This window comes from Cyanistes caeruleus, chromosome 11 (assembly GCF_971803275.1).
Source record: "Cyanistes caeruleus chromosome 11, bCyaCae1.hap1.1, whole genome shotgun sequence".
Lineage (NCBI taxonomy): Eukaryota > Metazoa > Chordata > Aves > Passeriformes > Paridae > Cyanistes > Cyanistes caeruleus.
Window position 1 is genome coordinate 19,975,281 of NC_141711.1, and position 60,948 is coordinate 20,036,228.

General features: G+C 42.9%; 3 long non-coding RNA genes across 3 annotated transcripts; 1 reads left to right on the top strand and 2 right to left on the bottom strand.

Annotated features, from left to right (window-relative positions):
* Nucleotides 1-2,407: 2,407 nt before the first annotated feature.
* Nucleotides 2,408-11,552, bottom strand: LOC147651084 (uncharacterized). The gene is made up of 2 exons (XR_015274969.1): nucleotides 11,363-11,552; nucleotides 2,408-9,631 (listed from the first exon to the last, which is right to left on the bottom strand). It is a non-coding gene; the product is annotated as an uncharacterized LOC147651084 (long non-coding RNA).
* A 4,482-nt stretch (nucleotides 11,553-16,034) lies between these two features.
* LOC147651085 (uncharacterized) lies at nucleotides 16,035-19,578 on the bottom strand. Its single transcript, XR_015274968.1, has 2 exons — nucleotides 18,761-19,578; nucleotides 16,035-18,302 (listed from the first exon to the last, which is right to left on the bottom strand). It is a non-coding gene; the product is annotated as an uncharacterized LOC147651085 (long non-coding RNA).
* A 4,857-nt stretch (nucleotides 19,579-24,435) lies between these two features.
* Nucleotides 24,436-39,439, top strand: LOC147651086 (uncharacterized). Its single transcript, XR_015274967.1, has 6 exons — nucleotides 24,436-24,582; nucleotides 31,091-31,208; nucleotides 31,501-31,627; nucleotides 31,970-32,073; nucleotides 33,061-33,525; nucleotides 37,893-39,439. It is a non-coding gene; the product is annotated as an uncharacterized LOC147651086 (long non-coding RNA).
* The last annotated feature ends 21,509 nt before the right edge of the window (nucleotides 39,440-60,948 follow it).

Genomic DNA, 60,948 nt, shown 5'->3' on the forward strand with positions numbered 1-60,948 from the left:
ACAAAAATATTTTCCCAAAACATTATAGCATGTAGAGCTAGACAGCAACCAAGACTCTCACTGGGAAATGACAGAGATTTTCTTATTGCTTTATATATTCCTGAACATTTTTAAGTCTCATTAGATTTTGCAGGCAATCTTAACACACGTTTCAGTTAATATCTGAGATAAACTTGTTTGCCAAGTCCTAAAAACAGAAGTGAGCAGCAATGATTTGGTATTTTTATCTATTTCTTTTCCACCTCCCTCAGCTCAAACATCCCTTCAGAGAGAGTCACCATAGAACCATCATGGAATTAATTTAGCTCATGCAAGCACTAGAATTGGGATAAAATGTAGTATTTTATGGCTTAGTTCTGCTTTCCAGGTTCTTGCCTTTTCTTTATGCTCTTCGCAGTGAACTCGTTATTTGCACACTCTGGTGTATTTCAACACAAGCTAAATGCTCCAAATCACCAAGATGCAACCTTAGTTGCCATAGAAAATTCCTTAATTGGCTTTGGGCTAAGGAAAGATCCCAAAAAGCATTCTTGTTCCCTTAGGTCTGCAGAGGGTTTTAAAGGATGCTGCTCTTTCCTCTTCCCCTGGAGCCAGAGCCATTCCCTGGGCAGGGTGGGCACAGTTTTTGGGTGGTGGAGCAGCCAAAGGCAGCTCCTTCAGTGTGCTCCAGACAAGGGGAGAGTTGGGTCTGCACTGATCAAACCCTCCTGGTGTTCCCCTCACTGTAAATAAACAGCAGCTCATGGTGCAGCTCCTCAAACACATTCCAGCTGAAAGCCTCACGTTCCTGCAAGCTTCTGGGGAGTTAATGCCCAAGTGTTTGGAGAAGCAAATATTTCAGAGGGAAAAAGGCAGGTGGGAGTTGCCAACCATCTCACAAAGAAGTGGAAAGCACCCAGCTGAATCGGCACTCACTGTGTCAGTGCTGCTGGTCACCCACAATAATCACCCCAGAACCTCTCCCTGCATGACTATTTTGCCAGTTTTGAACCATGATGATCTGAGGAAGAAAGAATGGAGGAAGTGTGAGGGGTGGAGAAAGCCTTAGGAATTTCGTCTCTTTGGTCACTTGCTTATGTACATTGCAAATGTACCACAGGAGGCAGCAGGAGAATTTATCTTTACTTGTTGATCAGGACACAGAAATGACCCTTGGTCCCTCCATGCTCTGTTCTGAGAGCAGAATTTTCAAGTGTGAAATATTTTGAAAGAATTCAGTGCTGTCTTTTGTTTTACTTTTATGTCATTTACTTTAAAAAATTTAATATATTTCTAAATTTCAGGAAAAAGAATTGCTTTCTGTAATTAATCTGATATCATTTGATGTTTCAGCCATAACTAGTGTACAACCAAAAATGAAAGCTTTTTCATCCTGTCAAGTTACCGAATATTTAACTTGTAGGTTGGGATTTTTAAAGAAATCTATTTTAAATAGATACACTAATTAATATTTTGGCAATTATTCTTATTTTTAATATATACAACAATTTATTGAGACAATTTTTAGTGAAGAATTACTACTTTCTTCTTTTCTTGTTATGCACAGTTTGGAGCAGCAACGACTCTGCACGGAAAATGTGGGAAAATAAAACTGAAAACAAATTAAAAATTAAACCCTGAGCACATTAAAATTAATGAAAAAGCTCAAGTGAAAACACCACAGTCAGAATTTCACCTTTGGATTATTTGTCTTCAACATTTTTAAAATACCTGTTCTAAGATATTCTGAAAAACCCAAACATTTCAGCCAGGAAACCTTTCCAAACACTTTGGGAGGAAGCAGAACCTTCCAAGGAGCCCAAGCTGCTCTGTGTTTCACCTGTGGAAGGGGATTTATTTCCCTGCTGATGGACCTTCCAAGGAGCCCAAGCTGCTCTGTGTTTCCCCTGTGGAAGGGGATTTATTTCCTGATGGATGAGGCAGTGATTCCTGGCGGGATGGGTGACCCTGGTCCCCCGTGGCCGCTCGTGTCCAGTCCCAAGGCGCCTCTGGAGCCGGCACTGACCATGGAGTGGCCAAACCTCACCATGGGTTTGGGTTTGGACCAATGTGTTCTGCCTGGAGAGCACCACAGCATCTCCCTTGTGGCTTGGACTGTGTTTGAAGCCGAAGGAAGCAGGAACACGTTAACCCCCTCAGCCCCGCTGGGTTCAGTGTCAGCGTTCCAGAGCCACAAACATCACGTCTGCCCCAGCAGCCTGGAGTTGTGGGTCACATCTGTGCTGAGCACCTCATCAAATCTTCATCAATACCCAAATAATGGCATGTTATCATCAAAACCTAATAATGGCACATCACCATCAATACCCAAATATCAACACGTTACCATCAATACCCAAATAATGGCATGTCAGTTAAAATTTGTTTGGCTTCTCAAACTGTCAGTGTTCAGGAACACAGAATCATGGAATGATTATATGAAGGTGCTTTATTAAAAGCTCTGGGTGTCAGGGGTACTCATACCCAAATCTGACCCACCTTGGTTTTGAACTGAACATGTTTTATACACTATCATCATACAACTTACATATTAATTATTAAACTTACATTGTTCTATTGTAAGCATTGTTTTTACCCAAGCATGGATTTCTTGTGGTCCCCCTCAATCCCCTCACATTGTTCCTCATGTTCTCTAAACAATAATTATATCTAATCACATCTAACAATTGTATCATTTATCATATACTGATTACACAGGTGCAGTTTGACATGATCTTTAGCAAGTACAACAAGTTTCCTAGGGCCTACTTTTCCTGGGCTTGGCAAACCTAACTTTCTTTCTAAGTTCCCAAATTTTCTATGATTTTAAAACCTTTTACTATCAAAACAGCTTCACTTCTCATTTGAAACCCACAGTTAGGCAAAGCCTCTTCTCAAGTAATATTAAGTTCTTGCTCTTGGCTTCACTAACAAGGCTTCTTCTGATGTGGTGACGCCTTCTGAATTGTGTTCAGTAAACAAATATTTGGCTCAGCAGGCCAAATTCCATTTTCCACCATTCCCTGTGTTTTCATTTATCCTACAGCAAAATGAAGGTAAAAAAGTAACTAGCCTGAAATAGTAATTACTGGAACTGAGTCCATCTGGTACAGGAAAGTGGTGTGGAATTCTTTCATCTGTGCAGTGCATGATAAATCATGCACATAAATGCAGAAATCATAGATAAAAACATGACTTATTTTAAGAAAGAGCCATTGCATTTCATAGTGAAATATTGGATATTATGCTTAAAAGCATTTCAGAAAAATAAGTATGAATCAAAAATATGACAGTTGGAGAAATTTTTAAAGGTGCCATAACCTATTTCTAGTCCTTCCTAACTTTATGCAGTCATGTCAGAAAGTACAAATTTAATTTAATTTCTGTTGGATATCCAGCTGTGGCTTCCAAACACTCTTAAGAAGATTTTTGCAAAGTAAATTGCTAAATGCTTTCTGCATCGTTGGTTTTCAGTCTTCCAGGACTGTTAAATGCAATCCTGAGTAAATAAGATTGAGTAAAGAGGAGGTTTCTTAAAGATCAAATTTTACACTTCCACTCTTATGATCCTAGAAGCTGGTCTGAAAAGTTGGCACCTGTGCTTTAATTTTAATTTCTTTGCTCGCACGATGTTATCTCAGCAGCTGTTACCGGCTGTTATCAGACAGAGCTGCCTGAGGTGATGTAACTGTAGTGACATTATAGGGGTAGAATTGCTGAAATGCTTTCTATTGCAAGAATTTATGTTTAACATGAGGATTGTGGAATTCAGTATTTATTACCAGCAGGAATTACCTTTACATCCACCAGGACCTGCCCATGGTTTGAAGGAGTGCGTGAGGAAGTGATGGCTGCTGCTTTACAAGGGGAGTTTATGGCTCTGTGCTCAAATGAGATCCACATCTTCCCTGATGCAGCAATAAAATTATCCTGGAAGAAGCTGTTCCTCAATGTTTGCAATGTGACAGTGTTATTGGTTTGGGGTTTTTTTGTGTTTTAGGGTGCAGTCACACATCTGTGCATCGAGAGCAGGGCAGGCTGCAAGTGGAGATGGTAAATGGAAAGTGGAGATGTTTCTGGAAGCAGAGAGCCCTCCGTGGCTGTCAACCCAAACCTGGCAGAAAACAGCAGCTCCTGGCAGTAAAGCAGCCTCTCCAGCCCTCACTAATAATGCCCCTGAGCTTTCCTACCCCTGGGTCCAGCCTGTGCTTGCTCTCTGCCCTTCCACCAGGTCCTTCCAGCATTCTCTTGTCCTGCATCCAGCCAGGTGTCCCTGCTGACTCAGTTGTCCACACAGAAACGCCTTCATAGTCTGCAAAATTTCTCCTCTGTGTTCTCTGGGAAATCTTGGATACTGTGGGGGATTGGAGGAGTCCCTTTGTTGGTGTGAAATCAAACCATGTCCATCAACATGGGGCTGTCAAGCTAATTTGAAGCAAACTCTGCAAACCCTGCAGAGCTGCAAACAATAAAATTGTTTTTAAAAGCATCCTATGAGAATGATTTTTTAGTAGTACTGGCTACTGATGGATTTGACCTTGTCACTTACAGATGAAAAACTCTGCATCTTCTTAGGAACTGTTGGACTCAGGCTTTATTTGTTTGTTTGCTTTAATTGGGACAGTTAAAAAAAAATTTATTTCTAGTAGCATTTGAAGAGTCATAGAATCTTTCAGGTTGGAAAAGAGTTCTGAGATCATTTAATCCAATCATGAACCCAACACTGCCAAAGAAAGCTTATTAGCACATTTAATACAGAATAATTTCTCAGTTTAACAGTAGAGATTCCGTTTATCCCTAAGATTAAGATCCTTATAAGGATACTAATAAAATCCCATACAACAACATTGGCTGCTCTATATGCATCACAGTGTTCAATAAACATTATGCAACTTTTGCTTCCAAGAAAAATGTTTTTTAAAGTAAAACACCAACATGAAATTCTTCACTGAAGTTACAAATTGCCTCTTTGATGGCCTCTCCCACTTGGGCAGGCTGTGGTGCCCCCTGAGCTGCAGGGAACCTGGAGGCTGATGTGGAGCATCCTCTTCCTCCCCTGCCCATCCCACTGATCCCACAAAACCCAGGAGTTTGAATGGAGCTGCTGTGTGTGTGTGGGTGACAGGAGCGTGGGATGTGCTGCTCCCACGTCCCCAGATCAGCTCTACACCAATGCCTCGGGTCTTGTTTGTTAACTTGGAACGATGTTGGGAGGATTAGAAGGGATTTTGCAAACTTCTCCAAATTAAATTGTTTGCTTCAGTTGCCTTTGTTAGAAGTGTGTTTTAATTCAGGCATATAATATATCCCAAGTTACCACAAGGTTTGTATTTGGAGTTAATATTATCTATGTCTATATTACCATCAAGACTGCTTTAGTTAAGCTTGGGAGAATACTCACATTTAATTTTTAAAAAGTTACATGAGCTTACTTTTTTGGTTGTTTCTTCTTAAAATAAATAAAAAACATCATCCTTGAAGCCCTGAAAACAAATCAAGGGCTACTTTATTGGCTTTTAGTCACTGCCATATGCTTTTTTCCCTAGCAAAGGGCAGTAGGAAATTATTGCATTACACAAGTGGAATTTAAAATGTTGCTGCTGTAGCGAAGGATGCTCTTTCCTGAGAAGAATCATAATGTATGACCACGCTCTTTAAAAATGTGATTACAACAGTTGAGCAGATGGTAGACACTTGGGGTCAGCTCTAAGGAGATCTGTATTTACAGTGTATTAATAATGGTTTAAACTTTCTCATAAATAGATGTTGATTAATTTTAAATCCATTTGTAGAAACCTAGCATTGCCAGACTATTTCCTGAAACCACAATACAAAGTATGATAAACACCATTCGTTAATCCAGACTAATGTACTCCACACGTTAAAAAAATTCACTAAAAGGATTAATGTAATTTTTCAGCCATGAAAAAAACCAGATTGTATATTTCATATATGCTTTGTGTGTTGAATTTTTGACAGTCAACTCTTTTTGTGGATAGAATTATGTATTTTTACCCTTTGCTGTAACATGCCTTCAAGCAATTTATATTTAATTTTATATTCTGTTTGGGATTTCTTTGCCACTTTGTCACACAGCTAGTTCATTCCACTGAATGGAAAACAGATTAATCCAATCAGGTGAAGCAGAGGGAGGAAAATTTAGGAAAAGCCTATTTTAAAGGCAAGTGGACACAATTTTGCTGGAAATAAATATCAATAAATGGCAAGTCTCAACCTTAGGCACTTTTTAACCCTGTATTTTGGATTTTGGGTCATAAAAGAGCACAGGGCATTTTTGCAATCCTGACACCTGCTTGGAAGTCCCAAGCTAAAAGCTGTTGGGCAGAAATATCGATCAGCTGATGTCAGGAGAGTTCTGTGTTTCCAAGGGAGGGAAGAGGCTCCGTGTGCAGGTACCTAAAATATCCACGTTATGCCCACACAGAGCCTTGTGTGCACTTACAGATGCTCAGACAGGGTGGATAGAGCACATCAGTGCACACAGAAACGTGGGGGTGTTTCTGTGCTTGCTCATGCAAACACTGGTGCTCAGCTTTAAATAACTGTGGGGAACTTGAGGGCAATCAGATAAAAAACTCTACCCACAGCTGATGCCGCCTCAAAATCCACACAAACACAAAAACCAAATTTAGGATTACAGCAGGATCACTTTATTTCCTTCGTAAGAGATTATGTAAGAGATGTTCCTCATCCTAGAAATTGTTAAGCACTGGAAAATTCATAGGCCAGAAAGAAAAAATAAAATTTATCTTCAGTGGATCTGTGAGCTATCACAGTCTTGATACAGTATGAAGTGACAGATTTAATTTGGGAGCTAGGGGGTGAAGAGATGGTGTTGAACTTTCAGCTTGAATTCCACCAACAAACTTTTATGCAAAATTTTTTGCATGAAGGTGTAGAATTGAATTTTTCTTTGTAGAATTCTCTTCCTTTTCATTGTTCTTTTATTTCTGGAAGATAAAGCCTAGACATTGCTCTCTGAGAAGTAAATGTAGCACATTTTGGCACTGTTTTACAAGGGCTGTGGAACTGAAGGGTCCTTAGCAAGGGCTTCTAAGGAGTGAGAAAATTATTTGTTTTCCTGTTTGGTTGAAATCTTGTGATTTGTGGACTGGACTTAAGTTTCCAAGCTCATATGTAAATTTATTACTTAGATCTGTGCTTCTACTGAAATAGATAAACCCCAAGAATGAGGGAAATGTATGTAAATGTCATGACAGTTCAAGGAACAGTGTCCCAGGTGCCTTAAAAGGTCTCAGAGAGACAGAAGGACTGAACCTCTGTCATTGTGAAGCTGTTAATATGTTTGTTTTTAATATGTTTACTTTTTTAAAACATATTAATCCAAATCAGCAAATCAACTAATACAGATTTTAAAATCCCACTGACTTCAACATGGTCAAAAACAGGGTGGGCTATGTCCAGTCTGATTTTCAGCTCAGTTTTCTCTGGTCCTTCTCTGCAGTTTCTCCATGCTTACACATATTCTGTTTTGGAAGGCTAAACACAGCCTACCAGAATCTGAGTGTAGAAATTGCCATTCTCATGCCCATAATTCCTCCTGCTTTTGAATTCTTTATGAGTTGAACAAAATGCTGGTAATCTTTGCCTCCTGTGCTGCACAAATCAAAGGGTCTGTCCACCATAGCTGTCCTTTCTGAAGCACAGTTGTACAAACTCTTCAGGAGATGTGCAATACCCCAGCGCTGCCCCTCTCCCTCAGCAGGATTTCTTTCCCAATGTTTTCCAGTGTCACCAAGGACACTCCCGTGCCACAACAGCTCTTTCCCTGTCATCTGTTCACTATCCAGTTGTCCTTTCTCAAAATGTTTTCCTACAATGTTGCCAAAAATCTCCTCCTGGTTTCTGGCCATTGCAGCTTGTCTGCTTCATCTTCTGTGTCCATGACAGAGAATCTTCCAGCTGAGCAGCGTCAGAGTCCTGAGCCACCAGGGCCAAGGGACGGCTCCCTCAGCAGTGAGCTCTGCCACAGGCACCTCCAGCTCCTTCAAGGTGCACCTCAGGTCTCCAGAATCATTTTTAAATTGGGAAATTGGAACCCCTCATGTCTCACTATCACAAAACTCGTTCTTTGTGCTCAGTCTTTTAAGTTTCTCCAGCTTGGGAGACAAAGCTGTAAATTGCCTTGTACATTCAATAAATGCCCTTTGCACTACTGGCTTTATCTATCACAGATACGAGTTCTGTGTGAGACATGCAAGAGAGGGACTCCTTTGCTTTAATTCCCATGTGGAAATATGGAGAGTTCCTATTTTCTCAAATACACTATTTCCTAATACTCCCAGCTTCGATTTTTCCCCCAATCCTGTGCTTACTTGGCAGTCCAATTTTTTTCTTTTTAAAAACTATACTTGATTTCTACATGAAACTTACTGGGTAATCCTTTTAGGTTAAATTTGACTAGATAAGTCAGGAGTCAATTTTTCAGTCCTTAACAAAACTAAATTACTTTTATGTTTTGTAAGAATATTCATATCCTCTTAAACATTTTCTGAAATACTTAGATGCTGTTCTTGAATTGCCTTATTTTGAACACTTACTGAATGCTAGGTGTTAAACAATTATATTCTTTTCTTTAACCAGTAACTAATAACAATGCTGGCCTTTCTGTTTGAGTTATCAGCTGACACACTGAAGCAATTCCAATTCTTTAATTTCCCCAGCATGTTTTGCTGTTCTGTACAGCATCTTCATTACTGCTTGATATTTCTAAGTTCATTACTGCATAAACCAGCTATGTTAAAACAGTTTGATTGTATTTTTGGAAGCACAGAAAAAAAACAGCATCAAGTACATCAGTGAAATACTTCATAGTGACCTCTGCTGTTACACTTCTTTTGGACCCATTAAAACTGTTTTAAATAGCAAGAGCCATAATAATAGAATAATAGGCAGCTCGTGGTAGCTCGGAGTATGCCTGATGCTAAAGAAATTAATTTGCAGGTGTCCTTGATTCCTGAGTGCTTATGCTGATGGCACTAAGTAGTGCTTGACTGGAGCATCCATCTGCTGTCCCTGTCTGCAGTGCAGATATTTTTGCAGTACTTAGGAGCACTTACTCTTGCTCTCTTCATGTGAGATGGTAGCAAGAGCGTGAGAAGTTTCAGCAGTTCTCATCTGCTGAAGTAAAAGGGAAATGTTTGACTTTCTGCCCAGCATTGCTAAATACAGACATTTGGAAAGTAGGGATGTAAAAATACTCTTTCCCTTGAAAAAGTTCGGTGATGCCATTTCCCAGGATATATGGGTTGATTTTTGTTTTTAACAACATGGAGACGGGGGAGGTTGATGTGCTAGAACCAATTGTTTAATGAGGTCGATGTAAATTGTGGAAGTGCAAAGGTTTGGGGAGCTTCTCAGAGATCCAGCAATTAGAGAGTGGCACAACAGCACTTTGATCATAGCTTTGTTCTCCATATTCTTACCTCACAAAAATTTGGTGAACACATCCTTTTAGAACTTTGAAAAGCTGAATAGTATTGGTGTGCTAAATAATACCTTATGCTGTTTAATACAGTGAGCAAAAATTATGTTTCCATGGGCCTGGGCCTCAGTTCAGCAAAACACTTCAGTTTCCATTTAATTTGATTTGCATGATAAAATCTTCCCCCTATCAAGAAAAGAGTCAGGGTAGCACTTATCAGTGACTCAATTACACTTGGCTCAGCTCTGCAGCTCAGCTAAAGTTATTAAACTTTGCTAAAATATTTCAGTCAGGTTATTGAAACAGTTTAATTAATTTTAAACATTTATGAGTCACACTGTAACCCTGTGCCATGACTCTGGGTAAGTGTGGTGGTCTGGTGTTACCCACCAGAAGGACCAGTAAATTTCCCATAAACAAGGTGGAAATGCCACAGTTTGGATAAAGGGCAATTAAGAAAACCTTGAGCAGTCTGCACGTGCTCAGCTTCTGCTGCCTTTCTCCTGTGCATTTCTTCTGTGTTTTCTGGGCTTTTAACCTTGTTTTCAAATCCCATGTAGGGATCTACAGTTTTTTAGAGTGACAGTGACAGTCTGCCCATGGCATTTAACATGGCAGAGGTGAACAGGGTGTGCCTGTGCACCACATTTTGGTGCAGACTATGGGCCAAAGCTGCTGCTGCTGGGGTACACAGAATTATTTTTCTTGAATTTGAATTCTTTCTTGAACTGAGTTTGCAAGAAGGCTGGAGAGGGATTTTTCAGAAGAACACATAGTGATAGGATAAGGGTGAATGGCTTTGCACTGAAGGAAGAAAGGTTTGGGTTGGGTACTGGGTGTAAATTCTTAACTGGGAGGTGGGCAGGCCTTGGCACAGGTGCCCAGAGGAGCTGTAGCTGCCCCTGAATCCCTGAAAGTACCCAAGGCAGGTTGAACACTGGGGCTTGGATCACCCTGGGATGGTGGAAGGTGTCCCTGCCCATGGTGGGGGGTGGAACAATATGAGCTTGGTCCCTCCCAACCCATTCCGTGATTCCACTGTAATTTCTCTGAGCCCCAAAATTAAGTCAGGAAATTCAACATCCTTTAAGCTTTTCTCCTTTCTGAAGGCCTGACTTCATATTTGTCACAAATATTTTTTTGGCTTGGTTTCTGTTCGCTGTGGGTTCATTAGGAAACCCCTGATTTGGAAGAAATTGGAGTTTTTTCAGGAGGGTGTGTGGCCATGGGCAGTAACCCTGCAGCTCTGCACAGCCTGCACCAGGAGCAGCTCCCCGTGCCCAGTGCCTGGCTGCTTGGCTCTGCCTTTGTTTTTCATAGCAAATAACCCTTGGCAGAACACTGCTGGTGGCTCTGTGGTGGTGCACACACCTGCTATATATAGCACAGGCCTTTTAGCTGCTCATTAGTAATTTCCTGCACGGTGGACGCAGCACTCGGATGAAACTGAGGCACACACATCTGACCAGCTTTATTAGGATAGGAAAAATCCCGAGTATGCTGCAGCAGAAATTAAGTCTAATGCAAGTAACAGCTGAAAGTGTTCTTTAAATTCCACGGAGATTTGACTTTTAGAACAATTTTGGGGGTTCAGAGCACTATGCAGTCTGAAAGCGAAGGCAAACTATATGAGTGCCTTCATTGTCGGCCCAGATGGCATGACTTAATTAAATAAAATATCTGTACTGCCTATGTGTTGATGTCTGGCACTAGCCCTGGGCCAAGGCTTGCAAATAACTGTGGTTTGCCAACGTGTGGCTTTTCAAACAAAATCTGTATTAGCGCTCATGAGCCGTGAGTAGCGATGCGGCCTGGGCTGAGGCACAGGCTGGGTACTGAGAGATGAACAGAGCAAGGCTTGAAGGGGGAATTCAGCAGCCTCTCGGAGACGCTACATTTGGGATGGAATGTACTCACCCTGACATCCTAGAAACCAGCCAGAGGAAAAATAATTGAGCACCATTAGTAACAGCTTTAGACTTCTCTCTCAGGTACAGCGAGAGCTTGGCTGGCAGCTGCTGTGTCTCAGTGGGGAGCCAGCTCACCGAGGAGAAGGGCAGCAATGTGGTGACCTTGTCTCCAGCAGCCTCAGAAGCAAGGTGGGTGTGTGGGCAGGGCGTGGGGGTGGCACCAAGGCACCGGGTTTGCTTCAGCCTCCTGATTTCAGCTCCCAGCAGGACGCACACTGCTCCTCCTGGGGCACTGAGGGATGGCAGGGGCAGCCCTGGGGCTCCTGCTCCCGCACTGGCATTCCTCAGTGGCACCATCCACTACCAGCATTTGGGCAAGGCATGGACACCGAGGGAAGCAGGGGCTTGGGACCGCCACAGTGGGGGTGTTTTTCCCCAATGGTAAATATCAAGGTTCTACTTTGAGCCATAAAGAGAGGAGTTACTGTGAAAAGATGCTGTCTGAGGAGCAAAAACAGACAGTGTATTCATGTCTAGACTAAAGCATGTGAAAGTTTCCAGGTTGGAAAAAAGGTCCAAAGAGAAGTGCTGAAAGAGGACTAAGTGAAAGTTACCCCTGGCACCTGCAGCACAAGGAGAACGTGGGTGACGTATCTCGAGCAGGGGAGGTGGGCACAAACCCATGGGGGCAGGTAGAAAAATGGGTAGGAAAAGAAAGTTGTCACAGACAGCAACAGAGATCCAGAGGTGGTTGCTGCAGATGTTTGTTTTAATATGGAATTGCCATACCTGTGTTTTTCTTAAGTTATTTGAGTTGATAAATGGTGGTGTAATCGCGAATTAGTAGAAATACAGTGGCTTTTACATGGCAAGCTTTTGGCTTTGCAAATGAGCCTTACACCAGGCACTCGCCTTTGCACTCAAAAGTGGTGGAATCCAGTCCTTTATATTCAGTTTGGCTTTTCCCCGTGCTTTGTCTTCCATAATATGAACTTCAGGGAGGGTTTACCTTCCAATTTTTAAATTTGGCCTCTCAGTGCTTACATGTCTGTCCTTGCAAACAGAAGCACAAGTGTTGTTGTGGTTCAGAATGGATCTTCTGTTAATGGACCTGGCCAAACACTTCCAAAATTTCATAGAATCAGAGAATCACAGGGTGGCTTGGCTTGGAAGGGGTCAGAAAGATCATCCTGTTTAAACCCCCTGCTGTGGGTTCCTTCCACTAAACCAAAACAATCTTTTGGGGAATATGTGTAGGCAGACCCCAGATCTATCCAAACAGAGTCATCAGCCTAGAAACACCCTTTTAATAACAATAATCTGATAGAAGGCGCTGAGGCAGGTTGTTTCAATGGTATCCTAAAGGGATGCCTCTGAATTCTATTTCCTACTAAAAAGCTGTAGATCTCTTGCAGAGCCAGTTGCCATCCCCATCTGGAAACTGAGCCATTATTTTCTGGTGTTCTAGCACTAATACCACGTGTAAGGAATATTGAAAAATCAAAGATGTTTTATCTAGCAGCACATTTACTTTTTAACTATTAATGCTCTTTTACTCAGACAAATAAATTAATATCTTGTCACACTTTGTAACTGATAAAGAAATTTAAGAATTAAGAAATTTAGGAAGCAAGTCTTTCTTGGGAGAGAAAACAGCATTTGTGGTGGGTTTTCCATCTTTGTCCATTTTCACTGGGGTGATTTGGTTTGCAGTTTCCCATTCATTAAAACCTGGAACACGTGCTTTGCTTAACACACCTGCCTAAATTGCATTGGCTTAAGCATCATTTAACCCTAGATGTAAAGAACCCTTACAGGTATTGGGGTTTTCTTTAACAATATACCTTAGAATCAATTAAGGAAGAAACAGGTTATGCTTCAATGCTCCAGCTAGGTGGATTAAAAAGAAATTCTGACTTGGAGGGAAGAATGCAAGAAAAGGCTGCCCTGAGGCAGCCCTACTGTAAGAGCTGACAGGTCTGTGCATACCTCAGTGCTTGCTAATTGACTTTTTCAACAGAGAGCTGAACCCATCATGGCAACTCCCTCATCACACAGCACACATGGATAACTGAATAAAACATGCCCTACCCTCCTGCACTTTTCCTCAACTCTGGTTCCTGGAAAATTGGGTAATGAAGTATTTTACAGCAGGACAGACTTGCTCATTGCTTAATGGCAGTAAAATGAGATACAGTTTAACAATATTGAAGAGGGGTAGTGCAAGCATCCTGGTGTGATGTGTCATATATAAGAATGTCCTATATAAAAGATAAAATATTATATATAATTATTAACATATTAAATGATTCTATCAGGTTTCTGTAGCCTGCTGTCCATGCCACTGAGCTACAGAGTAGTGAAACAATTCTGCAAGGTTTGGGGTGTGATAGCAGCTTGGCTTTGGGTTTTTCTCCTGGTCAGTTTTGATACTTGGTAAGAAATACTGCAGTGAGGCCCAGCACTACTGAGATTATTGTAGAAGAGTAGTGATGAGGAAGCAGAAGCCTGCAGCATGAAAGGAGTATGGCAGAGGAAATGCAAAGGCATTGAATTAGAATTAGTTTTCTAATTTATTTTAGACTAGAACACTAACGAATGAAAATATTCTCAATTTGCTCAACAGGACAGTAGCTCAGATTTGGATCTGCTCCACAGGTGCAGCCAGAGAATGTGGAGTTGAATTATTATACGTATATATATATATATAAATATAGATATAAAGTAATTACAGTCATCTGCCCCACCCAGGGTATTTGGGCTCCAGGAGTGGTGTCACTGCAGGAACACAAGGTTGGGAGGGGAGGGTCCCACCCAGGAGGGTCTCTGGGTGACCCCTGTGAGTTCTGCTGCACTGACACCACAAGGGACACCAGACCCAGGGAAATGAAAGCTGGGCTGAACTGGATTAAAGCCAACACAAATTATTTTGCGTGGGCCTGAAGATCTCTGCTGCTGAGGCTGGGTTGTTCAGGCAGTTTTGAGATGGCTCATGGATTTGGGAGCAGCCTGTGATAGTCTCACATCTCATTAAAACTTCTCAGAGTCCCAGAATACCCTGAGCTGGAAGGGACCCACAAGGATCACTGAGCCCAAGCCTCGTGAATGGCCCATACAGGGACTGAGCTTCAGAGAAGCATTATTGATTTTGATAGATCTTTCTGCCCTTTTAAGGGGAAATAAGTATCTCTCAGTCAGACCCATATGGACAGAGGTTGTTAAAGCCCTTCCAAAGCTTTCCTAGGCCTGCTGGGGACTCTTCCTGTTCCCTTTTTAGCTGCCAGCTTGGCCCTGGCAATGACATTTTAATCACATGTACCCACCAAGGCCACCACCTTGCTTAGCCAGACCAAGAGGCTACAGCCCTGGTCATTATATTCACTGCTCTTCACAATAAAACATTTGTACTCCAGCTGTCAGTAGATGTTTCTGTTTCACTGGTGATTTAGTGTCCTGGATTATGCTGAAAATACTTTGAACTGATGGTTTTCTTAAAAGGCCAAACTGCTTCTTCCATTGCATCCAGTACAGTTTGAATACACTGGGAAGGCTTACCCAGCTCTGAATGTTTCTGCAGACTTCTAATAATATGTTGGGAACAAATTCAGAAAATGAAAAATTGCTGTGAAAGTTCTCAAAGTTCTCACACTTGATGGAAGACGAAGCAGATTTTATTATCCTTCCTCAGGATTAACAGTGCCCTTAATACCAGTGGATTTCCCACATGGAGGCAAAGAAAGCCTGTCCCTCAGCAGGTATTCACTTGCTTCTTAGGATACATTTTCCAGGTGATTTGTGGAGTTTTCACCATGTGCTTTCCATTAATCTTGGGATGAATGTTGTGCAAATCCCAAGTCAGCACTTCAAATATCTACCAATTAATTTTTAAAAGCAAAATTTCTTAGTAACTAGAGCTGGGACTAACTGGTACAAAAATCACTTCTTTGGGCTAATTATGAAGAAAAGTGTTAATTCTTGGAAAACAGATCCCAAAGTAGTTACCTAAAGTAGTATTTTATTACCATTTATGACCAACCCTCTGGGAAAAAAAAAGGAAAAAAAGAAAGGAACAAAAATATTTCCATATATTTTAGGAGAATGGGTAAGGAGGGCATCTATCCCTGGGAGTCCCTTTTGCTCCAAAAATTGTACTGGATTTTAAGTCCTGAGAGGTTTATCCTGCCCACCTTTTGCAGCTCACTCATGGCCATTTGCTCTTCATAACAATAAATAGATTTGTCTCAGTTTTACAGGAGCAGCTTCTGCTGCAGATCAACACAGGAATGGGAAATATATCTTATAAGGATTGATACCTGAAGAATATAGATTGTTGTTGCCCATATTTTTAAAAGTACAGAAACATTCTGCAACTTTTTAGATGCACTGAAGAACTCCCTCAGGAAGAGATTCCTGCCACTACCTGAACAAAAAAATGATAAAGAAGAAAAGTTATTTCAAATACAGTGATTCTAAAAACATCCCCTGTAGGGAAATGTGAATGTGACATACTGCTTTATTCCCCTGAATGGATTTGAATTGTGGGTGTAGTTTAAAATGTTATTTTTGATATATCTGCATGTGTAGCTGTAATGCCAAGGAAATTTTCAGCAGTAATAAAAACAAAATTAGATAAAACCTGACTGCAACTGTAAAATAGAAAACTTCCAAGGGCTAATTGTGTAACACAGTGTGAGCATTTTATTAGTCTTTCTTCTCAAAAATGTATTTAAATTATTTGGTTGTTCAGTACAGACTGAAATGATAAAACAAAATTTTAAAATTAGGAATTTTGATAAATGTGGAACATGTGCTTCACTGCTAAAGCCCTGTTCTTGTGGTTTGCAGATGATAACAGGACATCCAATAATAATAACTGAACTGTACAGAAATCAAAAAATCATTTATTCTAAACTGTTTCATGAAGACAAAAGTTGCCAAATCACTAGCAGATTCTGCTGTGAGTGTTTTACTGCTCCTTCTCCCTGGATACTTGCACTTAAGTAATTTATTCAGTTCCCAAATGACAATAAATCCTTCCCATGTCGTGGAGCAGTGTTTGTAATTCCTCCTCTGGAGGTGCCTGCAGCACTGCAGACGGAAAACTCTCGTGCTGTTACCGCTTGGTGAGTAAAATCCGAATTTCCATTCCCACTGTGCATTGCCATCTAGCGGCCTGTGGTGCCCAGCAGCAGGGAATGACCATGGACATCGGCTGGGAATGACCACTGGAATCAGCTGGGAATGACCATGGACATCAGCTGGGAATGACCACTGGAATCAGCTGGGAATGACCATGGACATCAGCTGGGAATGACCACTGGAATCAGCAGGGAATGACCATGGACATCGGCTGGGAATGACCACTGGAATCAGCTGGGAATGACCATGGACATCAGCTGGGAATGACCATGGACATTGGCAATTTTCTTACCTTTCAACTGGTACCAGAGCTGTCCTAAAACACCCAAGCAAATATTTTAATATTGTTTAAATATTGTTCAAATGTTGTTTTTCTCATAACAAAATCACAGTGTCTCACTTGTCCTTGTGCTGCACTTTCCACCAGGATCTCCTGTGTCTCACTTGCCCGTGGGCTCCTGAGAAAACCCAGCCTCACCAGCACAACAAGCAGAAAATAGTTTTAGAGTAGGACTTTGCAGTGGTTTTTCATAGTGATGCATGTGTACGTAGAGGAATCTCAAGGAAAATAATCGTGAGAATTTTTTTTAAAATATATTAAAGTATAGCAATAACATTAATGGGATATAAATTTATAAGGGGAAAATAAAAATTAAGTTCTCATTTTTGTTATTCAATACTAATTTTTAAGTGACTTTTTCTTCTTGAATTATGTTTTATTTCATCACTAACTAGGAGAAAATCAAAGGAAAAATATATAGAGAAGGATTTGAAGGACTCCTTAATAAACTGTCTACAGAATCACATTGACAGTGAAAATACAGAAGATGTTTCAAAGACAAATCATTAGAAGCCACAGAAATTGTCATCAAAACAAACTTTGATCTGTTTCTTAACTGTAAATCAGCATCTATTTATATTAGATGAGTTTTTACTGAGACTTTATTCTTAAGTGAACAAAACCTTTGTAATTACTGAATAAAGCCTTTATAATTAATGTCCTGTGGGTTTAGTATTGATAGAGTGAGTAAACATTGAGCATTTGATACTAAGAGAAGAAAAATCCGATAGTTGGACATCAGCCATGGAGAATTCATTATAAAGCAAGGAATTTTCTAAATTCAGTAAATGCAGGTATTTTATATTTACAGCTGAAATGCTGGTGCTGAGGGTTTAGTATTTTAAATTTTTATTTTTGGGAGTGTGATATAGAACTAAGGAAGTTTTCTGCTCACTCCAAGTTCTACAGTGTGTTAGCAGCAAAGGCAGAGTTCTGAGCAGTTGAGGGTTGAGCTTCAGATATGTAAGAACCTGTCATTTAAAAAAGGCTTCATTTTTTTTTTTTCCTGCAGCTTTCCTCTATATTTGCATCAGAATTTTATGGAAAGCATCAGTGTGGTCACAGTTAAATTACTGCCTGAGAGTAATGGCATGTAGCAAACTCTCAGCTTTGAGGGGATCCTGCTGGTGGATGGGGTCTGATTTCTTTCAGAATAGTTATTCAGAATATAATGACTCACTCAAGTGGTCGGTAGTGCGGAGAAAAGCACTTTGAACTTCTCTGTTCCATCTTTGAACACCTCTGCTTCATCCTCCTGGGTGCTGTACTTGTGGATTTGTGCTGATGGTCTCGTGGATCAGTGGGCATTGCTCAGAGGATGCTGTTGTTTGTACAACGAGTTGTAACCTGGGTTAATCCTGTTTGAGGTTCCTGAATTGTCCCTCCTCTTCTCTCGGGCTCTTTCAGCTCCACTGGCACGCTGCAGCTCTCAGAGAACAACCTCAATTGTGCCTTACACCTGCTTGCACTTAGGAAAAGAAACATTTGTCACTCTTATTTATGTAATTGCTTAAATTGCATTTTAATTCTAACAGCTTAAGTATGTTGGTGGAGAAAAATGTTTTCTGAATGGAAGTTTGATCAAATTCCCAGGGAGCCAGTGCAAGTCTTTCCATCAACTCAAGAGATTTTGTTTCAGGCATTTTATTTAAACAGTACTCCTCTCAGCCATAACTGAGCAAAGTCTCATGCTTTTCATAAAAGAAATGGAACAAAAATACTCCAACCAGGAATATCTACTATAACCATTTAAGGGAAATTACTGAAAATTAAATATTTCCATGTTATAATTTTGATACAGTTTAAAATATAAAGAAACCTTGATACAGTTCTTTTAAAAAGCAATATATCTGCTTCAGTGTTACAAAACTGAATTTCCCCTTGCTAAAATGGAAATTGGATTAGATTCTGCTGGAGTAAACTCACAATTGCTTAAGTTCTTTGGTGTTATTCTTCATCCCCATTAATAGGAGTAACACGATACCTGTATCCAGCAATTCCCATCACTGTGGGCTCTTAAATAAACATTAGGAAATATTAGTCTCAAAGTTAAAGGCTTCATTTAGCCCTGCTCAGCTCTGCATTTTGGATTTGCCAGCCCGGGTTCCTCTGACCACTCATTACATTAACGCTTGCAGGCTTTCCTGGCAGGGCTCCTCACGGAGCTCAGCAGGTTCAGGGTGGATCAGGAGGCTTTATCACCCAGAGTAAACACTTGGAGCATATTTCCCCTTGCTGAAAGATTTACATTAGTTCCCTGGTAGGCAGGGTATTAATTACAGAGCTGCGTTTCCTACATGGCCTGGGTGGGAGCTCCCCCTCTCCCCTCACCCCAGCCCCGGTTGGGAGACGATTCAAAAGGAAGATCTGGCTCCATTTATTTAACTGAGCTCTTTTAAACTGTTCAGGGGAAATCTCAAAGGTGTTAAATCACAGCATCCTGAGGTGCAGACTTTGATGCCCTGGGTTGTGGCAAATAGCACAAAACTCTGCAAACTTTGCAGGGGCTTCCTCGGGCCTACTGTGTAAACAGCACTCAGCTGATCTGATAAAGCCTGCTCTGAGATACTGATCCAGAGCTTATCTCAGCAATAATCCAGGCAATTTGTTTCCTGATAAGCAAGTGCAGGGAGAAATTAGGTTTTAAAGAGTTTGGGTGGGATTCCCTGGCTGCAGGAAAACAGGACAGAGCTCTGGGGATGTGACCTGGAGCTCCATCCTCACCCTCAGGCACAGGGACCTGCAGGGCCTTCACAGCTGGCAAGGACATAACATCACGTTACATCACAATTTTTGATTCATGGGACATTTTTTGGTTAGTTTTGTAGGTGAAGGGTGGAAAAAAAAATACCAAAAACAAACAGAAAGAAAAATACAGCAATTAAAATTTTAACTAAGGCAAAAAATGTTGCCATGAGCACCAAGTTGCCATTATTCTGTTATCAGTACTCCACGCTTCCCAGGAAAGTTTTCCCTTTTGCCACAACCACTGCATGATATTTTTTGTTCAGATAAGTTGCAAGAGACAGCTATCTGAGCCTCCTGAGCCTTTTATAAAATTGAGGATCACAGGGAAAACAGAGTAAAACAAGAGCAGTTCCTTGCTGTGGCAGAATAACATTTGCCACAAATAAATGAGTGAAGATGAGGCTCACAGACCCTGGACCCAGCACAAGGCTGGGCAGGAGAAAAACCCCAGTCTCTCCTGGGGGACAAAAAGTAGCTCCTGCCAGGCCATGACTGTCTTGCCCCAAGTTCAGTTCCACAAGAAATGGCATTTTTAGAATTTAAATGTTTTCCAGTTTTGAACAGAGCCCTTTAATTGTACATTAAGTTGAGAGTTTCTTTACTGTGTGTTTTTGGAGGTTCCTGCTTTCACGGCTTTTTAAATTCTCATTCTCTGTAGTAAGCATAACTCTGACATATTTTACACAGCTGCTGTTTCAAATTCCAGACATTTGATGCAATATTTTCACTATGAAATTCCAGAATATCACCACTAACTGTACTTCATCAAGGAAAGGCTCAATGAGCACTTCAAACTTAATAATTTTGATCTACCTTAATAAAAATTTCTGTCTAATCTGTCCAGCTCTTTGGCAAATGCTGCAGTCAGCTATACTGAGATTTATATTTATATTTATATTATTTATATTTAAATTTAAATTTAAATTTAAATTATTTATATTATTTATTATATTTATATTTATATTTATATTTATATTTATATTTATATTTATATTTATATTTATATTTATATTTATATTTATATTTATATTTATATTTATATTTATATTTATATTTATATTTACTTGTGTACAAAAATATATTAATTTTATATATACGTACACATACACTGAGCTTAGAATCTTCCATTTTCTGCTTTTTAAATGAGAGCACGTTATTCTCTTTGAAATTCTGGATGCAATGTGAATCTTAGTCCACTATATTCCAGTTTGCCAAATAATGATGTGACAGAGAAGAGCCTTCATGTTTCATGTCCAATGTCAACTGAATATTCATGGAATCAAGCCAAGTTTGAACTGAATCAATTTTCCATGTCAATAGCTATCCAATAGCTATCTGCTACTTGATATTTTTATTTTGTAATAATTTAAAACCTTGTTTTTAGCAAAATGTCAGTTAAGAAAACCACATCACGATGGTTTTAATGCCAATAATGGTTGTGAAAATATTTATTTTCTATTTATTTTTTACTTAGCTCTTTGGACCTCAGAACCCTGGGCTTAGCAATTAATTATCTAATTGCTTCGGAAAGGAGCAAGATTTTACCCTTGCAAATACATTTAACCTTTCAACAAACACATTTTGAAGATAACCCCTTCATGTTGCCTTGATTTATAATATTCCTGAAGTTTCTATGATTGGTGAGAACAACATGTGGCTGGGACACACAGAAATTGGAAATACTTTCTTCCAGTGGAGGTAGTTTCTACCAAAATTTTGTCTAATTCATGACAAGCTGATTTATGGAAGGATATATTTTTATTTTTCATTCTGGATTTTGGTAAAATTGTGCTGAACCATTGTTTCTCATACCTGTGCTATTTTTACGGGGACTAATACTTGTCAATTTTTCCTGTAACTCTCTGTATTTGCCATTTGCTTTGCTGTTTCTTTTCTACCACAGCAACAGTGACCTTTAAGTGGCAGCTGACAGGGCAGATTTTTTTACTAGAATAACATAATTAGTGTTTGAACCTTAGAAGAGTACTTCTGTCAGGTGTCCCATGGTCAAAATTCCATTTGCAAAAGCCACATTATACGGTATCAATGATTCCTGTATTGTAAACAGGGTTCCTGGAGGCAACTGGAGAGCTCTGAGCTCTGCCAGCAATGCTTAGAAAGATAATTCAGCACATAAAGGGAATATCTGAATTTTCATCTTCATGGGTGTACAGCAAAAATGTCCATTCTGAAAGTGCAATTCATTCCACATAAAACAATCAAAACTTTTATAACTTGCTTATGTCTTCTATCGTAGCACAAAGGTCAAGTATATCTGTGCTTTAATGGCTTTGGATGTGGCTCCTTAGAACCAGTGATATATCTGGGTCAGTGACCACATAAATGAAAAATCATGGCTATGCAAGTTTTTCCTTTGATTCCTCATGCAAAGTTTTCCTCAATTCCTTTATAGTAGATGTCAGCCAATAAAACAGTAATGTAATACATTAAAGTAAAAGAATCTAGTCAGTTCTTTGGGCTGGAACTGGCCTGTCTTAGATCTCACAGAATTTGGGGAAGCTCGTGCTGCTATTACTGATTTTGCATGTGATAAGCCAAACTTTGTTTGTCTAAATCAGGTAATCATCCTGCAGATTTCAGCTAGGCAGCTCCCCTGATGGAGTGCAGCCAGGTTTTGGCACATGAAGGACTTTTCTAGTTATCAAAAGCAGCAGCCTAAATGTGGCACAGCATTGGACCCCAGCTCAGAGAGGAGAGGAAGAGTTGGACTCAATAATACTTGGGTGTCTCAGCAGTGCTATTAATAAGTGTTTGAAGATGTGAAAGTAGGAACTTGGAAAGCAGGCCACCACATACTCAAATATAGATGTGGGTTTAATACAGTTCATTTATTACTGGTGATTGCTTGAGGCATCATGGACAAAGTCCTTAATGTAAGAGGAAAAAGTGTCGGCTGTCACGTTCCGTTCCAGCTTTAATTTCAATTGCCTGAGTAGGAGCAGCTGCGAGCCGCTATCAGGCACATGAAGTTTTTAGTGCTAAAAAGGCAGCTGGGCTGGAAATAGCCCAGAAGTACATATCCATTTGTCTGGCTAACTTCAGCACTTAGACTATCAATCAGGTCAGCCTAAAGAGAAATGAATGACATCAGTCAAAACAATCGGATATCTCTGTGCAGTGATTAGCTCCGTGTAGTACAAAAACTTAAATAATTTGTTCTTTGAAAATGTGATGATTGATTGGCTTCCATTAGGCTTGGATTTTAAAACATTCCATGAACTCTCAGATAAAATGGCACTAAAATGCTATTGCAATAACCAAATAAATCATATTAGACTATAGTGTATATAAGTACTTTAAAACATTATAGATACTAGAATTCTGTGTATAATAAAAAGGTGAAGAATGTAATCCATGAACTTTTTTTTTCTCATCTCACACCAGCATTATCCATGGCTGCTTTCAAGGATAATGTTTCTAAGGAGATGCATTTTAAGTTTTGTTTTAATACATTATATATACATATGTAAAAGTTGTGCAGTTTGGATGTGTTTGTTCAAAGGGAGATATTTTAACCTTAACTCAGTGACGAATTTATCTGAGCTTTTGATGCTGGTGCTGGCTGTTCAGTTGGAGTTCAGCCTGGCAGTCATCTTGGGAAATGGACTGTCACCACTTAAAAGTGGTGCCTTTTCCAGTACCAGTGTTGGGGTCCAGTTTGTGGTTCTGTTGTTCTGAACAGAGAATCAAACAAACAAACAAAACAATGTTTAACCTTGAATCTCATGGAGAGGCATAAAACAAAGCCTTTCTCTGATATGTAGGGTGGCAGAGCAGTTAACACTTGAAATTTATGATCATTTTCCTAATATTTCACTTTTGCCTAACGATCCAGACTCTGCAGGAAAATAATTCTGTGAATCATCTCTTACTTCAAAACAAACTCTGGGCCCAATGCATGCGAGATTGCCTAAATATTGGAAGCCTTGTGGATCATAAATCAGAAGGCAAGGAAAATAATCCCATCAAAAATGTTTTGCTTCAGTATTTTAGGATTTAGTCACGGATTTGAAGCACTGGTGTTGAGCTGAAGTAATTGGTGCCATTGTAAATCAAAGGCAGCAGCACACACGGGGCAGCCTTTGAAGTCACTTGGCAGCACGTGGCTCTTCGACTGGTGACTGATGCTGCTCTGTAATTTGTTTTCTACTGAGAGCAAATGGAGTTTATTGACAAGATCCAGACACCTCCCAAAAAGTTTTTGGAAGTTTTACACATGTGATTCCATCAACTGTTGTGTAAATACGATTACCTGTGTTCTAGGGTACATTCATGGTGGAAGCACTGATGTCAAATTTTCACCTTTATGCAGTTAAGACTTCAGAGCAAGTGTCACCCTTGGGACTTGGCCTCTCACCCCAGAGCCAAGGAAAGCTTTAGAGAGCTCTGAGGTAGTCATGGGACCTCCCCCCAGTCTGTATTCATTAATAAATCCCTTATAATCAGCTATAATAAATCAGTTTCTACATTGTAGGTCTTAAGATGGGCAGGCTCAAGGAAAACTTAGCAGTTCGATCACATTCTATTATGGCTTTGTTTAGGTTACAAACAGGCTCAGTGCAGAATCTAGTTAATATTTTGGTTGGGATGGACCAAGGCTATCTATACAAATCACATCATATATGAGAAAGCTGCAAGTTCTCTTGAAATACATTTTAAGAGTAAAAAAGAGAAGTACTGGCCAAGCTGTTAGGGAGACAGAAAGCAAAGAAACAAGGCAGACTTGGGCAAGCCCTCCTGCACACTTGCACACCAGGAAATTCACCTGGTGAACTCATCTGTTCAATATCAGTCCTACAATTACCAATTTGAAAACTTTTCTCCCACTAAAGGCAGGTTCTTTCCTGCTGGGGAGAAGACATCCAGTTTAACCCTGAGCAGCTGCCAGCAAACTTCACCAGACCTTCGGGAAGAGCTCCTTGGGACCAGCAGCAGGACAGGAGTACCGCCAGCAGGGAAGGACAAGGTGATGATGCAGGGTAGGTGATCATGTGCAGGGCATTATTACTTGAACTAAGCACCCTCTATAAAAAGGATCAGTGACGGAACAACACTTTCTTCTGGTGCTTCACGGTGAAAATGTGAAAACTCCCCGTTCCTGACCGTGTCCTAATGATGCCGAACGCTTCTGCTTGGAATTAGGCAAATCTGTTCCCAACAGATTAGCAGCAATAGCCTTTAGAGAGGCGATTATCAGTTCCAATTGTCTGCCAAGTGGCATTAGGGCTGGCGTTTCCCCCGCCTGGTCATTAAGCACATGTCAGAGCCCGAGTAGCTGGTAATTTCTGCAATTAAGGCCACCATTATTGTTTCCTTTACTTAAACAGGGAGCCCAAATTACACGGTTAAATATAACCACGGGTTGTTCCCACACACGCTCGGGGGTTGCTGTGCTGCAGAACTGTGTTAATCCTACGAGAACACAAAATTAATGAGATAACAGCAGGTTAGGATTGCTGCTGTGAGCTCAAACCTTGAGCGATCGCATCCTCTTCAAGGCAGTCTGGGAAAATCTCAGAGAGCAGTCAAAGGAGTGGTGTGGAATGTTCAGGACACATAAATATATGTTTAAACCTGTTGCTTCAAATCATGTGCACGCTCAGGGATATAGAAATATGATTAAATAATTACATACAGCCAGATTAAAACCTTTATTTTCTGCCTGTTAATACTAAGAGCTCAACTTCTTATTTGAAAGACGGAAGGATTCACTAATATGCTCTGTAGAGAATAATAAAAGCTGAGGAAAAGCAGTACAGGATGCTGCTGAACAGGGAAGAGACAAAAAACTGAGAATTCCTTGGTCAGTTCTTGAGGTTTTGGTCCAAAGTCCATTTGCTTCTTACAGGAGGAATTCCTACTGATTCTTTCAGTAGCTTGGATTTTATTTCAAGCTCTTAAATATTACATTTGTGGTAGTAAAATCAGCCCACAAGTACAGAGGCATTCGAGTTGGGCCAGTTCCTCTGTGCTGTTGCACAGGGAATGAGGATGGATGGGAAAGGGGTAACTGATATTCCATGTCTACTCCCTGCCATTAATTAGAGTGAATATTAGCATTTGCAGATGATCATTCACCTCAGAGACTGATAACTGTTAAACAACTTCCAAACCAAGTTTCCATCCTGTTTTACATCTCCAAGCACGGCAGTTGAGTGCAATAAACGATTGCATGGATCTTGGAGCCAAGTGTTTAAGATGCAAGGGCACAGAGGCTCCCAGAGTAAAACCTGGAAATTGCTTCTCCTTTACAGTGGTTCCCTTCGTTTTATAAACTGGGACTGGGGAGGAAGGTGCTATCACTGCACCCTCTTCTGCTTGTTGGTTTAAGCCCAGCTGTAATATTATTTAAATGCTAGTTTCTGGATTTGATTGAATGTGCCTTTATTGAGTGGAGCAATGTTCTTATATGAATGTCACACAGTTGTTCTATTTATTTCCTAAGGAAAACAAACTTATTCAAGTCACTTAAAGAAATGTGTAAAAGGTACAGTGAATTTAATCTGGGTGTGTCTTTAATCACCCTTAAGGCACTTAAGGGACTTCGTTGCTTTATGTATTTATTAACCAGAGTACTTTTAGATCCTGATTCAAGAATATACAGCCCCTTCAAATTAGGAGCTGTATTTTGGGTCTATTCTCGTGGGGTTTAGCCACATCCAGTAATTTCTGGAGTAGACTATACAGCCTATATGAACTGCTGGAGACCCCATACCCTGCAGTTAGAAAACCACCAGCTAGAGAAAAATGTGACAAAATCAAAAAGAGAAGGTGCAGTAAAGGGGAATATTCCATGATGTGATGTTTGTCTAGGAAAGTTGTGCTTTATCTCAAATTATCTCAAAAGTCTTCTCCAACCTAAGTTATTCTATGACTTTTCTCTGTACATAAACTGCAGCTTCCTCTTCATAAGGAAAACACCCTAGTTTTTCATAAAAAAAAAAACATTTATTGGGTTTTACATGTTTACATGTTTTCACATGTTGGAATCACATCTTGGTCCTGTCCAAACCAGGTGTGTAGTTCAAAGAGTTATTCCAGCCTTATCCCTTACCTGGAGCAGAGGAAGGAGAGCTGGGCATGCCTTGGAGCCACCAACACCCTCACCCTGCACACAGCTCAATTATTGGGGTCTTGGGGGGTCCTGGCAATATCCAGCTCTTCCAGCCCTATGCTGGTTTAACAATACTCAGTTATTTTATCTGTTAGTTTGATTTTATCACAGAATCCTGGAATGGTTCAGGTTGGAAAAACCTTAAACCTCAACTTGTTCCTCTCTCCCTGCAATGGGCACTGACACCTCTATCCACTGTCCCAGGCTGCTCCAAGCCCTGTCCAGCCTGGCCTTGGGCACTTCCAGGGACCCAGGGACAGCCACAGCTTCCCTGGGCACCCTGTGCCTTTCCTGCCAACCTCCCCTGGTGCTCTACAGGGGACATGTCTTACAGGACATGAAAGAGGCTGCTGGGCTCCAGCTTTACAGAGACCTCATGAAGGGTTTCTTCTCTGCCTGAGGTGGATGGAGCAAAGCTCCACTGGAATGGAGAATTTCTTCCAGTGAATTCTGCAGGAACTGAGGAAACTGCCCTTGTACAGAGGAGGGATGAATTGCAGTCCTCTTGGTTTAGCCTAACACCCCTTTCAGAGCCCAGACCTTGTCTCCAGTGGTCAGATGAGATACAATTCCTGCTGATAGGAGACTCCTGGCCCAGGAGTGCCTCCATGGCAGTGAACTAGGCTCTTACCTAGGGATCAACTGGGAAACCACACTGCCCTCCCACCACAGGCCCCAGCTTCTCCCTGGGAGCCCTGTCACCTCTCTTTATCTGGGGGATAGATGCTGCCAGAGCTGCTGTGGCAGGGAGAGCCCTGGCCCTGGTGAAGGTCAGGCACAGCGCCCACTCAGGCACTTGGTGCACATAAACACTTGCTGGGTCAAGATATGGGAGAGGGGCAGCAGCTGAACACAGCCTAAACCACAGGGGCTGTGTGACTTTGCTATTTATCATCTCCTAATTAACTGTTAATTTGCTGGTCTTTAGGTTCAAGCACAGCCCCAATTCATCACAGGCTGGCACGGCAGTGTGAGGCTGGGGAAGGTGCTCTGCTCAGCCCTTCAGCTCTCTTCTCTTGACAAGACGTGAGGAGAGCCTCCCTGGCTGCTGTGGGAGCCAAGGGACAGGGCTGTGGGAGCCATGGGACATGCCAGCAGCACCCCAATGGTGACCCCTGCGTGCTGGCATCTGCCCTGGCCATGTGCAGAAGGAGGAACAGCCTGGGAGGTCTGTCCCTGCCTGGGGCAGGGGGTTAAAACTGAACAATTCCCTATTCAAACCATTCTCTTAATCTGTCTGATTGTACTGGGAATTAGGCACTAAAGTAGTCCCTAAAAACTACCATGGAATATTTGGTCCTAGGAGAGTAATGGTGACTTTTTAAATTCTTTGCACATGTATAGAAAATGGTAGAACCAACTTCAACATGCCTATTTTCTATCACATCACCCTTAATACACTATCCCAAATTAAAGGCTCTAACCCCAGAGGGTGCTGGCACTGCCCAGGCTCCCCAGGGAATGGGCACAGCCCTGAGGCTGCCAGAGCTCCAGGAACATTTGGACACTGCTCCCAGGGGTGCCCAGGGTGGGATGTTGGGGGGTCTGGGCAGGGCCAGGGGTTGGGCTCGGTTGTCCTTGCTGGTCCCATCCAGCTCAGGTGATTTGTGTGGTTCTCTAATCTCACAGTGGAAATCATCTCTCCAATACATTATCTGTCAAAAAAACCCAACCTAACCCCCCCAAAGGCTGCCCTTCTGTGCAGAGATGTTCCCCTGTGATCTCCCACGGTCTCACAGGGCTCTCTGTGCCCACAGCTGCCCAAGGAAGGGGAAATGCAGTGATCAGCTCTGCTGGCACAGGGGTTCAGGACTTGCAGGATTGGGCTCACAGAGCCCAGCCCTACAGGCATTAACCCTGGAAACCTTCACAGATTTACCAAGAGCATAAAGTCACAAACATCCTAAGTGTGAGGGTGTAAATGCTGGTGGCAGGAGGCAGGGTTTATGTCCTATCTGAAACACTTGCAGCACTCTGTAAACAGCTTTTATTGGCAACACATGTTTGGGTTTTGTTATCAGGCTGGGTACTCCCTGTTCCACCCCAGTGCTGTGATCTGTGCTGCCATCCCCATAAAGCTGCCAGCATGCACACCACTGAAATTGTCATTTTCGTTCTTGTTATCAAAATATTTTACAAACATCAGCAGCAGAAGGGAAATATTTTACCCGGCGGAGCTGAGATGAGGCAGGTTTTTAACAGAGAGGCCTCATAGAGAGCTGGTGACATTTACACACTTTGTGACACTTCATATCCCCTTGTTATAACACCTAGTTAAGGTTTTCCCTTTATGGTCTTTCAGGCATAGAGCACCTTATTAATGTCAGGCCTCAGGCTCTCCCAGCCAGGCTTGGCTGCTGCTGCTCCGAGCCCTGCCCGCCAGGGATAATGATTTTGGGGGGTTCCTGAAGTTCAGGGACAGCTCACAGGAGCTTTTGTGGGTTTTTTTTGGGTTTGTGCTCTGATAACAGAAAGTGCTTTATTGTTCACACTGAAATTTGGCAGGATGCTCAAGTGTTTATGACAGCCTTGGGAGCTGGGGTGCTGCTTGGCAAAAGTGGCTCCTTGATTAACACTTGGAAATGGCCTGCTGCATAACAGGAGCTTTTCACTGCGGCTGAAATAAACTCATCTGCATTGAGAGGTGACCTGAAAACCCCACACCTCCCTTTCCTTGCTGCTGGGTCTTCGATCTGGGGGAAACTATTTGGCTGATTAAGCCCGAGTACAAATGGCTGGATCTAAAGGGCTTTGTCTGGATCAAGACAGACAGAGGCAGAATCACTTCAGAGCATCCCAGAATTGTTTGGGTTAGAAAGGACTTTACAGATCAACCCCATTCCACCCCTGCCATGGCAGGGACACCTCCCACTGTCCCAGGCTGCTCCCAGCCCTGTCCAGCCTGGCCTTGGGCACTGCCAGGGATCCAGGGGCAGCCACAGCTTCCCTGGACATCTGTGCCAGGGCCTCAGTAGAACAGCAACAGAACAGAAACTGGGGCTAATTCAGAAGGAAGGAGAGTCATGGTATTGTTTCACAAATGCAAATGAACAAATTCAGGATGATTCTGTGATTTACAGAATTGAGGAATTATCCACCTCATCTCTTTGTCAGAGTTCTTGCCTTGCAAAGATGGATGGGTCACATGGAAGGAGACCAGAAGTGCTGAAGGTTCACAGCCTCGTGTACATAACCTGGTGTTGATTGTGTTGGGCTCATCAGCATGAGAAAGATACAATCATTACATTTATCCATTTCCTTAGACTGGGAATTAGACCAACCTTGTTGAATTATTGTTTTTCATGTCACGTTGTTTTTCACAGTGATTAGTAGGCTGCATTCATATTGCAACCCAAAGTCCAAAATTAATTTCATATTGCAACTGCATGCAGGAACCCCAGGCAGGCCTGGAGACTTTAAAACACAGTTGTGATGCTTTCATATTTTCTGCAGCACTCCAGAGCTCCCAGACTGTGCTGCAGAGGTGTCCCCAGCTCTCTGAAAAATGAGGCGGCACCACCAGAGCACTGAGCCCTTGTCACCACATTGTGCAGACAGACTCAGGGGTGACAAATGGACCAGGGCTGTAGAACTAGGATTGACAGGGAAGAATTCCATGCTCTGGGGTGTTTGTTCCCTGTGGTGGTGTCAGTGAGCTGAGCCACAAGTTGCTGAACAAACACCAGTGCCAAGAGATGGACTGAGCTGGTGAGAAAAATTGTGAGGGCAGTGTTGGCTTATTTTTGTGGCAGCATGTGAAACACTTCCACCCAAGCCTTGTCAGAGTTTTGTCTTCAGCTCTCTGAAGGTGAGGCCAGAATAGTCAAGCTGCCCCACTTCCCACACAGGGAATTCACATTTTCAACACACAACTTGTTGTGTTAAGGGAAGTCTGTGGGTGTTTTGTGCTCTCATGAAAATGATGAATGGCTTTGCACCTTCCCAGGAAGGAAACTCTGCCTTTGTGGGATGCCAGTCCTGCAGCACATTGCCAATGAGCTGTGAAGGTGAATACCTGTCCCCTGAGCCTGCACACCCCACACAGGCTGCTCCCCTCCAGTGCTGGGTGCTGTGACATTTTACTGATGTACTCAGTGCTGCTCAGCATTTTGGAACCAAAATAGACAGGTACATGCTCATCCAATAGGCATTTCCTACCCTTCTTCCTTGCTGGTAAAATGTATGTACACTACAGTTTCTTGATCCCCCAAGACTAGGTAACTGCAGAACGTAAATGCTCACATGTAAAGACTACATTTTCTATGCTGCATCCTAAAATACTCATTACTCAGCTTTAAAAATATTAAAACATTCATTCATTTATTCTAAATAAGCACCTTCCCTGTGATCTCTCTATGTATTTGGGTATTTAGAGACTGGATTCAAGACAGTATGAGGCAGCAGAAAGTTTTCTGGTAAACAGGAAAAAAGTTCTGGACCGTTTCCTTGGTGTCAGGATGCACAGGATGCAGGTGACAGAAGCAGCCAAAGGTGAGAGAGCCGTGGGGAGGGGAAGGACCCCTGGAGCCCTGACAGTCCTTGCCTGCTTTGCTGGCTCCTGTGTGAGCCACACTTGCCATCACAGCTCTCTTGGGAAGAGCAGAAAGGCTTCCTTGTGCTGTTAAGTGCCTAAAGGGCCCTTGGCAGAGCTTCTCCAAAGCCCACCTGGGTTGTGGGTGTTTCCCCAGACTGTACCACACTGCTCCAGAAGAAATACCAGCAGCATTGGAGACATGGGGGCAGACTGAAATCCACTTTATTTGGCTCTTTTTCCTTCCTCCAGAACTGGTGTGTGCAGGACCAGATCCATTCACATCTGAGCTTTGCTGTGCCCATTTATTGGTGTTCCAGGTGAATTAGGATTTGTGTCTGCTCTTCAGTTTAAAGTGGACACACATTTGTTGGCAGTCGTAAGTACATCAGTTATTACTCATTAATTACCCAGGTCTGTTGATGGGATGTTATCTCACAGCCATTAATTATGCTTTTTAAATAATCCTTTGTTAAGATTTAGGATGACAACTGCTCTTTAGTAGTGGGATATATGGAAAGAAAAGACGTGTGTTTAAATTGCTGTAAGGCCCCACATTATTCCATTATGAAAACCAAATACAGTCTACATACTTTGTGTTCTTATGCACTAGGACCCTCTTTTCCCAGTCTACTTTTCATGAGCATGTGAGACAGAATTGCCAGGAGGGTCTAAAAATTCAGCTATGGCCCAATAAGCCTCTAATTAATTTTGCTGACAGCTCCCATCCCTGTAATGGATGTGGCCACTTACTGCAGCTGCTGACAGCACCATCAAGGGAAGTGTGGAGCCACGAGGCTTCTGTATCTTCACAAGTCCTAGCAGGTAAGTTCTTCATTCCCCTCTCCCTTCCCAGATGATGCACATGCATCATATTTCCTTGAAATAAGTATTTCCATGAAGGCCGAAGATGTTAATGAATTTCTGGTTAATTACCAGTTAGTTATAAGTGAAATGCTAATTTCCTTACAGCAGTACCTCAGTACCCTGTGCTCCCCTGAGCTTCTTTCTGATTTATGCCAGAGGATGTGAAATTCAAACCTCAAATAGAAGAGTGTGATGTATTGATTTTGTTGCCTTTATTTCCATGAGCAGAGCTGGAGCCTGGCTCACAGGGGGTTCTGCAGTCAGGGTTCAGCCCTGGCATGGTTCTGTTCTGCTCTCTGGCACATCCCAGGTGATGCTCTTGATCTCTGCATTGACACCTGTGACCTCAGAGGAGCTTCACTGCTCTTTTTCTGTCCCTCAGCAATTCAGGAGCTGGATCATCCCCAAAGCATCTCAGATGTCCCCAGACACCTCAGCTGGTGTCAGGGTGTTCAGTTCTCACCACACCTCAGCTGGTGTCAGGGTGTTCAGTTCTCACCACACTCAGCTGGGAGCTTTGGGTACCACACAGCACTGACTGGAACTGCAGCACATTCTGCTGCTGGAGCCAACACCTCAGTCCCTGCCCTGTGCCAGAGAGCAGGGAGGGACTTTGTCCCCTTGGCAGGGCCACCAGAGTCCCCACAGCTGGTTGTTGTCCCCTGGCCAAGCAGCACAGCTCCCTCCCTGTCCCTAGGACACCTTCTGCCCATGGAAAATGAAACACTTTATATGAGACTCCCCTATGGGAGAAATAAGATAATAAAATTGATTAAATAACTTGATTAAATGAAAGTTCTGTCACTTCAATGAACAATATATTAAAGACCCTTTAAAATTTAAGGAATTTTATGCTAGAAAGAATATGTATGCAACTGACCCATGGTGTCCTCAAATTTGCCTGATTATTTTGACCAATACTTTGTTTTCTCCCTACATCTCTAGATCTTCTTTAGAGTGACATTTAAATACATCACAGTGATTGAAGACCTACTTCATCACCACGTTATCCCTTCCCTTTGACCAGAGCTGGAGCCTTCTCTGCTAATTCATTCGTCTGCTGCAGGAGAGGAAGGGTCCCCTTAAGCTCCCTTATCTTTCCTTTCAAGTTGTGCAGTGACTAACCTGGACTTCCCCAGGGCCCTCTCTGTAAATATGTGATCTATCTGCTCTGTGATGTCCATGCCTTGGCGATTGCTGAGCACTGTGATTAGCAGACTCAATTAACAGTGGCTTGAAGATGTTCAACATCCCTGCAGGATTGATCACCGAGACTGGGAACAGAAAGGTGGCTTGTCCTCAGACACCAGCTGCCAGTTTCCTTTGAGTGAAGATAAATCCAGGCCTTTTTGGCTGTGTTTTGATCAGCAAGTGCTTCAGTCTTTGACAGGCTGATAGTTAAGACATGAGGTATGTCCATGATCTAAGCTAGATTGATCTGCTTCCCCCACTCCTTTTCATGCCTTTCTGTGTCAAGATTAGAAGACACTGATTTCTCTATCAAATTATATTTTGCTATCTTATATTATATATATTATATTATATTATATATATTATTTGCTATATATATATTATATTTTGCTGGCTGGCAAGAAGATCAGTATGATATGGTCACTGCTGCTTACCCTGGAAGCTGAACCAACATGTTCAGCACAGGAACCAGAGTGTTTTCTAAACCCAGGTCTGTGCCCCTGACTCTCAGGAACTAAGGAGCAAGGACAGGTCCATTTGGAGCAGGGGAACACACCACAGGCATTTGCCAGACCTCATCAGCAAGCAGAGAAAACAAAATAAATGGTAACAGAGTTTTATTCAGTACCCCCCTGAGCAGTGACCTGCTTTTCAGGCAGTCTGGTACAACTGATGATGCTGCTGCCCTTTCAAAGCACTTGGACACCCTGGGCCAAATTTGTGCTTTAGTTTTGCTTTGTGGAGGAGCAGCAAGGGCCAGTGGTAATGGGAGGAGAAGCAGCAGTTCAGGAGCTTGGGTTAGTGCTCATGAACCTTTCTGTGGTGGATTTATGTGGAAGAAAGGCTGAGGAGCCTGCAGAATGGTGCCTCAGGGTACAGAATCAGGGTTTAGGGCCGTTCACTCTTGCTGGGTCTCCAGATGCTGTCCCAGGAGGACCCAGGGCTCCTGGTCTGGGTGTCCCTGTGCCAGCTCTGTGGCTGTATCAGGGCTCCACTGGGCCAGGGGAACCTGAGAGTGTGGCTGACTGATGTGTGTCCTGAGGTCCAGCCATCTGCCACCGACTGTTTTTCTCTTGTTTCTGATAAAAAGAAGACTGGGAAATGTTATTTAAAGGACTGGCTCTGAACCAAGGTGCTACAGACAAATCTTGCTTGCTCCAGGGGCAGTCGGTTTCACTGGAACTTGATTTGCATCCTGCTTCTGTGGGCTACAAAAAATGCACATTAGAGGAGGAGGGAGAGGCTTTTTATTTTCATTGCCTAATTCCAGCCTCTCTCCAGCCCAAGAATGTCCTTTTAAATCTGTACCCCATGGAAAAAGTGGAGGAGACAACAGAATTTCCCTCTGCCCCACTCCAAAACCAGCAAACCTTCCATGTGGAGGTCCCCAGTGCTACCCAAGGCATCTGTCAAGCTCTTCTGCCTCTCAGCCACCATGACAACAGTGAGCCTGGGGCTCTGCTGCACAGCTCCAAATTGCAGCAAGGACATCGTGTCTGCATATGTGAAGTGTATTTGAAACTATTGTTAGTAGGATCAGACTAGCCATAATTTAATTTTAATGGGGATGTTTATGCAGAAACATCTACAAGTACAAAGAGACACAAATCATATCTGTCTTCTATTAATTCTTTTGATAAATCAGTTTCTCAAACTGCACCAAATTACCTTGATGAGAAAAAATCCTTGTTTATATCAACAACATTCTAGCCAAATGTGGGATGTTTATAGCAATAATTCAGCAGTGTCCTACAAGGTGCACAAACAGCAATGATGGATGTTCAGGTTGTGCTGCTCTTTCTGTTCTCTTCCCTCCCATCAAGTAAATAATGTGTTTGGTTTGAAACTAAATGGAGATATTTTGGGTAAGCAGTAGTGCTGCTGACAGGGAAATGGGGTAATTATAGCACACTAAATTATTTGCTTAGGAGGTGAAGGTCCCACCTAGCTTGAGGCAGTGTGCACAGACCCTTTTAAAATCATCCAACCCCAGGTTTGGCTTTATTTTAGGGATGATTTGGTTAATTTGTTACTTTAAAAACAAATTAAACTTTAGGAAAAGCTTGATGGGTCTGAGAACTGTTCCTTGTCTGTTCCAGCAGATTTAGGTGACCTGCTCCCCCTGGAAACACCTGCTGGCACCACTCTGGTTTGTGACACTGGGGTCCCATGACCTGCCACGGGGCCCTGCAGGGCTTCAGAAAGGTCTGGAAGGTTCCACTTGAGTTTCAGTGTGTGCAGGTGCCTCTGCCTCCAGGTGTCTTTCCTGGCCAGGTGTCCAGGTGTGGGCATCCCACAGCAGCAGCACCTGGGTGGGCATCGCTGCCAGCAGAAATCCTGGAACCGTCATGGAATTGTTATGGGTGGAAAAGACTTCTAAGGTGTCCAAATCCAACAATTAACTTATCCCTGGCAAGTCCACCACTGAACTGTGTTCCCAAATGTCACATCCTGAAGCCTTCTGGACACTTCCAGGGACAGTGACTGCACCCCTGTCCTGGAGACCCTGTTTCAATGCCTGACCACCCTTTCAGTGAAGATTTTTTTTCCTTAATATCCAACCTCAACATCCCCTGGTACAACCTGAGGCCATTTCATCTTTTCAGCTTGTTACCTGGGCAAAGAGACCACAGCCCTGGTCACCCACTCCTCTCAGGTGGTCGTGGAGGGCAGTGGGGGTCTCCAGATGGGCTCGTGAAGGTGGCCAACAAGTGACAAATGTGACATCCTGTGACAAACATGACATCCTTGTGACATCCTGTGACACACATGACACCCTTGGTGCCACCCTGCTGCTGGGGGTGCTGGTTTTCCTGGCCTGCCCAGTGCTCTGCAGGCTCTCAGGGGTGCACACCACAACCCTGGTGCTGAGCACAGGGTTTCACCCATCCATGGGCACATCCAGTGACAATGAGGGTCAGGAACAGAGGAGGAGCAGCAGCAGCAGGAGGAGGATGGTTATAAAGAAGATATGGAAAAAAAAACCAGTGTGGCAAAGAGACTTGTCCAGCTTCTGTTTTTCCTGCAGGGAGAGCCCAGTCCCTCCTGGCTGTGCAGGGCTGGGGCCACAGGGTCAGCCCTGATGGAGATCTTGCTGCTTCGCTTCATCTCTCATTCCTTGCTTTTAATTAGAGCAGGGGAGCTGCCCACAGGTCTGTTTGTCATTAGGGCAAAGCAAGATGTTCTCAGGGAACATTTTTTCTAATGAATTTTTTGGTTCTCACTGAACAATTTAAAACTGCTCTTTGCAACACAATTATTGGGAATTTAATTTCTTAATATATTGGTAAATTTCTAAAGAATTCACAGCATTTTTCTTTAATTGGAAATCTGACATTTGGGGTTTATATGGGCTTTTGGGGGGGATGGTTTTACTTGTTTGAGCTAGCATCCTTCTGAAAAGTCTTTATAAATATTTGACTTATTTATTTGAATTATTTATGAATCAATATTTTCTTTCCGCAGATCTTCTCCCAAAATTCACTTTTGGGAAAATTCTTACCCATCATGGGGTTTACCCCAATAGTTTCTGGAGAAGGCAAATATAAAAAGGGTGCAAATATGCATTGGATGGATTGGTTTTCAAAACCTGAATGCATGCACCAAACAAATATCTTTATTTCAGCCTTGTTTGTTGAACAATGCTGGTTATTGTACTCAGATTGTAAATGGGACTCCTTGAGGTCTCTTTCTGCTCTTGCAGTTGTACAGCACAGTTCATTTGCCTTATTTTTGCACACATTTCTGCGCAGATGTGAAAATTATATTAATCCTAGTGAGGCACAGATATTTCACAGCAAAAAGCCCAGGCTTGAAGTAAACATAAGAACCTTTTATGCTCTTGCTGCAAAAGTATATGTTGTAGGAGAAAAAAAATCCCATTGTAAGAGCAATATTCACCACCAACAAGACATGTCTTTCTCCTTTCATTTCTATTTTCTATCCCTTTCACTTTCCAAAGCAACTCAAACCATTCCTGAGTTAAAAAAATTAAAAAAAAAAAAAGAAGTGAGGGGACTTTTTTCTTTAATAAATCAAAATTGAATCTAAATAACACTTTGCAATTATGAGTGTTTAAATTCCAAATTTTTTAGGCTAATCACTTTCAGAAACAAACAAGAGATTGAATTTATATCGCCTGCAGTTGTTATTGGAAAGGTATGCCCAGAGATTGCTAAATGAAGTCAGTCCCAGTGCAATTATGATCACTCAAGCATGCTTTCAACGTATCGTGCCAAATTAGGTAGATTTGAGCAATTTGACTTCCTGTCCCAAATCTCCAGGGCACTTTTGAGAAAGCACAGACTGTTTACAAACACTCTCAGGTTTCCCGAGGTTGGAGGCAGCGGCAGCGCCCGAGCACACACCTGTCAAACCCTGACAGCCACATGTGCTGCAGAGAGACCCCACTCTCCCCACCTTGGTACCCTTTATTTGCAATTTAAAAACTGAAAGGCCACTGAAGTTTTAATTGCCTTGGACTCAGTCTTTTGAAAACCAAAATGCTACAATCTGTTCAATGTAAATATTGGCGGCTTTCTGTATTCAATTTCTTTTTTTTTTTTTTTTTTTCTTTTTTTTTTCAGGACCTGAACTCCCTCTAGCATAAAAATGTGGGGATTGTGTGTCTGGACTATATACCATCGATGTAATAGTTTAGTTAATGCTGTTGCCCTGTTATTGATCCAATAGAGATGGGCTGCACTTCTGAAAACACAAGTTTCAGCAGATCCTTAGCTGACAGCAGTCACAAAACCAGAGCAGCCCTTTTAAGCCACACATTTCCCACTGAAAACAGGCAAAACTTCCCAGAAAGATAAAAGTTACTCTTGCAGAATCACTAAAACCACTCCAGTATCACAATTAACAGCTTTGTAGAGTTCTGGGCTTCTAGAAGTTGCCGTAATGCAGTTAGTGCACAGCCCATTTTTGTCCTGTTCAACGACAATAACTGGAATTAATTAACAATAATGACAATTTGATGCTGTTTCAGGGCCTTGGGCCCAGTTCTGTACCTGTGCCCACCTAATGATTGTTTTAGTGCTTGCTTAGGTTGTGGCCAGTATGCCCAGCACCTTGCAGGACGGGGATGGGGAGAGGTGTTTTCTTGTGTCATCATTTTTTTCCTTTCTTTTTAAATATCTGAGGTTTTTATAAGAGCCACCACTTGGAGAGCAGCCTGACTGTCCTTAATAATGATCACAGCATCCCTGTGATGTTAATTCCTAAGAGGAATTTTCCCCTTCATCTTGTATCTCTCTGGGGCTCCTAAACTCCAGCTTAAGTTGAATTCACTGTGCTTGGTAAATAAGTACTAACAGATAACATCTAGAGTTATTTCCAACTTTGAACATTTTTCCAAGAAATACAAAGGTCAAGTGCAGCGAAATTGTTTTTAAAAACAAACGGGCCAGCAAAGAAAAAGAATTAATTGCAGGTTTGAGTTAACATGAGGATGTCAGAAAATAGCAAAAGGGATTTGTAGCTTGAAATCTTATTCAAATGATTTATGTTGCTCATATTTCTGCTTGTAAACAGAGATTAGAGAATAAACTCAATAAATCTCCCACTAAGGCGTAGAAAAGCACATGTGCATTGCTAATGTTTTAAAGATTCCAGTTAAAGCTCTAGGTTTCACTAACAAGCAGACACATTTTTTGCAATGAAAGACAAGTAGAAAATACTTTCCTGTGAATTAATGAGCTAATTTTTGGATTACACTCACAGCTGTTACTACATGGGCTGGCTTTGGTCATTATAATACGTTCTGATAGTCCCCCTAGTACCAAGGAAAGTGGTCTCACAGGCCAGGAACAGTTCAAAGCCTTTGATTATTACACACGGTCCTTGAAGCTCCCAGCCAGCCTCTCCCCACGCTCTCCATCTGCCAGAGCATCCACATGGCAGAGGCTCAGAGGGGCTGCCCCAGCAATGTATTCAAGATGTCAGGAACCAGCAGAAATCACCAGCCACTCCTCCAGCCCTGCCAGCCAGCCTGGGGGGCTCCTGCCTTCCTTCAGCGAGGATCAGACTTAATCCCAGTAAGGTAGAGCACGGCCTCTCCGAAAGAGATCCAGCCTTGTCATGTGTCACGCTGTTTTCTCAAGCCAAAAATAAATATATTTCCTCCTTTTCCTTCAGCTTCTACGTTTTGCTTGCCGATGTATTTGAAGTGCAACCCACGTGCTGTGCCAGGGAACGAGGCCTCGCTGCCTCCCCTCCAGCGAGGCTTTAATTGGGAATCACCTCTGAGAAAGGCCTGGAACACTGACCTGCCTTTACATTAACTCTGGGAATAGCAGAATTTGTTTTTCTGTTCCAAACTTTGCCTCTCGGAGCCCTCAGGTCCCCTCACGCCTTGTGCATTACACACTTTCCATTAACAGATGCCACATGTTAACAGCTCTAATAGAACTTATTAGGTTTAATGGGAGGGTGGTGGGGAAGTAGCTGCAGGATGATGGATAGCTGCAATTCATCCATTAGGAAAGCTTACTTTTAACGTCTCTGTCGGTGTTTTACCTGTGTTTAAAGCATCTCTAAAGTGATCAATTAGCCAAGAGCTTTTAAACAAAATTTAAAACTCAGAGCTGACTCGCAGCCTAACAGAAAGCAGGAAAGATAAATGGGGTTTGTAACACCCTAGCATTTAAACTAATGTATGTGGGGAGGGTAATTGCATCAGTTTATAGGCTTTCATTTATATAAAAAGGAAATCAGTGCTTGGCATGTAACAAAGTTATGTGAGAAGTAACCACAATTCGCTGTGTTGCACACTCCTAAACCCCTGTTTGTTTAAAATGGTTTGTTCATCAGATCCTTGTTTTTACAATCTGATAATATAAGCAAAGGAAAATACTTTCTGATTTGGGATTTTTTAACTTGTTCGCTCCAAAGGCTGCAGTGAATTTTAGAGTAGAATACTCTGGGCTTATACATATCACAACGAAAGAAATCAAGTGGCTAATTCATCTAACTTATGACTTTCTGTGCTGTGGTATTACAGGAAAAAGGATTTTGTTACTGGATTTGAATGTATAGCAGCCTACATTATTTGGAACAGTTATATACTGTTCCTTATATACTATATATATGTATATGTTATATACTATACAACGGTTATTAAATAGAAATCTTGGTGTTTCAGATTTTTAAAATGATGTTTTTAAGGCATTTACCTCAGCTCTTTCTGGTGTTATTTGGAGGTATTGTTGGAGATGTGTAAATGTGCAATAATTCAGCTGCCTCTTGTCCAGTGAACTCAAATATTTGTGGGTAGCTCCCACTACTGGGAGCTGGGACTTTGGATGCAAAGCAACACCCTCTCACTAGTGCCAGAACACAGACCCATTGCTCATGGAGAAAACTGTCTCAGTGAGGATCCCTGATCCACCTTCTTGGGTTTTTGGGGTTTTTAGCCTTGGTTGTTGTTTTGGGCAAATATTTGTGTCCATGTTTCCATGCACTGCATGCTCCTTGCATTCTGCAAGAGGAAAGCTTAGATACAATGCTGTCACAAATTTAGGCAACACATGATTTGGCCATGGCACCTTCAGATAGGGCATCAAAAGTAGAAATGGCCTTAGCTTGAATTCCACTCATGCAGTTGAGTCCTTTCCTAATGCTGGTTTTGGCTGGGTAGAGTTAGTTGGCTGTTTTGGGGCTGTTTTGGGGCTGTTTTGGGTTTGTGCTGAACACACACTCTGTGATAACACAGAGATGTTTTTGCTGTGGCTGGGCAGGGCCAAAGCTTTTCCTGCTTCTGTTCACACTGGGCAGGGAGCTGGGAGGAGGCACAGCCAGGACAGGTGACCCAAAGTGACCAAAAGCATATTCCAACCCATGTGACATCGTGCTCAGGGAATAAAGCTGGGGGGAGAAGAAGGGAGGGAGGGAGGGACGTTTTTGACATTTTGACATTGACATTTGACATTTTGGTGACATTTCATTTGACATTTTGGTGGCATTTCCAAGTCACCATTGCACAGGATGGGGCCCTGCTCTCCTGGAGGTGCTGAACACCTGCCCAGCCATGGGAAGCACTGAATTAATATTTTGTTTTGCACTGTTTGTGTGCACAGCTTTGGCTTGCACTGTTAAAACATCTTTATCTAAACCCACACGTTTTCTAGACTTTACCTTTCCAAATCTCTCCCTGACCCCACTGGTGGGGGAGTGAGAGAGGGGCTGAGAGGAACTGGTGGCTAGCTGGGGTTAAACAATGACATTTTGGGGACATCAGCAGATATTTTTGAACCAAGCCACATTCAATACACTGGCAGCAAGAGCATAAAAGCTTAAGACTCATTCCTCATTGAGATTTCTTCCCAAAACTAATTTTTACCTCTTATTTTTGTGAAAGGTACAAGTGTTACTCATGGTAAGAATAATTCCGCTCTTTAAATCATAGAATATGAGTAAGGATTTATTTATATCCAGGGAGTTCCTTAAATGGGAAACAATGCACTGGTGCTCATTCTGATGCATTATTAATTTCAGCCTGCTGGATTTCTGTTCTTCTAGATCATGAATCTATTGTTGAGAAACAGCAGAATTTTGTATACATTTAAATATATACAGATTCCCAAAGTTTGAAGTGGGATGATTTGTGCTCTTTGCAATGTATTTACCCAGAAAGGTTTGGCTCAGCTGGAGCATCTGTTTCTCAGTGTGTTCATAGATTTAAACCCAATTTTGATTTTGACATGAGAAGCCCAAGTGTCAGAAGGTCACATGTTGAGCCTCTGACTCAGCTGGAATGGAGAATCGAGATCTTTCTGGCTGTGCTGATCAATGTCCTGCAGGGAGAAAAGGCTCGTGCAGTCACCCCATGAAGATCAGCACAGGATGATGTGCTGATCAAGAGAGGATGGAGACATGGTGGCATTTGTGACCTTCCCACAGAGGAAAGGCCATGCAATAATGATGCCTTAACTTTTAGCTTTCACATTTTTCATGTTCTGGGCTGTCCAGGTTCGTAGTTTTGATCTTCATATTAAATGTTAGGGAGCTCTCTTCACAGAGCAGGTAGACAAAACATTTCCTTTTCTAGCTTGATACCACAGACATTTGTTGCAAGTTCCAGGCTCAAAAGTATGGACTGAAGAGAGAAAACAAGAAGGACAGGACTCCCTCATCTGAAGCTGTAACTGGACAATGAACCCCAATATGCAGATGGACCTAAACTTCTAAAAATGTGAGACCTCATGACCACTCATCCATTTTGTGACCATTTTTGGTCCATTTTGGGTGCAGCCCTGGGCAGGCTCTTGCACTGCCCAAGGTGTGTCCTTTAAGGCCTTTCAATAAATATCTGCTTTATTCTTAACTCTGTCCAGCCTCTGTTCTAGGTCAGCCCTCTCCAGGCATCAGTAATGGTTAGAAAAAGAAGTGGGAGCCTCTGTGAGTTCTGTAGAGTGAATTTCTATTGCTGTGTGTGTCTTCATGGGTACAGAGAGGGAAGACTTCACAGGTCAAGTCTGGTCTGTAGACCAGACCCAAAGCCATGTGGTTTTAACAAAATCTAGGTCCAGGTGATTAAATCTAAAATGGTGACTGCTTCTTATTCCTATTCTTATTTATATTAAAGGGGAGCCCAGCATGTTGGGACACTCTCCAGCACTCTAAGTGCAGCTTCCCTTCAGGTGACTGCAAACGTACAGATTTAAGCAAGTTTTGGCTTTAAGCACTTAGTTTTCATCTAGAATCTTGTAAAGTAAAATCACAGTACTTACCCAAAAGAAGCCATCTTGCTTCTATGCCATATCTGCAAACAATTAGTCAGAAATTGTACTTATTTGAAGTTCAATCATCTTAATCTTCCTACACTGGAAAATTCTCAAACCTTGAGCCAATATTGTGACAGATAGTTTGTTATTTGATAACACACACACTCTGTACAACACTGCTCTGGATATGGAGTGTTTAATCAAACAAAGGGCTGGCAATAGAAACAGTGGATCCATCAGACTCAGGAGTGAGGGGAAGTCATCAACATTGCTGTGCTCTGCTGAGAGCACTTAGTCCCTGTAAAATGTCTCTTTTGTTCCTCCAGGAACCACCTCGAGTGCCCAGCCAGTGCTCCAGGACCTTGCCCTTGCACTTCTGCTTCCTTTCTCCCCTTCTTTCCCTGAGTGGGAGCAGATTTCCATCATGCCTGATTAAGGTAAGGTTTGCAATTGCATCTGGAATCACTAGAAACAGAGATGGTCCTTTAGGAAATCCCCATGTGGACAGCTGTGTGTTCCATGTGACAGCTGGATGTTCATTTTTTGGTGCAGACCATGAAGGAAGTTTGGCATGACTCTAAAATGAAGAAACATCATCATTAGGTCAATTAGCTTCTCCACTATCCTGTCTTTCCTAGCATGTGCCCTGACCTCCTGGCCACTGCAGAGTTTGAAGTAGGTTCTGTTTCCTAACTATGATACAGATGAGGTTAATTTCTCAGCTAACAGCCTTGTTCTGCCCAAAGCTGTTAAACCTTGCAGTTCTCCTGCAGAAAATGGGATCTTCTTGTACCTCAGAGTGACCACAAGGCTGCAATGTGCAGGAACTTCAGGTTTTGCAGTCGTAAACAGGTTTGTAAGCTGGTTGAAATTGTTACAGGTTTGCTTTTCTCCTTTAAAAAATCATTTCAAATTAATTCAGTATTGTTGATGTAAATTCAACCAAGGACATGTCAACACATACAGCACTGTCCTCTGATACCATGTGGTGAGAGAGGAGATTTGTTGGGATTGGCCTCCCTGAGTTTATCAACAACACATTTCCAGGCTTTGCAGTAAGGGCTCTCTGGTGATCATTCCTGGGGAAGAAGAGGAGTTGCAGCCCAAACAAGCCTCAGGACTTTGGGATGTGAATCACATTCCCAGGCAGTGCCCAAGGCCAGGTTGGACAGGGCTTGGAGCACCCTGGGATAGTGGAAGGTGTCCCTGGCCATGGCAGGAGGTGGGATGAGATGATCTTTAAGGTTCCTTCCAACCCAAGTCATCCTGGGGCTCTGTGATTTCTGCACATCCTGAGCTTGGTAGGCCTGGAGAAACTGGGACCCACACACAGCAATTCCAGGTGGAACAGTAATGTGTTGACATGAAAATAGTTCATTTGTTTTTTACAGACCTGGAAATTCCTGCCAATTAATTAAGTTTTGGACTGCTTGGGGTTTTAGGACATACCTCCACAGACACAGTCTCCAATAATGGACAAGTAACACACAGTATTTTATACTAATTCAGAAACTGATATTGTGTAGCTTTCACAGCAATGTCTAAAAAATTATTCACTGCTAAGATCCCTCATAAATTTCTATAGCACATTTATGTTTCAAATCTGCATTTAATTTAGGTTCAATAACACATTTATAGTCCAGCATATTCACTAAATACTAAATGATTATTAAAACCTGTGGAGGATTAACAGCTCCATAGCTTATAGTGGAGATACCTACATCAGCTCTGAGCTTGCAGATATACCAGCAGTGCTGAGACCCCAGAGCCAACACCTTCCCTTCCAGGAGAGGGGCCCCAGGCTGGGGCTGCTATTTCCCCTCGTGCCCCAGCCCCACAGAGCCAGTGTGATGGCCAAGCTCTGCTGGAGCAATCTGAGATTTCCCACTCCCCTGCAGAGGGCCAAGCTTCCATCCCCTGTGAGATGTTCTCATTTTTGAAGGCACGGTTGGGTTTTAGTTTTGAAGGAGACAGCCCCAGCTACTGCTTTTACACTGGTGTGAGAGAGATTTGAAAACAAGAAAGGTGTTGTGTGTTTTGTACCCTTGTAAGGAGTGCAGGACAGGCAGGATGGGGCAGAAATGGCAGGGATGGAGTGCACTGCAGAATGGTCTCTGCAGCAGGAATTTCAGCCACCCCTCCCGAGGTCACACGTGACATAATGTATATTTATTTATAAGTGACAGTAACACTGGAAATCTGCAAGTGAGGTAGGACACAGCTGTAGATGTTCCAAATTCATGACAGCTCTGCTCTTTGTCTCTCCCTATGCTTGGTAAGCAACTGATGAACTGCTGAAGGGTGCCCAAGGGCCTGGAATGGACAGGACAACCAAAATTATTACACATAAATTATATGAGGGGCATGGATACAGGGTCTTGTGTCCTTGGGACAGTCTTGAGACCTGTGGAAAGAGATGCCTTGGGTACCCTGCCCTGGTGGGAGGTGCTGGGGCTGGGACTAGCTGATCTTTACCCCTCAACTTTCTGTGGGTTTGTGAAACCTTTATGACACAACCAGGCTGAGCTGGGTCAGCATCAAGGGTGTGGCTGGCATATAAACTTCCAGTGTTAATTTTCAAGGGTTTGCATTGAAACAGGAGAACATTTGCATTGAAATGTGCAAATATTTTCCTAACTTTCAACTTTTAAGCCCATAAGTATTGCCTGATAGGAAAATGGAGTGGACACTACCTTTGCATTCTATGGCAAAGGTAGGCCCTTGCCTGCACTCCTGTTTTAACCAATCTGCAATGCAACAGACAAAACACGAGAAGTATTAGACAAAATAACACAGGGAAAACCTAAATTTCCTTGTCAAAATATCTGTTTTTGTAAGCCTGACAATGTTTCCTGGCTCGTGCCATGAGGAATGGGGATTTCTGTGGGCGCTGAAGAGGGGACACAGACGGGACACAGCAAACTCTGCCCAGCAGCTCCATAACATCAAGTCATTTAATCCTGAGGAATGCCTGCCAGCGAGGCAGCCCCAGGAAGCTGCTGGAGTGTGGAAGAAAGAGATAGCATCATCTCACTCCACTCCTAAAATAACAGTGTTTTTTCCTTCGGTGACCAAGGCACCAAGCAGCATTTCTCCAGCCAAGCTGGAAAAGGAGACACTGGGGAAAAGTGCTTAAATCCCTCACAAAATATTATCCTACTTTAAGGTATTACCCAGTTTTGACAGGTTCATCTAGCAGTACCACTGATATCCTCAGCAGTGGTGTTCCTGCAGTGAAAAAAAGCATTTGCTCTAAGGGTGGATATTTGATTTTTCAAGGCACTAACAGCAGTTCCATGTGATTCTCTCACACTGAACTCTTGCCCACATCTGTGCATCTGCTGAGTTACTGAGTCTGCCTTGCTGGGGGCTCAGGTTGTGCCATGAGCTTAGCTGGGCACTCCCTGTCCTGTCCTCTACTGACACACCCATTAAACACTTCATTTGTATGGTTTGTGAAGATATTGTGGTGTAAAGGATCATGTTTGAAGCTAAAAATAACCAGAAGTCAAAAGCCAGGCAGTACCACATGGGGACAGCACATCTGTGTGCAGGAATCCTGTGCTGCTTGGTCCTTCTGTGACTGAATGCTTAATTAAACACTAAATTGATAATTTAAATAGTAGATATGCAACTACTAGTAACAAGTGAGTACTGGAGAACAGAACTAGGATGTGATGAGCCAGGGCTGCTGCTGACAGGCTGAAAGAGGTTTTTGGTCCCTCTGCCTGCTACCTGGGTTGACATCCAAAACACAGAATTTTGTTTGCTGTGAATTATGGTTCAAAGCTGTGCCCACAAAGCCACTGTAGAACTGTTTCCATTTTAATCCATCAGAAACACCCTGGTCAGCCACAACCAAAGACTTAAGTCCCCTCCCAGGACAGCAAATGTGAGTAACTCAATAGATTCATCCCCATGAGCTTGGGTGGACTAATATTAAAGAAACACTTTTTGTTATCAAAGCTTTCTAGTCCATTAGGATTTATTCAGGCATTCCACTTTCGTTACAGTCCATGTTTTCTGAAATTTCATCCTTGGATTTTCTGTCAGTTGATTTTGAAGCACTGGACTAGGGAAGGAAGGCTGTGAGGAGACATCTTTCAGCCTGTTGAGGGTTTTTTTTTTTCCTTTAAAGAGAAAATTCCCATTGTGTAATATGCCTGAAGTCTGGGGTCTCTGGACAAGCCTGTTCAGCCAGTTAACAACAGATTGCTTTCATTGCTTGTGCATGTCAGTGATTACTCTGCTGCTGAGCTCTGGAGGAGCTGGAGGAGGCTGGGAACCAGCCCCAATTCATTATTTTGGGTGAGCACAGGGGTCAAGCACCCGTGGCCCCCTGATTGGGCACCTTGCGCACTGTGCACGTCCTGGGAGCTGCTCTGACAGCTTTGATTTTTCCCACACACAAACTGTTGGTGCAAGATGCAATCTGGGAATGAAAGGGATGTGGACAGGATGATTGGGGACAGCTGCTCCCCAGAGGGCTCCCCACTAAATACCCTGTGCTTTCATGGCCTGGGGACAGGAGAGGTGTCAGGCTACAGAGAGGCACAGATGGAAGTGAGCAGGAGTAAGCAGAGCTGATTAACTATAAGTATTTTTTCAGTAGTGTAATGGCACTTAAGCAGCAAGGGGAGGTGGGGATAAAGCAGGGAGGATGTGTCCTCCTCCTCAGCTTCCATCCTTCCTGGGGATGAGCCAGCTGTGACTCAGCAGGGTCACCTGTGTCCGTGGGCTCGTCCCTGGGGAACACCATTTGACTTCAGAGTTTGACTTCTGTCCCTGCTCTGCTGATTCAGTGATTAAGAGAAGAAGACTTGTCCTGCTGTACTCACAGACCTCAAGCCCTCTTCAGTGAGCAGCAATGGCTCTGGTTTTGGCTCAAGTTTACGCAGTGCAAGAGATTTCCATCTTTTAACTAGAGTGCACCAGCATTTTTTCATTTCTTCTGCAGGCACAGGTGATTCCAGCAGCTGTTCATTTATTCCCTGCTGGCTCTCCTCTGCTGGTAAAGGACATGGGTGGGGAAATTCTGCTGACCTCTGAGTGGAAAGACTCTTTACTCGCCTCAGAGTTCTCACTTTTTTTTTTTTTAATCAAATCTGAGATACAGTAAAGATGGATGAAGTGGAAACACAACTTAACTGTGATTTTCTTCTGATATAAATGGATGACAATTTTTTAACAATTGGTTACTTTGACACAATAACAAGAGCTCTTAGGAGGTGTAAAGGTACATTGGAAAGGATGAGTTGAAGAACCCATAATGGTGTGATCAGAGATCCATGGAAGAACCTGATGTGCAGGATAACTGAGCTGGTTTCTGATGTTTTGATTAATTTGTGTCACCTAATGGGTTTTGGCTCAAACCAGCAGTTGGTTTTATTTAACCTAGGATGCATGTTTTCTGCTGCCTGATGTTTGTCTGTCCTCTCAAGTGCTTTCTCCATGCCCTTGAGGTTCTGCAGCGCTCTGACTGTCAGCAGAACCTGGTATCAAAGTGACAATGCTGTATCTTGTATCTGTAAGCTGTATCTGCTTATTCCAATTCCCCTCACCTCCTTAAATAACCAGTTACAGCAGAATCAGCTGACAAGTGCTTTAATTTTCCAAAGGCACCAGCACAGGGAGGTCCTGAACTTTCCCACCTGGAGTAATGGGAACAGTGAAGAGATCCAGGAATCCTGGATCTCCATCATCCCCCTCTCCATGGGTTTTATGCCCTCAGTTGCTTCTGCTACTACCAAACCTTTGTTGCACTTCCCATGTACTTAAGGGCTGCACAAAGAAGTCTGAGCTAATCCAAAAGAGAAGGAATTTCCAACTCCATTAACTTTTACTGTAATCTGAGAAAACCCTTTCCAGATTGTTTGTGGGCAAATTGCTCTTGTTAATGGCCAGAGTGGAGCTGGATATTATTGCCTTTCCTGCTGCCGCCAGCCCCCTGCCTGCTCACAGCCAGCCCTTCCCCTGCAGCCCAGATTCCCAGCACATGGAAAAGGGGAGCCAGTGTTCCAAGTGACATATTTAAACTTCTGCAAGAAATGGCTTGGCTTTAACCAGGCTTTTCTGCTTTATTTCTCCTGTGAAAGCAGTGGTTCTGTGCCTGGAACAGGAGAGATATGCTCAGCAATATGACACTTCCAGTTTGATAAACTGTAATTTAGTTAAAAAAGCAATGCAAAGCCACTATAATGGATGCCAGCACTGCCCCTGGGAGCTGCAGCCTGGCCATTTTTCCAGCACTCCCAGCTTGTGTGGGTGATTTTGGGGCTGACATATGCAGCTGAAGGGAATCAGACTGGCAGTACACTTACCCTGCCTTCACCAGCAGATAAACACCAGCAGTAATGAAAGTCCATCTCCTCTCCTCTGTGCAGGAACACGGGACCCAGAGCAGCTGTGGCTGCCCCTGGATCCCTGGAAGTGCCCAAGGCCAGGCTGGACACTTGGGACAGTAGGAGGTGTCCCTGGCCATGGCAGGGTGGCACTGGATGGGCTTTAAGGTCCCTCCCACCCAAATCACTCTGTGATTTTATGCCTTTTAAAAGAGGCATCTTTCTCAGTCTCACTGTCAGGGTACAGGCTCCTTCTGCAGCTCCTTTCTGATAATGGCTTCATTTTACTATCTTATGGACAGAGCAGGTGGTACTCATTTCCAAATTTTTTTTTATTATCTAATTTTCAATTGACATGGAAAGTATAATTTTGTGGTCAGTTAATTAACCTCTTCTTTTGAGACCATGGATGTTGCAGCAGCCCTCTCATTAGAGGGCAGAAATGAGCAGACACAGACTTCTTGTTTATCACAGCATGGAAAGGGTCCTGGTTTATTCCTCTTTGCAATTCAGTTATCCTGGCCCCAGGTATTCACTGGCTCTGGCTAATTTCCTGCTAGACTGTGACTGCATGTGTTGGTTTGCAGGCTCTGAATGCAGGTTCTAACAAGGGGCTCTAGCTGCAGAGCCAGACTGACCCCACAGCACCATTCCCTCTCCTGTTGGGCCAATCCTCCAGGCTGGGTCCTTCCTTATCACCTGCCTCAGGATCCTTCCTCTTCCTCCAGGTCCTTCCCTGAGCAGCCAGCCCAGCCCTTCCATCACACTTATCTTGATGGGATGTAGCTGGGACTCTTCAGGGGTGAGGCTGTTTTGGGTAATTAACACAGCTGTAACTCATTAGGGTCAAGGTCACCTGTAATCTCTTCTCCTACACATGGAAACAGCTAATCAAGTCAAACTACAGTATTTGAAGTGAGCAGATACAATTTCATCCGTATCCTGCTGCCTCTGCTGGCTGGCTGTGAAGGATGGCAGTGGTGTGGATCCCTGGCCCCCATTTCCCAATGTGATGTCCCATTGTGGTGTCTCGCTAGGGACTTTTGGATTAGGTTCTTTTTCCCTTGAATTGAAGATTAACGAGAAGGAGGCAGTTTTCTCTTATTCGATCTCAGTGTTTTATTTTTTCTTTATCAACATTACAAGGTACAAGGAGCTGTGTGCACTATGATAGAAAAGGGGTAAAATGGCTAACAAAGATCTTCTTCAAGGTCTTTTATATGTCCATTTACCCAATTAACAGATGCCAACTAAATTATTTTTCTTAGTGACTCAATGACCCAACACCTGTGCGCTGCACTGTGGCATTTTTTACCCAATCACTTACTACTACCCAAAAACCTCTAGGAGAAGAACAAGAAGAAGAAAGAAGAAGGACAAGAGACAACACCCTAAATCTTCCATCTTGTCTTCTGCTCTCTAAACTACCTTAAACTCTAAACCTCAACCCATTCACCCAGTGACTCAAGAAACTTTCTGATTCACACATTTACATTTTCAATCTTTTCTACTTAACTCTAACCGTTGTCTCCATGGTGCTGTGTGAAACTCAGTGCTTTCTTGGGTGTCAGAGTTAGGCATTACAGATAAAGGTATATATCTTGCACCTCTGACCCCAACAGCATTGGATGGCATTTCCTTTCACTCATTGCACAGGAACATCATGGCTCCCAAATAAAATGTTAACACAGGGAATAAGTTGCTCCCTCGGGGATGGGAATGCACCATGAGAGAATCTTCCAAGAGGAGAAGAGTGCTGTTTCCATGAACTCAAGTGCTGCACTTGGAAATGGGTATTAATGCCTGGTTTGATTCTGTGTTCATACGTGAAGCCAAAACTTCACCCTGAAGCCGTTCAGCCACCACAGGAAATTGGTTTCTTACAACAACTTAATTCAGCTGCATGCTCACTTTGGATGAAAATTTTAGATAAAGCTGATCTAAAATAGTCTTCTTCATATTATTTTATAATTACACCTGCAAAAAAAGTCTGCATCCCTAAATCCACCATGGTTGTGAATATTTCCTAATTCTTTATACTTTTATAGGCTAAAGTGGGAAAATGTTGCCCTCACAACTTTAAGTCCCTGACTTTATTCAGAGATTTTAAAGTCCTGCTTCTTCATGCTGTGTACAAGATGAGTGAAGGAATTCAGGAATGGTCCAACACTGAGTATTTCTGTGTCTTGTCCTCTTGGGTTAAATCAGCGGGGAACAAGGAGGTTTGATTTAGTTCCCTCAGTATCTTTAACTTTTAACTGCAAATGAAGAGAATGACTTGTTTGGAAACCATTTGCACATTGTGGCAAAATCTCCTAAAGGTGAAGGTGCACACATCAGCCATCAGGAATCTGGCATTATGCCACAAAAAATGCTTTTACTTTGCAGGTGGGTCCTGCCCATTTCTCGGTAGGTCATGGTGGAGGTTATGTTTTAGGTCAGCAGCCTGATGAGGAGTGGCTCTGCCAGGTGAAGGAATGCCAGATGGCTTTTTTCCCCTCCTTAGCACATTATGAAAGCTGAAAGAAAAGCGTTTGGAGCTGTCTTGGATTGCTGAGAGCTCGTGGGGTAAACAGGACCCAACGTGCCATGCAGTCTGTGAACAAACCCCAGCAAAATCCATTCTGTAACAAGCAATACCAACTTCCCAGCTTCTAACAGATCCTGACAGTTATTGCTAACATGGCTTGGCAGGCCATGAAAAGCTCTGTTCTCTAAGCAAGACCCCACCTAATTGTTTACCAGCATCTCCTTTTCTGGTTCCTGTAAGTAGAGGCAGCTTCCCCATTGTTTCTGCCAAGCGAAGAAGGCATTGAAATAACTCCTATGCACAGATTGGCCTCCCAGAGATTCCCAGGGAAATCCTGGACAGTCCTTGCCCTGGGCATTTTTTGTAATCAAAGAACTCCAAATGTGGCGTGCAGGTGGTGGGCACTGCCATTGGAAGAGCTACTGAGAGTTGGAAAGTGAGAAGAAACCGCTCTGGTGAGAATAATGGGATTTTTTGACTGAACTCAAGTTCAGCTGATGGTACTTGGAAGAAATATTAATGGCCAAAAGACTTAAAAAGTTTAAACATTTTTCTTCTTCTTTTCCCTCTTCTTCTCACAAAGTTTTTGTCAAATTTTTTGGTACTTATTCTATGTGTTTGTGAGCCTGTCCATCTGTTTCCCTCACTTTCTCTTTTTGAGTGGAGGGCTGAGAGCCTGGCAAAGAGATAGACTCCAGATGTCAAGGGAAAAAAAAAAAAAGACAGGAAAAAAAATTGCAAGAGCTGATCCCACCAGTGAATGTTCTGAATCAATGGACTCCATAGTCTAAGAGCCAGCAGAGCCCTGCTCTGTCTAACAAAGGCATTATCTGTGCCAGGAGCAATCCTGCCCCACTGTATTTGTACTCCAAGCTTATTCATATTCAGAGGAAGTGCCCTGGGTCGGTGAGTGCTCAGCTCTGTAACCCCAAGGTCAGGTTTAATTGCTCTAAAAGGTGGCACATGGCAATGAATGAGCTCTAATGATTTAGATAGTATCTATTTCACATCAAGAAGTTTCCACTCTGAGCAGACCCTAATCGAAAGTAATCTGAAAATTAGGGAAAATAAAAACCATGCCCACAATGACCTAAATACCTATTTCCTTGAATTTTATGCCCTGAATAACCTCATTCCTGGGAAGTTTAATTTTTCCCTTCTGCTAAATATACAATTGCCTGGGAGAAATGATTGATCATAATCAAGGTTTTTAAAGCTGCAACTGTTAAAATATTATCATTCTACTAAGAATTTTGGAGGGGAAAGCAGCCAGTGTAGAGGGAGGGAGTGAATATCCCCAGGCTGTCAGACTGAATGTTGATGGGAAGTCTGCTCAACCAGTACCACTTCCACTTCTTTATATATCTGCAAGTTTAGGTTCTATATATGATTTTCCTATTTATATATTTAAGTAGTTACTTACATGCACTAATAAGATTCCCAGTGGGGATATTGGTACATTATTTATGATTCCCTGATATGGGAAATGTCTGCTGAGAAGATGCTGGAGACTTCCCAGATGTGTCCAGGTAACTGTGGCACATGGAGCACCTCCCATCCAGCTGCTGCCAGCGGGATCAGAACAGCCACATGTTCTTCCCAGAACATATCAGACACATATTTGTCACATATCAGACACATATTTGTCACATATCAGACACAAGCCCAGCCTGGCCAGACCCTTCTGTGTTGGAGTCTGGAATACAGAGTGTGTGCCCTTGCTTCTGATACTTGGTTATAAGATCCAGAAAAACACTGAATTTCATATAACATGAAATTCATGAGCATGTTTTCATGGTGATATATGAGAACAAATGTTAAAGGTAGATAATAAAAGCTAAAAGTGTAAGTGTGTAGATTAGAAAGTTTTTTTAAATCACTGGGTGAAAAAGTTAGTTTAGAGAACAGGAGACAAGATGGAGGATTTAGGGTGTTGTCTCTTGTCCCTTCCTCTTTCTTCTTCATGTTCTTCTCCTAGAGGTTTTAGGGTAATAGTAAGTGATTGGACAGAAAATGCCACAGTGCTGCACACAGGTGATGGGTCATTGGGTCATTAAGAAAAATAATATACGTGTCTATTGTTAATTAGGTAACAATAGGTATAAAGATTAAAGAACTGCGTAGTTCAGAGCCATTTTGTGCATCAGACACAAAGTGTGCCACAAGGCCTTGTTTGTACCATCAGAAGAAAGAAATGTACCAGATTGCAAAGATTAGCCTTGTGTAGCCAGCCTGGAGAGACCTGTTAAGTTTTGTGATGACCTTTTAATAAACATGAGAAACAAGATTCTAATGAGCTCGAGAGTTTCCTTCAAATCAGAAGAACTGAGATAAGCAGGGCTCCCCACGAGGGAGAATCCCAAAAGAATTCAGTCCAAAGGAGGCTGAGAAATCTGGGAAGAGACAGAAAAATACAGAAGAGATACAGCAGAAACAGAGAAAAAGAAAAAGGATTTTTTAGAGAAAAGTTACATTCTGGACATGCTGTGCCCTCAGTAACTGGGTGCAGTGCCCGAATTTGGCTGGGGAAGTCCCAGGCAGTTCACCCTCCAGTCAGACACACAGTCCTACACCCATCTCTGCAGGGGCTGTGGGATGTGGTTTGCAAGCAATTAACATATTGAAGTATTTGTTTGGAAAAGCGAGTGATTTCTTTATGACCTTGAGCCATCAAAGACTAAGTATGCAATTAGTTTTAGCTGCAGTGAGGTATTTAAAGTCAAGCATGTGTTTTAGGGCTTTGATAAATCAGGGCATAGCAGAAACAAATTTGAAAACAAAAAATATACAGAGAGTGAAGGGGAGAGTCATTTCAGACTGCAGCCCTGCCGTTTTTGCAGGTTACTCACGTTGCACAAATCTTTTGCCTAACAGCACTGTGCTGTGATTGCCTGGGCAAAGCTGCTCCTGCTGTGTCCTGGGGCAAGGCTGGAGAGCCCAGAGCCCTGCTCTGCTCACCCAGATGAGCTTTGGGGTGGGGGAAGCTGCAGAAGCAGAAACCCAGTTCATGTTGCCTTCAGGTACAGGTGGAGAAATGTCTGGTTTAAATCTGAGTATCAGTTATGATAAAAATGATAACCATGTGATCATGATGGAACTGGCACAGGGTGCCCAGAGCAGCTGTGGCTGCCCCTGGATCCCTGGCAGTGCCCAAGGCCAGGCTGGACAGGGCTGGGAGCAGCCTGGGACAGTGGGAGGTGTCCCTACCCATGGTGGGAATGAGATGATCTTTAAGGTCATTCCAGCCCAAACCAATCCATGACGATTCTAAAATCATAACCATAACCAGCCTTAGGGGTAGAAATAGTGATTTAGAACTTACCAAATAGAAATTCATATTTATTCATTTACAGATTTGTAGGATTTAATCTTGGAACAATTTTTCCAGAAGGCTGAGCTGTGGGGAGGAAGGTGGCAGTGGTTTATGTGCTACACCAAAAAGACCTTGCAAGTCCCAGTGGGGACACAGACGATTCAGAACTGGGAGAGGTGTGCACATCCTGGCTGGCTTCTGGGGGAAGCTAAAGGGACCCCAGTCCTGCAGTGATCACCCTTTTGCCCAGCAGTGTGCTATGTGCACAATGGGAAACAAGAAAATCCACATATTTCAGTGGTATTTAATAACTTTCTTGCAGTCTTTTGTCATGTTGGATCTTATTGTTGCTATTTCTTCTCACCTGTGTCACATCTTGGTATTGTTGCTTATTTCTTTATGGCTTTTCTAATAAAAGCCTTAAGGAAACATAAATGCAAGAAAAAGGAACACGAGCCCTATGCATGAAAGGCTTTTATTCACAAAAAATCTAGAAACACAGTGGACAATTAAGGGTCTGGAGAGGACCATGACTTTCCCTGAGTGACAATCCTGGGTCTGGGTGCCTTTCCTACAAACACCATGGACCAGCAGTCCCTGGGTGGGGAGGATGCTGCTGGTGTGTACAAGGTGAGTCTGTGACTCTAAGGAGTGTCCAACCACCCTGCTGTGTTAAAATGTGCCTCTCTTCCTTCCTCTGCTACTGTCCAGGCATCTTGTTGCAAAATGTGGACATTTTAAACTATAACTTGCCTTAGCTGAGATATTGATCCTGATTGTGTCTGAGGTTTTGGAGTTTCCCAAATACAATAAGTGTTTACATGCAGTAGTCAGAGAGGAAATTACATGTGAAAGCACTCAATAAGGAGATGGTATTTTGTTGCAATGCTCCATAAACCTTGTGTTTACATGGGGTTTTTAAGGAGAATTCAAAGCATATCTCCTTTTTGTGATGGATCAACAAGCATATCAAATGGTTGTTCAAAAAGCTTGTGCTTTGTGCAGAAATAGAAACCAAATGGCTGAGTAATTTCCAAGAGAAAAAAACCCAACCTGCTACAGCAATTCCATGGTTTGTTTAAAACTTCTTTATAAAACCTTTTAGATAATAAAACTCTACACTCCAAATTAAAAAAAACCTACTGGCTTTTTTGGGTTCATGTTTCTAAATATTCGACATCGTAGGGCCATTACAGGGACAGCATTTTTCCCCACTACAAAGGTTGTTCCTGTCTCTTCTGCAGCTGCCCCTCAGCCCTTCCCTTGATGTGTTTATGGTGCCATGGGACATGACATCCCATGTCCCACGTCCTTGGCACAGCTTGGAAAAGACAGGAGAGGGGAAGGTATTCAGTGTAGGGGAAACTGAAGAAGGAAAAACACAATTTATCTTGTCTTCAGGTACAGGTGGAGCAATCACTTCATGTAATCAGTTTATATCTTCAGCACGAAGATCTAAATCAGTTTATATCTTCACCAGACCTTGCCCTGGCCTCTGCTGCAGGCAGGTGAGGTCTCACTCTCACAGGTGTCATGTGCCACTTGAACCTCCACAATTCTTAGCTGTCAGTCCCCAGATTTCCAGCCACCACTCATTTTTGACTTCTCCCCTTTGCTGGGACATTCCAGGGCTGCCCACCACCAAGCCAAGCTGGGTACCACTCCCCAGGCCCAGGGCTGGCTGTAGTAATCAGAGGAAACTTCAGCGATTTCAATCTGGCATATGGTTCTGTGTTTAATGCTGTTTAGTGAAAGCTGCTTTACTCATGTGCATGTGTACACACACCATTTATGCCATATTTTTCCAATTACTTCCCTACAGCTGATCACTCTCAAATGGAGCTCTGAGGCTGGATGATGGCAGTTCAAGGCACACAGGCTCCGTGCACGCACTTGTGATATGCTAAAATCTGTTACTGACAGAGCTGCCTTGCTGATAGTTTTCTTTTGCAAGAGGCTGGGTGTTTAGACAAAGAGGGGGTGCCATGCAGTCCCAGAGTCAAACCTCAGGTATTTCCCTCTGTGGTTGCCCCTGCACGTGCAGGGATCTGCCCCAGGCTTCATGGGCACTCCCCAGGCACAGCTGGCAGTGCAAGCCAAGCCCCAGATGCACCTCCCAAAGTCATCTTTGCCAAGCTCCATCCCCACAAAAAGCACAGATATCACATGTTCCAGCCTTTCACACCCCCCAGTTCCCCAAAACCGCGCCACGTGCCAGGCTCAGGTTAGGTTAAAACCCTCATTTTCCACTCTGCTGGAGCTCCAGGAACATCATTCTGATGGTGAAAGCAAGCTGCTCAGCCCATGCCATGTTTGTCTGCAAGGAAATGGGATGTTTATGTTTATCCCAACTGATGGTGATGGATGACACTTTTGTTCCATTTAGCAGCTGCTTGGCCCATTTAATACCACAAAAGGAGATTAAGATCCAAAGTATGTAGGGCTGTGTTATGAGTAACAGCCGCTTAACAGCAACAACACTGAATAACAATTGCAAGTTTGGCTTTTAGCTATTATTATTGTCTAAGGTTGGTTTGTTGTTCATATAAATAAATACATATCTATACATTAAATGAATATACCTAAGGGCAAAGTGATGTATTTCCGGATAAACCCTCCAACTGTTCTAGATTTCTCAAACAAATCACTCTGGAAAATAATGTCTAGGAAGAAGTATAATATGTCTTGTGCATCCACAGGTTCAGCCAAGCTCAAGAATTCCCCCATGGAGGTGTGCAGAAGGGCTGCAGCCAAACTGACCACCCAAGGATCCATCAGTCACAAACTGGCTCACAGGAAAGCTAAGCACACTTTGCCAGAAGGAATGCCACTCTGTCCTGCCAGCCTGCCTTGGCTACATGGAATTAGCTCATGGGATACTGGCAAAAGCAATTCTCCAAGGAAGAGCAAATCCTTCACCAGCAGCAGCAGCAGCAGCAGCAGCAGCAGCAGCAGCAATGATCCTTCTCCCTGGTGGAACTGCTGTATGGACAACACATAACTCCTGCCCCTGCTCACCTGCAGTGCCTGAGCCATGATCTGCCTTAGGAAAGGGACCTGGGCCAAGGTTTATCTCATCCTGCACGATGTGGCTGGGTTGGAGACCTGCAGCCTGGAATTGTCTGTTTATTTATGCCTGTGCAAATCCATTCAGTGCAGGGGATCCCTGGGACTTCCCAGGACAGGTGTGTGCATGGGAAAAGCCTCATCCAGCCAGCCCTGACCATTTGGGGCCAGAGGGAAGACAGTTTTCAGACAGAAATCTCCTTGATTTCTGCATAAAAATAAATTACTGCTGTCAAGACACCTAAAATAGTCAGGGCCCTTTCATTACTGACTACACAATGAAAAAGTCCAGCCTGGTCTTGGACACTTCCAGGGATGGGGCAGCCACAGTTTCTATGGGTAACCTGTGCCTCACCACCCTCACAGGGAGACAATAAAAACTTTTCCATTGCAAGGATGCCTCAGGTCAGTGTGAGGTCTGCAGGAATCCAGGGGGTCCTGCCTGGAACACAACCAGCAGGGCTCTGAAAGGACTGAGAGTGCAAAGCACTGGTGAGCATCAGGAGCTCAGTGGAAACAGGACTGCAACAAGGGCTGTGAGACAGGGTGCCTAAAGAAGCATCAGGCACAAGGATTGAGTCACTGCCTGAGATAAACATCCCCATCTGATGTTGTTTCCTCCTCATATGCTACTGCAGCCAGCAAAAATGTACTGAAAACAAACAGCAGTTTCTTCACTGCCGTTAATTGCTTTGCTTGGGTCCATTTAATTCCCTGTTCAGTTTTAAGCATTGGACAAACAGACTCAAGAGTTAATATTGTCCTTGCTTTAAACAGCAAATCTTATTTAAGAAGTGTTTGTACAGTGCTCTTCAGCATGGGGTGGGATTGTTGGGGTGTTTGGGGTGTCCTGTGCAGGGCCAGGAGTTGGACCCAATCGTTCTTGTGAGTCCTTCCAGCTCAGGATATTCTGTAATTCCATGGTTCTTGTGGGACTCAAATCACATCTGTGTCATTGTCAGAAGATGGAGAACCACACCACTCTTGGTGATTTAGTTCTCCCTCTCTGCACATAGCTCAGATGGAAAGCCATGACTTTCTCTTTCGACCTTTGTGGCTGCTGCTGGAAGTTGGTGGCCTTAAGAGCCATCAGCAACTCCCTGAAGCAGTCCTGGACCAGGGTGGGTTGTTGCTGGAGATTTAGAGGAGCATTAGAGAGTATCATGGATTAAATGTGCAAACAGTCAGTTTAAGGTGGTGTTCAAACATCTCCATGACACACAAGCTGCAATGGAAGCATCTGGCAGGGAAACAGCCTCTTGGAGAAACTAAGGTGTGTGACTGCGGAAAAAGAAAGGTTCCTTTTGTCTCAAGAGCAGAAAAGTCACCGAATGTGATGAAGGTTTAATCCCTGCAGATGGTCTTTAGCCACAGCATCTTTATTCACTCCTCACCAGCATCTGTCGAAGAGTTGTCATCACCACTGATGCCAAAAGCCAGGCAGGGAGCGATTTGTGCAAACCCCGCTCAAGATAACAAGCTGGTTAATGGTGATCTCCCTGTCAGCAGCCAGCTATGCTCAGCCTGACAGCTCCCTTTCAGGCCTGGGGAGCTCTTATCCACTGTGACAGGGCCCCACGGGTGGAATGTGGCGAACAAAAGCCTCACACAAAGGGAGCACTTTGGGGCTGGAGCGTGTCTGGCTTCCCCAGGCTTCTGAGAGGCCACACAGTGACGGCAGATGACGAGGCTCTAATTAATATTTCATTCTCAGAGTGAGTTATCCCTTGGGGGAAGTTAAAGGTTTGCACATTCTGAGGCACAGTACTGAGGCTGGTGATCTCAAATTAAGAAAGTGTGTTGAAAGGAGCTGCTGCAGTCTTTAACCCTGGGCAAGGGACCATACAGCATTAGTGCACAATACAACTGTATAACTGCATAACTTGCTCTAGATCCTATTTTAAGGTCTGCTCCAATAAATCCATACATAAATACTTCTGGAAAACTTTTGCCCCTTTTTCCCTTTCTCTGGACTCAGGTATCTGATATTCTACATTGTGTGGAAGGTTTGTTCTCCAAACCATCCCAATAAATATGTTTTATGGCAACAATCAAATGAAGTGGCTGTGGGCTGGAACAGCTGGTTTCAGCAAAGAGAAGGACAAGAATGACCAGGGGAGGAGAGTTTCTGCTGCACAGCCACCTGCTCCCCACAGACAGCAGGAGGGCAGGGTCGCTGTGAAGGGACAGTGGGTTTGGAGGGACCATGAAGCAAAAGGGCTGTGGCCAAAGCAGGGCCCACATCACCCACTGCCCAGCCAGTGGTGAGGAATGGATGTGAACTCATCTGCAGTCCTACCACAAGAGCAAAGATGAACCCAGGGTGCCCTGGTGACCTCAGGAAGAAAAGTTTCCCTTGGGCTTCTAACAGAGCTCATAAATGAAGGAGCAGGATAAACACAAAGACTTTCAAGATGTGTTACTTCATTGACTCTTAAGTGACTGCTAATTATTTGATTGAGTTGAAGGTGAGAGGAAGACACCTGGTCACACACTGTCTGCAAACACCTGCAAACAGTGTGTGAGGAGGAGTGAGCCAGGGAGGTAGTTGTTAAAAGTGTTTTAAATGAACTCTTTTATATAGTGTTAAACTAGGGTTGAAATTATTGTAATTGTTGGTTTTGTTGGTATGTTCTTGTTCTCCCCCCATTAACGGGGTTGGTT